The 51720-nt window shown below is 43.5% G+C and overlaps 3 pseudogenes; all 3 read left to right on the top strand.

Moving 5' to 3' along the window:
* The first annotated feature begins 4951 nt into the window (after positions 1–4951).
* Positions 4952–5854, top strand: LOC132365112 (methionine aminopeptidase 1D, mitochondrial-like; annotated as a pseudogene).
* A 24697-nt stretch (positions 5855–30551) lies between these two features.
* On the top strand, positions 30552–31228 carry LOC132365111 (phosphatidylethanolamine-binding protein 1-like; annotated as a pseudogene).
* Positions 31229–32411: 1183 nt separating this feature from the next.
* On the top strand, positions 32412–33385 carry LOC132365186 (apoptosis-enhancing nuclease-like; annotated as a pseudogene).
* The last annotated feature ends 18335 nt before the right edge of the window (positions 33386–51720 follow it).

Genomic DNA, 51720 nt, shown 5'->3' with positions numbered 1-51720 from the left:
AGAAAGATATGAGAAATCCTTGAAATAAAGACAGAAGGTTGTTCTGAATTACTATAAGAAAGAAAGAGTGGCTTCAACCTGCCCAAGAGGCAGTCCAGTATAAAGTAGAAAAGGTACTGTTGGACTTAGCAAATGAACTTATGGTTACCAGGGGGAAGGATAGGGGGATGGGATAGTTAGGGAGTTTGGGACTGACATGTACACACTGCTATATTTAAAATGGATAACCAACAAGGACCTAATGTATAGCACAGGGAACTCTGCTCAATGTTATGTGGCAGCCTAGATGGGAGGGGAGTTTGGGGGAGAAAGGATACACGTATATGTATGGCTGAGTCGCTTTGCTGTGCACCTGAAACTATCACAACATTGTTAATCTGCTATACTCCAATATAAAATAAAAAGTTGAAAAAAAAATAAAGCACTTAATGCAATGCTTGGCACATAGTCAAAACAAAACAAAACCAAAAAAAAAAAAAAAAAGGTACTGTTGGGACAAAGAATACCCCACACCTACAGCAACTCAGACTTGGTCTAAGTGATCTCAAAAAAAAAAAAGAAAATCAATGGCAGACGCCACTGTGTTATGGTGTAGAAAAACAAGGTAATGACTTCTGGAAGTTGTTATGTTTAAGGAAGATCTCCTTAAAGTTGTTATGTTTAAGGAAGATCTCTAAAGCTGAGGGGCAAGCAAAGCCCTGCTTTCTTTTTTTAGAGTGAGGAGTGACTGGACCTCACCGCCTGGACCTCTCCACACTAGGACTCGTGCATACACCCCACTTTCACCCCCTGAGCTGGTTGTAGTGACAGAGACGGGGGTCTGGCCTTCCCATATATGTACGGCTTGACAGAGTCAAACATACCTCCAGGAAAAACAAGCCCACAAACCAAGAGGATAAGATATTTGAGGAGTACAACGATCTGTATTTTAGATTCCATCAGAAGCAAAATATTTAAACTAATAATTTTAAATCACCTTGATGAAATATATTTTTAAAAAGGGAAGAATGTATCAATATGATAAAAGAAAAAATACATTAAAAAGAGTAAAGCAGATACTTTAAAGATAAGATTATAATAGTTGAAACAAAGAACAGAAAGGTAAGATACATTTTAAAAAGGACAATTTTCTGAGAAAAGAAAGAAAAGGCAAAGAAATGAGAAATATAAAAGTCAATAGGTAGAAAGAATAGAAACAGAAGTGCTAAAATCCAAATAATGTAAATCACAGAAAGAAAAGAAAATTTTAAAAGAGGAGTAAATATTTGAAGAAATAATGTAGATAAACATCCCAGATTTTTAAAAAGATAACAGGACTAAGACTGAAAAAACCTATAGAGTACCAAAGAGAAGAAAGAAAAATCTACACATTATACTAAAATTTAAGAATAAGAAAGATAAAGAGAAAATTCTAAAAGCTAACAAAAAGAAAAAGCATATCCACATCAAAGGAATAAGAAAAGCAACACTGACTGCAAAAAGACTATAGGAGTACAATTTGCAAAATATTGAAGGAAAAGAATTTAGAAATTAGAATTTTATATCCAGCCTAATATCAGTCAAATGTAAAGGCTTGATAAACATACTGTCAGGCAAATAAGGCCTCAGAAGGTTTGCCATGCGAAGATCCATGTTGAAAATAGGCTGGGGATATTCTTAAATAAGAGAACAAACAAATACAAGAGATGCTATGACACATGAATAAAAGAGACCCAATATATTGGTTGTTATCTTAAAAGTTGGTTGCTATTTTAAAGAGAGGGCAAGAAAGAACTCTACTATCAAAGTAAAAAAAGAAACATATTCATAACAACCCCTATTTAAAAGCTTAGATATTATCAGTATGTTGAACGTTGGGATCTCACAAGGGATGTGAAAACGTGCTAAACAGTATTTCTCAAAGTGTAGTCCACCAAGCTGGTCTGTGAACAATTTATCAGTTCTTGACAAGAGAAGGATTCTGTACCAGCGTGTACATCAACCACATCACCACCCACACTGCTGATATGATTTTTACATACTTTCTCAATGAAGGGAGCAGTGCTTTAATTTAAGTTCTGGCATGAGGTCCCTACCTCATTGTGGATCAGTAACAAACAACTCCCAGATCAGCATTTTGAGTTGATATAGCTGCTATCAATTTAAAGGAGGGAAGGAAATGAAATGGGGGAAAGAAATAGAAATGGGAGAAAAAAACAGAAATAATAAGTGAAGATATTTAAAACTGGTCCAAGTATATTAGCAATTAGCATAAATAAATATGAACTAAAACTTTAAAAGATAAAAGTCACAGTTTGGATTTTATAAAATCTAAAATATGCTGTTTATAAAAGATATACCTAAAGCATAAGAAAACACAAAGGTTAAAAGTAAAGGATAGAAAATGAAATATGAAGTAAATACAACTAAAAGAAAGTTGCTGTAGCTATACTAATAATAGATAAAACAAATATTAAAGTAAAATGTATTATTAGGGAGAGATAATTCAATTTACTACTTAATTCAATTCTCCAAAAAGATGAAGTAATTTTAAATACACAGTTAGTAATAAAATTGCCTTGGGCTTCCCTGGTGGCGCAGTGGTTGAGAATCTGCCTGCCAATGCAGGGGACACGGGTTCGAGCCCTGGTCTGGGAAGATCCCACATGCCGCGGAGCGACTGGGCCCGTGAGCCACAACTACTGAGCCTGCGCGTCTGGAGCCTGTGCTCCGCAACAAGAGAGGCCGCGATGGTGAGAGGCCCGCGCACCGCGATGAAGAGTGGTCCCCACTTGCCGCAACTAGAGAAAGCCCTCGCACAGAAACGAAGACTCAACACAGTCATAAATAAATAAATAAAAGAACGTGAATTTCTAAAAAAAAAATTGCCTTAAAGCATATGAAGTTAATTTTATTGGAACTGCAGGGACAGAGTAATAAATCCACCATCATAGTGAGAGATTTCAGCACACCTCTCTCAATTCTTGAGAAGTCAGATAGACAAAAAAGAATCAGCAGGGACTTCCCTGGTGGTGCAGTGGTTAAGAATCCGCCTGCCAATGCAGGGGACACAGGTTCGATCCCTGGTCCAGGAAGATCCCACATGCCACGGAGTAACTAAGCCCATGTGCTACAACTGCTGAGCCTGTGCTCTGGAGCCCGCGAGCCACAACCACTGAGCCCACATGCCACAACTACTGAAGCCTGCATGCCTAGAGCCCGTGCTCCGCAACAAGAGAAGCCACCACAGTGAAAAGCCTGCGCGCTGCAACAAAGAGTAGCCCCTGCTAGCCACAACTAGAGAAAGCCCACATGCAGCAATGAAGACCCAACACAGCCAAAAAATAAAAATTAATTTAAAAACATAAAAATTAATTTTAAAAAAATCAGCAAAGATATACAAGATCTGAAGGACAGAACTAAGAAACTTAAGTTAATGAACATACATTGAATTCTGCATCCAACAATTACAATCAAAATATTGTTCTCAAGTATATATGACTACTAATGAAATTTACCATGAATTAGGTCATAAAAAAGCCTCAATAATTTATAAAAATAAGTATGCAACTAAGTTAGACATTAATAAAACAAATATAAATTCTTGATCCCCACTTATTTGAAATTCTATTTTAAACCCTGATAAATAACTCATCAGTTACAATGAGGTCATAATGAGAATTTTAAAATATCTAGAACTGATTTAAAGGTTTTCAAACTATATATCAAAATTCATGTGACACAACAAAAGCAGTGATTTGAGGGAAATTTATAGCCTTAAACATGAATATTAAGGGAAAAAAATGAAAGCCCCAAAATTAACAAATTAATTGCCAAAATTAAGAGGTTAGAAAAATAACACGATAAAAACTAAAGAAAACACAAGATAAGGGATAAAAGAAAACATAAAATAGAGAAGACTAACAGAAAAAAATGGCTATTTGGAAAAACTAACAAAATAAAACTTTAGCAAAATTAATCAAGTAGAGAGACGACACAAATGACTTTATAAATAAAAACTGAGACAATTACTACAGAAAAAGTAGGGGCTAAAATGGTTTTAAAAGACTTCTACTTCCAAACAAGATGGTGAATCTGGGACCAGATTGACTCAACTGCCAAAAACAAACAAAAAAAAAACAATCCAAAAATATAGAACAGTAACTTTTACATATTGGTCATTAGGCAACAACAGACAGTGAGTGATGCCTGAGAAGGGAAAATTTGAGGGGAGCCCCATAATTACCCCAGCTTACTGCCTGGGGCAAGTTTTCAGGCTGCTGCTCAGTAAGGATCTGTAGTATCTCTAACACATTACTAGTAGTAACATAAATTAGTGCAGCCACTTTAAAAAATAATTTAGCATTATCTTCTATAGTTTAAGATTTACATAATCTGTAGCCTAGCAATCCACTCCTAGGTATATTTCAAGAGAAACTCTAGCACATGGAAGACACGATGCATGTAAATGACTGTTCACACCAGCTTATTCACATGAGTAAAAACCTGGGAACATCACAAATATCCATCCACAGGTGACTGGATGAATAAACCACAGTATATATACACAGCAGTCAGATCGAATAAGCTACACGGGAACGTGCTGCCTTATGGATGACTCCTAACAATGTGATATTAACATAAAAAAAATCCCTAAAGAGTAGGTTCAGCATGAGACTCTCTCCATAAAGTTAAAAATAAGTAAAATAAAATCTAAATAAGTAGAGATAAAAACAATCTATATAAAAAGAAAAGCAGCTTCCACTTCCAGGAAGATAGATGTATTTTTACCAAATCTTCCCTCTAAGTATAACTACAAACACAGGATATAATATATAAATATAAGACTAACATCATGCTGTATATTACATCCCCGTGTCATTTATTTTGTAACTAGAAGTTTGTACCTTTTGACCCCTTCACCCATTTCATCCACTCCCCCCTCCTGAATATGTCTGGTGTATTGGTGACCACTGCCAATATGGCAGCACCCAATGGCGTCCACCTGCTTATCCCGCAGAGGCTGGCATAGAATCTTCTCTTCACTGCTCAATCATATCTACTTACACAAGCAGTCAATAACGAAGAAATTTCTTTTTCTGGAGACAAAGAGATATTTCACACAGTGTAGTTTTGCAGGATGCAGTTTCTTCAGCTCATCCAGTCCCTAAGCACATAAGGAAGCTAGACTATGTGATGACAGGCATTGTACCTGACTGTGGAGACAGCAAAGAAGTTAAGCATAAAGATCAGATTCAAGGGCTTTGTCAGGCTCCTCAGCTGGCCGGGAAGAGTTTAAAGGTTGACATGACAACTGAAGAGAGAGATGCTCTTGTTCACCAGGGCAGTCATCAGTCATGATGCTTATCCCTTACCTCTAGGCTAAGGAGGTTTTCCAAAACCTGTTTGCACCTCTGTAAACAATGTGCTATGTCATGGTATTGCTGACTGTCGACCTCTCCAGGACTGGAGATATTATCAACTTTGAAGTCACACTCTATCACGATGGCTACTGCAGAGCCACCTCTGAAACGTTTTCGGTGGTCAATGTGGATGAATGTGGTGAAAAGTTAGTGGAGGTTGCCAGGAGGTGTAGAGATGAAGCAACTGAAGCGGGCAGAGCGGGATTCCCTTCTCTGTCACTGGAAACACAATCGACCACGTAACTCGTCAGACTGGTTTGCAAGTGTGTCCCCATTTTGTGGGATGCTGGGCAAGGTCGCCTTTCCTTGGCCTCTGCTGGCTGCCGGGTACCCGGTGGGTATCCAGCTGCCAGATGGGGCCCACGGAGGGGGCGGCAGCCTGGCGCAGGGCGGTGGTGCCTGCAGGGAGGGGCAGGGCCCATGGCCGGGCCACCTCTCACCCCAGTCCTTGAAGTATGCTAACGCAGAGAAGACCACGAGGAGGGGTAGGGTCGCGAAGAGGCAAGGCCCCGCGGCAGCCCCATCTCCAGTTTGGCCACACACGCCCGCCTGTGGCCAGGGATCAACAGGTCATCAGTTTCAGCCTAACACGGCCTCTCTGAGCGCAGCCCAGGGGCCAAGCACGGTGCGTCGGCAGCCAGGAAGGGATTCACGTCCTCAACGCCAATGACTCCAAACTCAAGGACGGACAAGGTTACCTGTGCCGGGCACGGCCTCCTCGGGCCCTCAGTGCATATCCAAGTGGTTGGAGATGAGGGACAGCGCTCCAGGAGGGTCCGAGCAGGGCCAACCCACTGCCGGTCTCTGGCTGACGCCAGGCTCCAGAGCGGCTGCGGCCGGGTCGGCCAGGGCTGGGGGCCCCTGGGGCAGGGACACATCTCGGCACGTCCAGCTGCCGGAACTGACAGGGACAAAGACGCAAGGCCGTCGGAGCTTTCCGAGGCCCACCCAGACCGCCGCTCGCGCTGCCTCGCTCTGTGCACTGTGCGCATGCGTGTCAGGGGTCGCTGTTCCGGGTTGCCAGCCGCGGCAGCAGGGCGGCGAGGAGCTGTTTTGCGGCTGTGGTTCCCGGAAGGCCGTCCGTGCTTCCTCCGCCTCAACCGCATCTGCTCAGAGGAGTCTGAGCACTCCAGCTGCTTCCACGGGGAGTAGTACTCCCCACTCGCTCCCACCAACCGCCTGTGCACCTTCTTGGCCTGGATTGGATGGAAGCGCTTCTGGTGCACTCGGAAGCCCGCACCCGGCCTTCTCCGCGTTGAAATTGCAGCTCACCAGTTCATACGGCGCCTGCTTGCTGTCTTTTCACCGTTTCTCCCTCCGCGAGCTGAGACACGGCCATCTCATGCCATCACCGCTTCTCCGCCAGGTACAGTCCCTTCGCTCTTGGGGAGGATGTTGGGATCCCAGAGCAGCTGGTCTTGCTTCTCAGAGAGCTTCTCACCATGGAAGTTCAAGTACAGGTTGCTGAGGTCTCCTTGTACAGTGTGATGTACCGCATAGTGAATATAGTTAATAATACTGTATTGCATATTTGCAAGTTGGTTAGAGAGTAGATCTTAAAAATCCTCATCACAAGAAAAAAATTCTTTTGTCACTGTGTGTGGTGATGCATGTTAACTTGACTGATCGTGGTGATCCTTTCACAATATATCCAAATATGGAATCATTATGTTGTACACCTGAAATTAATATATTATATGTCAATTATAGCTCAGTTTTAAACACATACATACTTACATGCAAACATCAGAAGACCCAAAAGGTGGAGAGAAGGCAGACCATTTAAGGATGTTGGGACTCAAGGTTGGATATGTTGGTGAATTCCATGGGTTTTCTTTTTGCTTTACATGGACCAGACTTAAAGCTGGAGAAGCTATCAACATAGAAGCACCAATGGACACAGAGTAAAAAAGGCCCAACTAAAGCCTACTCTCCCTAGCCAAGGAACCAGGAAAGGGGCAGCTTAGCAAGACAGAAAACTTGTAGGCAATAACTGCCGTATTCCAGCAAAACACTGTGTAAAAACTGTGGCCCAACCCATGCCAGCAAAGACTGAGGAGGGAGTCTAGACTTCCATCCCCCATACTCCCACACCGCACACCCTTCACACCCTCACGCCCCACACCCAGCCCCATCCCCACCCTACCCACCCCCATCAGGCTGTAATAAGGAACTCCAAAATACCGACAAGGTTGGTGTCAAAGACAGCAGAGTATGGAACCAGAACTTTCATCTCCACCATTAGGTAATGAGGTCACCCAGTGGGTTCAGTAAAGACAAGATGGGAAGCTGGATTTCCCCTCCAGGCAGGCACTATCAGAAGGTACCCTCCTCTCTCCACAGTGGGGATGTGTGAAGCCTTGGGAAGGTTCTCTACCACCCAGCAGAAAGGAGGCCACTCCTGACACTCCACTGTGTCAGTGGAGGACACATGAGGAGCAGTAATGAGGTATTCATGCCCCTCTCTGCCCGGGAAGTTTCAGTGGAGGCCTAGTGAGCAGCCAGAACTCCCAATCCTATCCAGCATAGACTAGGGACCCCACCCTTGGGTATCAACAAAGGCCAATTAAGGAACCTGGACTTCTACATCTACCTGGCAGTAATGAGACAGTGCCCTCCCTTACCCTGCCGGAGAGGCGTCAGAGGAAGCCAAATAAAACAGGAGGTTTAAATAGAATCTCATAACGTAATACCCAAAATGTCCAGGTTTCGTTTGAAAATTACTCAGCAATAAAATCATCAAAACAATAAAAAAAAAAGAAAGAGAAAAGAAAATTACTCAGCATACCAAAAACTGAGATCTAGAACTAAATGAAAAAGACAATAGTTGAAAAGACAGAGATGAAAGAAATGTATTATCTGATAAAGATAGTAAAGCAGCCATTAAAAAAAAAAAATGCTTCAGTGAGTGATTAGGAGCACACTTGAAACAAATGAAAAATAGAAAGTCCCAGCAAAAAATAGAAAGTATCCACAAAGATACAGATTAAAAAGAAGAACCAATGGTAATTTTAGAATTCAGACAAAAATATTTGACTAAATAAAAACCTCAGTGGATAGGATCAACAGCAGAGTAGACAGACAAGTAAACAACAGAATAGAATAAGTAGAAATTCCCCAATCTAAAACAGTGGAAAAAAATTAACAGAATTTAATACCAATTCTAAAAATCTCTTCCAACAAAAGGCATAGAAGAAGAGCAGATACTCCCAATTCATTTATGAAGCCAGTGTTACCCTGATACTGAAATCAAAGACAGTATGAAGAAAGAAACCTATAAGTCAATATCTCTCATGAATATAGATGCAAAAATCCTTAATAAAAAATTAGCAAATAGAATTCAACAGGATATAAAAATATTTACATACCATGCCCAAGTGGAGCTTAACAAACTCCCAAAAGAAAAATCCCAGGATTATATCAGTGGATGCAGAAAAAGCATTTGACAAAATTCAACACTCATTTATTACAAGAACTCTCAGAAAAATAGGAATAGAGGAGTACTTCCTCAACTTGATAAAGAACATCTACAAAACGAAATAAAACCAAAAACAACAACAACAAAAAAACCTGACAGCTAATATTATACTTAATGGTGAAAGATTAATGCTTTTCTCTTAAGATTAGGAACAAGGAAAGGGTATCTGTTTTCACCACTCTTATTCCAGATAGTACTTGAAGGTCTAGCCAGTGCAATAATGCAAGAAAATGAAATAAAAGCATACAGATAAGAAAGAAAGATATAAAAGTGTCCCTATTGCAGAGGACATGATTACCTACATAGAGGATCCCAAAGAATTTCAAAAAAATGCCTAGAAATAAGCAAATTCAGTAAGTTTGCAATATACAAGATAAACATAGAAATATCAATTATATTTCTATATACTTAAACAATGTGGACACTCAAATTTAAAATACATCATTAAAAATTGCACAAAAAATAAAGTAAGTGTAAATCTAACAAAATATGTACTGGACTTGTATGCTGAAAATTACAAAACACTAATTAAATAAATCAAATAAGATCTAAATAAAAGAAGAGCCACACCAAGTTCTTGGATTGGAAGAGTCAACATTCTCCCCAAACTGATACACAGGTTTAATGCAGTTTCTATCAAAATCCCAGCCAGATTTTTGGCAGATATAGACAAGTTTATTCTAAAGTTTATATGGAAAGGTGAGAGAACTAGAAAAGCTGAAGCATGCAACTCACCAATTGTAATCCTGGGCATTTATTCCAGAGAAATGAAGATTTATGTTCACACACACAAAGGAAATGTTTATGTGATTATTAATAGCAACTTAATTTGTATAGCTCAAAGGAAAACCAATCCAGGGCTTCCCTGGTGGCACAGTTGTTAAGAATCCGCCTGCCAATGCAGGGGACATGGGTTTGACCCCTGGTCCAGGAAGATCCCACATGCCGCAGAGCAACTAAGCCCATGCGCCACAACTACTGAGTCTGCGCTCTAGACCCCGTGAGCCACAACTACTGAAGCCCACGTGCCACAACTACTGAAGCCTGCTTGCTTAGAGCCCATGCTCTGCAACAAGAGAAGCCACTGCAATGAGAAGCCCGCGCACCACAACAAAGTGTAGCCCCCGCTCACCGCAATTCGAGAAAGCCCACGTACAGCAACGAAGACCCAACGCAGCCAGAGAGAGAGAGAGCGCGAGAGAGAGAGAGAGAAAGAAAGAAAAAAAAACAATCCAGTTATTCAATGAGTAAATGGCTAAACAAACTGCAGTACATCCATGGAATACTACTGAGAGAGAAAAAGGAATAGACTGTTGGTACGTGCAGCAATCTGGATGAATCTCCAAAGAATTATGCTGATTTTCCCAAAAGGAAATGGTTTCATTTATATAACATGCTTGAAATGACAAAATTGTGGGAGTGGAGAACAATTTAGTGGTTACCAGGGACTAAGGAGAGGTTGAGGGCCAGAGGGGAGTTGATATGACTGTTAAAGGGCCATATAATTGATCCTTGTGATGGTGGAAATGTTCTGTATCTTGACTATATCAATGTTGATATCCTGGCTATGATACTACAGTACAATTTTTCAAGAAGTTGCCATTGGGAGAATCTGGGTAAAGGGCACACAGCATCACTCTGTGTTATTTCTTACAACTACATATGAATCTAGAATTATCTCAAGATAAAAGGTTAATTTTTTTGAAAAAAGGAAAACAATGGAATGATCCATGCAGTTTCAGGATGATGGTTATCTCGTGAATAGAGTCAGGGGATGCAGGAAAGAAGACCATATAGTTAGTTGTAGGTTATTGTCAAGGTCCTTGCTCTTCTTTCGGGTGATGAGTTTGTAGGTGCTTATCACATGATTAATAATAACTAAATAGTTAAAAGCAAAAGTTAAAAAAAAAAACATGGGTGGTTTTAAATTATGTCTCAGGGACTTATGTTCTTAATAAAATGTGGTGGCTGGACCATGCTATGAATTCGCCAAACTATTTTATTTTCCTCCCAGGCACGGAGGAAGGCTGCATTCCCTGGATCCCCTTGCATCCAGATGGGACTATGTGACTGAATTCTGTCTGATGGTATTGGCCAAAAGTGAAGTACACCACTTTCAGAATTGGCCATTAAACATCCTTCACAATTTGCCACCATCTTTTTCCTCCATCCCTGTGGCTAAGAAGGTGGCAGAGTCTAGGTAACTTAGTATACACTGCTTGGAGGAGAGCCACCTAGGAAAGCCTCCTGACCAAGAATATCTGCGTTGACGTTGCAGGAGCTTTAAAGAAACCTTCACTGAATTGAGCCACTGAGATTTGGGTGTTTATTTAGTACTACAGCATAGTCTAGCCTACTCAGACTAATACAGACAGATACTTTAAAAGACCCCAGAAAATGTTGGAAACTCACAGCAGAGAAAACTAAAACTGACGATTAATTGGCAAAATCTGGGAGAATGGCAACTACTTGCAGAGCCCTCAGAATTGGATTGAGAAATAAAATTGGTGACCCATGAATGTGTTGGCCCTGGGCCGCAGAAAACCCGATGGCTGAAAAGAAGGTAGAAAGATGCTTTGCCCCTCCCCACTGTCTGCCCTGGCTCCAAAATGCAAAGACGCTGCCAACCAAAAACTGGAGCTGCCACTCTACTCCTACAGCAATGCTTTCAGCAAGTGCTGTTCTCTCCTCTCTCACTTCTATCCCATCCTCACCAGGTTTGTTTTAAGTAAACGAACATTATAGTTATATTTGAAACTCCTTTTGTAATCTTCCCAAATCTTTCATCCTTCCTTATTCCTCTGCTCTGAATATGGTGTCTGTTGTTTCTTTCCATATGTTTATACTTTCACTACATGTGTATTTGTCCCAAAGTAAAAATAGTAGTGTGGGGTGTTTTAAAAAATTTACGTAAACACTAGCCTATCTTATGAATCTGCAACTTACTTTTTCATTTAGCATTATGTTTTCTATACTTCTTCACATTGATAATTACAATAGTTTATTCATTTTAACTGCTCTATGTATTCAATATACCACAATTTTTATTCATTCCTCTATTAATATGTTTCATATACATTTTAGCTGTTACAAGTAATTGTGGTATGTCTAATTATGTATATTTGTAAGCATTCTCTAAGGCATTTATCTAAGCATGTAGGGATCTCTGATTATACTAGATACAGTCCAATTGCTCTCATGTGGTGTACCAGTTTAGATTGCCACCAGCAGTGTATGAGTTTTTACTTCCCCTCATTTTCAATAATACTTAATATTTTCAGACTTTTGATGAGTATGAAATGTTTATTTTGAATAATGTCATTTTTAATTATAGCTGGGCTACTTTATTTCTGGCATATTCTCCAAGTATTTCTCCTTTAAAAGAAAATCATTTGAAAAAATGTATTGAGTGACTCCCTGCTTTTCCTGCCAGTTGTCTAATTGACTATAACCAGGCTCTATTGGCTGTACACATAGGTTCCAAATTTTCAGACAATAAAGCACTAGACCTGTCGTGCGTGGTGGTGGAGGGAGGTGAGTGACACTAACTTTTCAAGTTTCCCAAGGATGAGAAGGCTGTTTTTTTTTTTCCCCACTGCTCTGCCATGTGTCGGTATTAAGCAGACAAACCCTGTGTATTTACAGATACCACTCAAGCTATGGGCTTTCTGCCTTCTTGGCTCTTTGCCCCACTGAATGACATCCCATCAACAGAATTTTTTCAGTCACCACCTTGAACTTTGTGTGAATGCTCACTGATTTACTTTGGACTGGGTTATTTTTTTTTCCTATCACTCTCTCCAATCTTTAAGGTTTTTGTTTTTGTTTTCTCTCAAAAATATTTCTTCATAACTATTTTTATTCTTCTGAGGTTTTTAATCTTCAATTTTATCTTTACTGTTTCCAATTCCTTTTCTTAATCCTTAATCCCCTCGACTTTAATATTCTAAACCTTTATATCATGGGTTTTAGTCTTTTATGTGCATATCTTCTTTTTCTGTTACATTTTTAAACTTTGATTCTTTGTATCTTTATTTTAAATCACCTATTTATCCATAATTTCAGCTCCCAATCTTTTGTCTTTACTGGGATTTAATTGTCATATTTAGATTCTGTTTTTCCTTTTAATTTCTTCCTACATCTCAAATTTTTATCATTATCTCATAATACTTTACGGTAACAGGTAGGGATCCTTCTGTTGCATGTGACAGAAGCCCTCACTCAAAATGGCTGGAGCAAAATAAACGTTTGGATAAAGAAGGTGGAATATGTTAAGTCACATTACTGAAACTATCAATTTGTAGTTTTCGGTTCAGGCATAACTAAGTTAAAAAAATGCAAAAGCTTTCATCAGGACCCACTTCTCTCCATGCTTCCACTGTGCTGCTACATTCTAGACAGGCCTCACCACCGCCACCCACAGGGTGGCAAGATGCCTAAAACAGTTTCTGCCTACCGCATCCCTCCTCATTCAAATCCCTCAGAAGAGAGAGAGCACCGCTCCTTACCAGTCAGCTCTCTTCAGGACCAGGACTTCACTATGACTGGCTCCCCTTGAGCCCCATGCCTCTTCCTGGAGTCTGAAGCAATCACTGTGACCCAGGAGAGTTTATTTACTGACTTAGACCCATGTCAAGTGCCCACTCCTGGAGCTGAAGAGGGCGCAGCCTCAGTCAAAGCACCTTAATTGACAGTAGAAGAGAAAGGTTTCCCAGAAGGAAACTGGGAATACATTGCCCATAAATGAGAAAAGGAATGGTGGGTAGACAAAAACTAGCCAGTATCTACTTCATCTACCCTCCATAGTTTTATGTTGTTTTTAAAATGCTCAACACAACGCTTGACCTCAGAGTGGTCAAGTGAGCCTACATCACATCGGGGCAGGCTGGAGACCCTGTTTCTTCCCTCTTTCCTGGCTGCCTCTTCTCCGGCTCCCTACAGTGGGTGCTCTAGCCTTTTTATCGATGATTCTTCAAAAACAAATACTTTTCAGAACTGCAAGTCTCGGGCTTCCCTGGTGGCGCGGTGGTTGAGAATTTGCCTGCCAATGCAGGGGACATGGGTTCGAGCCCTGGTCTGGGAAGATCCCACATGCCGCGGAGCAACTGGGCCCGTGAGCCACAACTACTGAGCCTGCGTGTCTGGAGCCTGTGCTCCGCAACAAGAGAGGCCGCGATAGTGAGAGGCCCGCGCACCGCGATGAAGAGTGGCCCCCGCTTGCCGCAACTAGAGACAGCCCTCGCGCAGAAACGAAGACCCGACACAGCCATAAATAAATAAAATTAAAAACAAGAACTTCAAGTCTCACCAAAAAGCTGAAATGATAAATTTAGTGAAACAGTAGCTTCCTGACATATCACAAAATCCAGACTTTAAGTAAACAAACAAAAAAACTTCCGTTTTAAAATCCAGTGGAAATAGCGTGTATATGAGCCAAGAGGAGTTAGTATACGAGCCCTCCCTTGGGGAGACACTTCCTATGCAACGTAACTGGCCTGACCCCCATCAGATCGGTGGCTTGAATGAGTAACAATCATCAAGATAAGCCAATAGCTGCATTTTTTTGAGATCCAATAGAGTCGTTGAAGTGTGTTCCTCAATGGCAAAGGCTCCTAAAACAAGGCAGAAACCCACATTTTTTACTATTTATGTCACTATTTTATAGTTTTTCCCCTTTCATCTCTGACTATCAGGGGAAAGAATTGTGGCAGGCAGTGTGGACTAGCCACATTTGTTGCATCCATTCTGATGTCCAGTTTTGCACCTCATTTCATCAGAACTCCTATCCAGGCTTAATTCAGTTCCAGGAAGATGACGGGATTATGATGCCACTCTTAAGCCACTGTCTGTACACACAGAATGTGGATGATTTCACAATTTTTGTGATGATTTCTCAATTTTTATTTGCTCAACACATTGAGAATAGAGTTAATCATATAAGGGGAAATAATGATCTGTGCATAAACTTATGGTGTGTTAACATAAATGACCCCTCTCTGTTTCCTTCCTATTTTGCTGGAATCCTTTCCTGGTATTTTGGCAGTGATTTCTATTGCTTGAACATATGTGTGAGATATTATTTCAAATGTTACTGGCCAAATCATTGCTCATTGCCGCTTGACTTAATGTCTTCCACAATTATATCAATCCCAAGCCCCAAGGTTCAGCACTGAGCCAAAAACATGCCACGTCTACATGACACAAAAGAGCTTAACCTTGAAGTGCATTATACCAAATGGAACCCCATTCCTTGCCAAATTCTTTGCAGGCATCTGTCACAACATTTATCTCCCTTCAAGGAACAGCATCAGCGGTTAACATTGTTTTCTAACACTGGAGCGCTGGTCCAGGTCTCTCTTACTCCATCTTCTATAGATCTTTCTCCAAATTCTTAGGAAAGATTTTCTCCTCACATCCAGCAAACCTCACCTTCTTTCCATTACAGTTTCCCTGGTTTAACTTACAATAATTATTTTTTCCCGCTAGTGAAAAACTCCTTTAACATATTTGGATTTGACATGTGTCTTTGTGGACAATTTCTTAACTCAGTCTTTGCTCTGTTAGTATCATATGATTCTAATTAGTTTTAAATTGTTTGTTTTTTAAGTAACACTTGCACACGGTATTTTTTTTAAAGTTCAAAAGGGTATAGAGTGAACAGTACATTTTCTTCCCACACCAGCTCCCATCTCGAATTCCCCTTTCCTAGAGATAACTACTGAAAACAGTTTGTTGTGTTTTCCAAGACATGCTCCTTTATTTGTATAGAGAGATAGGTATCGAGTTTGTTGAGAAATATCAACTCAGTGGAGTTTAAATTGACATAGCTTTATTTTTTTCAAGCACTATATTCAACTGAGCTCTGAAGAATCTCCTTTCTCCTCCTATACAACTGCTTAGGCAGGTCCTATAACTTTCTTGCCACTTTCAGTTAAACTTCATTTTAATTTGTTTTAAATCCCCACCTCATATTCAATTTAAATCTCATCTCCTCTCTTCTCCCCAGACCTGGCATTGCCTCAAGGGACTTGGAGTTGGGAAGAAGCTCTTTCATTGGATGGAGGAAGTGGGAGTTTGGTTCCTTTTCCAGATCAGGCATTTTGGATTGAGTCGGGGGGTAGGAGGAATAAGAGAAGCAAAGACTGTCTTACATTATTGGCAACTTATGAGTGTTTAGGAGACCTCTCTCTTTCTCTGGCTCAGTTTAGTTCTACCTGCTACTGGTAGCCTCTGCTGATGGGGGGGGGGTCTCCCCACAGGTGGGATGGTTTTCTTGGAATGGTACTCAGCTTCCCCATGTCTTCCTCCATTGCTGAGAGCCATCTCAGAAAGTGGCAGCTCTGTCTCCCTCCAGCCCCACTAAAAGATAAGGTCCCTGAATTGTGACCCCCCAAAATTTATGGATTGAAGCCCAAAACTCCAGTACCTCAGCATGTGACTGTATTTGTAAATAGGGTCTTTAAAACGGTTTTAAGTTACCAAAAAAAAAAAAAAAAGTTAAAATGAAGCTGTTAGGTTGGACCCTAATCCAATCTGACTGGTGTTCCTTTAGGAAGATGTAATTTAGACATACAAGAGACACCAGGGCTGCACACACAGAGGAAAGACCATGTGAGGACACAGTGAGAAGACAACCATCTTCAAGCCAAGGAGAGAAACCGCAGAAGAAACCAAACCTGCCAACACCTTGATCTTGGATTTCTAGCCTTCATAACTGTGAGAAAATAATTTCTGTTGTTTAAGCCTCCCAGTCTGTGGTATTTTGTTATATATTTTGTTTGTTAGGCAGCCCTAACAAACTAATACAGTCCCCAAACCCTGTATACCCACTTGGACCAGATGCTGCCTGGACAACCCCACAGCCTACTCTCAACTTTCTCCCTCATGCTCTTTTACATGAAGATCCAGTACTCTGTGAATTCACCTTCCATTTTTCTTAAGGGCATGGAGAGCTGCAGATGGGGCGGCCCCCTTCCCCTTCCCAAACAAACGACCCCCATCCCTTCTCACCTTGCTGCAGTGGATGACCCCTGCAGGCCCCCTGCTTACAGAAATTCCCAGATAAGCAGTAGTCACTGGGTTCAGATTATCTCCCAACCCCTAGAGCAACTTTCAAGCTCTCCCAGGAAGTGAGCTTCACTCCAATGGCAACACCACAGTGAGCTTCCAGATGGGGCTACATCCATCCAGGGAAGGAAATGCCACTTCTTACAGGAGCCCCCATCCTAAGAGTGAGTTTTCTGGAGCCCCTTCACCATATCTTGGGAGACAGAACCTTGACCACTGGACTTATTCTATAATCGGTTTATATAAGCATATGGGGGCAGAGGAGATGATTGAGGGGACAGCCCCAGTTTGGCACCTCTTGGGAAGCCCAAAGGGAAGTGTCTGACCTTAATTTTTGGCAGCTTTCTTCAGCATGTGAACACTTCTTTGTTCTCAACATTGAAGCTTATTCACTAATTTGGGAGAAATAAGAAAAGTACAACTCCACACAGGTATATATTCCAATTTTTTACTCAGAGGTGCAAAGAAAATGTGGTTTTGACTGTAACCAATGTGGTCTTCACATCAGCCCCCACTTTCTAGGAGGTAGTGGGAACACGAAGCAACTTTTATTCCTATCTGGTTTGAGACTTTGTCCAATAGACCCTTCAGGTAACAATCTCTTGGGATAGATGCTCAGTCTTTTCATACAATGAATAATGTTCAGTGGCTCTCAGTGTTTATGTCACTTTGTGCATGTGTGTGTCATAGAATAAATTCCTAGAAGTGGAACTGTTGAATCAAATACCATTCAGTCAATTCAAAAAATATCCAATAAGTAATTTTTAAATGTATTTATAAATAAATATTTGACAGCTTGCCAGGCACTGTCAATAAACAAAACAGAAAAATTAATTTCTGCCCTTGTAGAGCTTATATCATATGGAAAGAAACATACAAAACCAAAACAAATGAGTCAGTCATATAGTATGTTAGATGATAATAGCTTTAAAAATAAGTAGAGAAAAGTAAAAGGGAACGGGATCAAGAGTTTGCTTTTTTTTTTTTTGTATTTGTTTATTTATTTATCTATGGCTGTGTTGGGTCTTCGTTTCTGTGCGAGGGCTTTCTCTAGTTGCGGCAAGCAGGGGCCACTCTTCATCGCGGTGCGCGGGCCTCTCATTGTCGCGGCCTCTCTTGTTGCGGAGCACAGGCTCCAGACGCGCAGGCTCAGCAGTTGTGGCTCACGGGCCCAGCTGTTCCGCGGCACGTGGGATCTTCCCAGACCAGGGTTCGAACCCGTGTTCCCTGCATTGGCAGGCAGATTCTCAACCACTGCGCCACCAGGAAAGCCCCAAGAGTTTGCTATTTTAAATCGAGTGGTGAGTGAAGGCCCCACTGAGAAGGTAATATTTCATCAAAGACCTGAAAGAGGTAAAGTGATTTGGCCCTGCAGATATCTAGGGAAGACTGTTCTAAGCAGAAGGAACATCCCATATAAAGGTTCTAGAATGGAAGGATCTCTGATACATTTAAAGAAAAAGTAAGTAGACCCGTGTGGCTGGAGCCAGAGGGAGCAGGAAGGACAGAATAAGACATAAGATCAAAGAGGTGCTGGGGCCAAGTTATGTAGGGCCTTGTAGCCCATTACGGGAATTTTGGCTTTTGCTCTTAATTAAATGAGAAGCCAATGGAAGGATCTGAGCAAGACATGTGACGTGATCTGGCTTCTGTTCTAAAATACTTAACTCTGAATGTACTGAGAATAGAGAATGTGTTGAGAATACCGTTTGGGAGGCAAGAGTGGAAGCAGGGAGATGGGAGAGGAGCCTACTGCAGCAACCCAGGTGAGAGATGTGGTGACTCAGAGCTGCGTGGCAGGAGCAGAGGTGCTAAGATGTGGTCAGGGTCTAACTAAAGTCTGCAAGTATGTGGTAGAGGTTGCCAAACTGCCCTCTGGAGCAGTTGCACCAATTTTATCTTCCCACCAACAAAGGAGACTTCCTGTTTCCCCACACCCTGGTCAAGCCAACACAGCCCATGGCAAACTCCTGAGGCTTTGGCACACTTGGAGGTAAAAACAAATTCAACAGCAATTGCCCTCACCCATCCTTCATCTGTCACAGGCGGGTGGGGTCCACCAGAAGGTGTGCTGAGACCTCAGCTATAACGCAATAGAGAATGGCAGAAAATTGGAATTGGAGGGGACCGGGGCTAAGGTAATTGATCCAAATTACGCTGGTCCTCAAGGAGGTGTAGCGAGACACCAAATGACAGTGCCCAGAGGAAATCTGATTGAGTGGCACGATGAAGATGGGGCACATCTACCATGGGGCCGTGGATGGCCTGAGCTGTTTAAAATAGGGCCTCAGACAGTGGCCCAGGCTTCAGGGAAAAGAGACCAACTCAGAAGAGGCAGAAGAGCAGAGTGGTTAAAAGCAGGAACTTTGGTGCCACATTGCCTGAGTTCAAATCCTGGTTATGCCACCGACTGGCTGTGTAACCACAGGAAAATCACTTACCCTCTCTGGGCCTTAGATTCCTCATCCCTAAAAAAGGATTAACATATAAGACTCAATTAGCTAGCATCCATCAAGAGCTTAGAACAACATCTGGCATAAAGTATGAACTAAGGAGAAGGAGAAGAAGCAGTTCAGGCTCAGGAGAAAGCAAGTGGAAACAAGGGGAACTGAAGAATGCAAATACCTGGTGTTTTGTTTTCTGATGTGTTTGTTTTGGAATGATCCACAAGTTGGGAGAAAGGTCCTAAGTTTAAGCACAGTAGGATACAACCAATCCAGATTAATCATTTCAATTCAGCTAGAGGCCTAAGACCAAAGGGGCAAAAATAAACCTTTTACATACTAACTCAGCATCAGGGCCACTGCTTTCCCAGATGTCACCTTTTTGCAAATTGAAGGGTGAAGGGGGAGCCCCTTCCCCAAAATATTTCCAAGCTATTTGCTAGGGAATTATTGTAATAAATATACAAATGTACGATGGCTCTGATGTGAATGGACTCCCCAGCATTGTGTGGGGTGCATTCTACACAACAGCATACGTCAGGCTTCCGGCTCCGGCTGAAAGTTTGTTTTCTTGTTTTTATGCAATATGTTGCGTATTCTTGATCATGAAAAGTTTTAAATAACAAGAAGAAGAAGAATGGTATCAGCCATGTTAATCCTTCCTCCTGTTGCGGTAAACCGGAATATTTTCTATCCTTACCAGATTTTAAAATAAAGTCCTGCAAATCCGTTTCACATGAGATGAGACTACTTCAAAATGCAATTTTTAAAAAAGAGACTTGGTTCCAAAAGTTCAAGTTGTTTAAAAGCAAAGAAGGTTGAATATGATCTAATGTTGGGAAAGCTGTGTTAGTAACTCCATTTTGAAATAAACTTCCGGAGAGGTTTAACAAAAACCTGAAAGGCTTTAAAAACATTTCCGCAACAATCAAGGTCCACGGAAGTATATGACAGGGTTTGAAGCAGTTTGGCTGAAACAAACACAAACTCAACTTCTGATCTGGGTAGGGTTTTTCTACCCAAATTATTTTCCTTTCATCACAAAATAGAAAACCTCTTTGTTTCATGTATCCAGCTGAGCACCCATGGGCATTCATTCTGGTTTGGTCTCGGCTAAATGCAAAGAAACACAGTGGGTCTGTTTCAAGTCAATGCTATGGAGGCGTCATGAATTCATCACTATACTGTCACAAATGTCCTCCTACAGTGCTTTTCATTGCCTAGTGGTATCAAAAGAAAGGAGCCAGTATTGTTTATGAAATGGCTGTGAAACAGATATTTGATTCTTTTTTTCCCTCCGAATCTCTTATAAGCAACGGAAGCAAAGGAAGAAGGAAGGGGAAAAAAAACAAGGGCCATCACTTCAGTAGTGTCACACAGAGCAGAAGGAAAAGGGGAGAAAGGAATAGAAGGGAAGAGTTGAAAGAGGAAAGAAAAAAGGTAGAAAGGAGGAGGGAAAAATTCTCAGCTCTCCAGCCTCATACCTGGAATATAAACGGACCCTAATTTGGAGGAAGATTTTTTTTTTTTTTTTTTTACCTTAAATGACAAATGTTTACATCTCGTTAAGCTGTGATCATTATTTTTTGCTATAAGCCTGGTATTCACCTGAGACTTTCTTTCCCCGAGTTGTGCTGATTAGATTTTTATCAGAACCTCTTTGCAACTGTCTTGGAGAAACCAGACTATCTCTCCATTTTACTCTACCTCTAGGACCTGGAATAGGATGTGCAAGCCAAGCACCCAAGATGCAGAATTTAAGGAGGCACTCACTCTCAGGTGCCCACCCTGCACTCATATGAGCCTGACAGTGGGTGTCTCCTTAAATTTAGCACCCAGGTGCCTCCCGCCTCTGCCTTAGTCCCACCCTGCCACCAGCTCCCAGTGCCCATCAGCCCTGGCAGTAATCTCAGTGCTCTTTTCCTTATTTCCGCCTAAAAGCCAGTTGCTCTGGCTCCCTTCACTTCTGAATCTCCACCCTCCTTCCCACACCACCCCAAGCTTCGGTCTCACCTCCCTCATCCATGCTGCTTATGTCCTTAGGAATCTATGGCTGAGCTTTAAACAAGCCACCAAGAATTTTAGAGGTTAATAAGTAGTTCTGGGCCTCATTTCAAAGACTGAAAAAAAAAAAGAGAAATTTTCTTTGTTATGCTATGAAACTACGAAACCACAATTAGTGACATCATGCCTTACCAACCATCCACAATTCTGTCCAAAACAGATTTTTATCTAAGGATGAGGTAAAGTCTAACAAGATGGGCCTTTCTAGTTAGTTATTGAGTAGGTTACTTTATTATTAGCTTAGATTCCTGAGTGAGGTTTTCTACGGGAAATTGTGATATAACAGAAGCACCTGCTGGGAGCTTGCTTCAATCATCCAGAGCCATCATTTCTCCCTAATCAACCCTTCTTCCTTCCCCAGACAATTGTACTGTTAAGGAGAGGGGTGTATCATATCCCTCAGGTGTGTTGAAAAGTACGATTTTGCTGGAGATAGCCAAATGACTCCAGAGAGAACAAGGTGACATATCAAAGCAACAGGGCGCCAGTGAAGTCCTGCAGGCCCCATGGCAGGTAAGCAGAGACGTTTGCGCCCGCGAAAGCATCACAGTGGGCGACCTGCGCTCTCCCCACTTCCTCGAGAAGCAGCCTCTGGGTCCTGAAACATCATTCTTCTTTTGATGACAGAGCAACAGCGAAATGCTGTGGCAATCAAAACTGCCTGAAAACAGCATACTAACCGTTCAGAGTTTTAATTGAGTTAATCAAGAAAATGTCAGCCCAGATGCTCTCCGCGGTTCTTCTCATAGAGATGCGCTCTTGGTGCTGCGTTTTTGAGACTTTGCGCCTTCTCACTTAGGACTCCCTCTCGCAGACGGGACTTCGGGATTCACGGGAGTGATTTCCACGCGGGATGAGGGTAGGAACGAAGATGCGGCCGACATTTACAGACACCGTCTCATTTAATGTTCCGAAGAACCCTGCCAGACACATCCCTGTGTCACCATTTTGCAAATGAAATTAATGCTCAGAGAAGTTTAATGGCTTTCTTAAGGTCACTCAGTTAGGAAAGGGTGGCGTTAGAGTCGGAGCCCACGTCTCATCTTGCGGCACTTCTCAATCTTTGCTGTCTTCACCCTTCGCACCCCACTGTTTCCTCCCATAATGCAGTGCGACCAGTACTCTTCTCAAGAGTCCAGCTTGCTTGGTTGGCAGCTTGGTCCGTTTATAAAAACTGGGTCTTGGCCTTTCTTTTCTGAGCTTCAATCATTGGCCTAATGCTGAATGAATCTTCTAAGGCTGCCTTGTGCAGTCCCTTTAAATTATAATGAGAAAACGAAAGTGCAGTGATTGAACACCTGTGCCCCCAGTTAGCCACTGAGTCAGTGCCGGGAAGCAGGACCAGCACGAGCCCCAGGGCGGTATGTCGACACCGCGTGGTGCTACCAAGATCGTGCAAGGAGAGTCCTATGTCCTAGATGGGAGGTGCTGATTCTCTCAAGCCCCCAGCTTTTCTGGGGACACAAGTAAGTGGTGAGGTCTGGAGTGGGGATGAGGGCAGCACCCACGCGTGTCAGTCATGTTTGACTCCAGGTTTCACCGTTTCTTTCTTTTTTTTTTTTTATTTATGGCTGAGTTGGGTCTTCCTTGCGGTGCGCGGGCTTCTCAATGCGGTGGCTTCTCTTATTGCGGAGCACGGGCTCTAGGTGCGGGCTTCAGTAGTTGTGACACACGGGCTTCAGTAGTTGTGGCTCGCGGGCTCTAGAGCACAGTCTCAGTAGTTGTGGTGCATGGGCTTAGTTGCTCCGTGGCATGTGGGATCTTCCCGGCCCAGGGCTCGAACCCGTGTGCCCTGCATTGGCAGGCAGATTCTTAACCACTGCGCCACCAAGGAAGCCCTCACCATTCCTTTTCAGCAGATTAATTCTAGTCATCAAAACCCATAGAGAAAACAGATATCAGAGAGAACAGGAAATATATTCTCCAGCACTTTTCCAGGTTGATTCCTGCATCTTCTTTCAAGACTTCTTGGTTCTCTCATCCTCAAGCACTTACAGGGTTCTCTTTGGCAGTACCAGATCTAAATTACACCTCAAATCACCATCACCACCACCACCCTCAACTCCTTGTAACCTATTTTGCAACATGGCCCCTTGGGGTGAGTCAACCCTGTCTATATATCCCAGTCCCGCCCCCAAAACGCCCTCCACACCTGACTTACCTGCTCCCAGTTCTGGCCCAGTACTCGTGCCATGGCTCCTGGGTTACTGTCTCCTCCTCCTTCCTGTGCCTCCTCACCCAGTTCCTCTAAGCCAGCATTGCAATTGCAAATGTCTTGATTCCTCTGTAATTTGGACCAGAACGTCCAAGGATATATAGTGCATAGTATACAAGTTTATGAAGAAAAAAACGTGTTTGGTGCAAGTCCTTTTCCTAAGTGTGTAGATTTGTGTCTTTGGCATCCTCAGAAACTCCTAATAATGGGGCAGAAGTTAATTTTGTTTCCCCATGGTTTGGAGAAGAGGGAAATGTTCTGTTTTTAATTTGCACTAATACAAATAAACCAAATGGCTTTCTGAATGACAGAGTCACCGTGACACCCAGCCACCTACGCCTGGACCATTTCTCACCCCAAAAGCTGTCAACACAGGAAGTTAGCTTTAATGGCCCATGAATCCTTCTGTCATCTGCTGCCCTCTAGTGGAGAGAAGGGATAGAGCGGACAGAGTTGTCCAGAAGCCAGAGCTCCTTGAGCCTAACTCCAGAAGACACTGAACAGGCACAAAAAATTGTACCTTCCTCTGTGGTGTAGAGTTGGAGTAATTATAGTAAAAACAGGAAAAATTACAGAAGAATCAAGCTAATGTTTTCCACTGTGTAAGGCAAAGTGTGAGTTGAAGTAAAATAAGTATGAGTCAATAATTCAACATGTGATGGGTTTTTTAAATTATTATTTATTTATTTACTTATGGCTGCACTGGGCCTTCATTGCTGTGCGCAGCCTTTCTCTAGTTGCGGCGCGCGGGCTTCTCACTGCGGTGGCTTCTCTTGTTGTGGAGCACGGGCTGTAGGCGCGTGGGCTTCAGTAGTTGTGGCTCGTGGGCCCTGGAGTGCAGGCTCAGTAGTTGTAGCACACGGGCTTAGTTGTTTCGCGGCATCTGGGATCTTCCCAGACCAGGGCTCAAATCCGTGTCCCCTGCATTGGCAGGTGGATTCTTAGCCACTGGACCACCAGGGAAGTCCTGATTTTTTTAAATAACTTTTAGTGGTGTTTTTTCTACAATAGAAACGTATATAAACTTTATATAAACTTTATTGTACAAGTTTTTCTTTATTATACAGATATATGTTCATCTTAGGAAGTACAAATAAGCAATAAAATAAAAATGAAATCACCCAGAAACCACCCTCCATTAAAAAAATACCATTGCAATGTGGCATCATTGTGAATGTATCATTCTAGATGTTATTGAATGCATATGTAGACATATGATTTTGTTTTAACAAATACAGGATCACATTTTGCATCCAGTTTCACAACCTGCTTCTTTACTGAGGTATTCTGAGGTTACAAAAGTGTTCATGTTTTCTGAAGTCATCCCTAACCTGTGTGTTTCAGCCACCAGAGAGTGGGCTCGTGAGGGTGCTATAACAGGCAAAGTTACCTTCAGTTTTCCTCTGGACCCATCTCTCATCTGACTTTTTCAGCTGGCTTACGCAAGTGACCAATTATAGCATATTATTTTATTTTTATATGGAAGTTAAAATAATAAATCTGAGCATATGGAAAATAAACATGAATGCTATCTAATATAACTGTATTCATCATGGTGAGTTGTTTAATTATTTAAGATCCACTACAATACTGGATTTAAACTTTGTGGATATGGCATTCTATCCCTGCTTTAATAAATATATATTTTCATTATATCTATATGAAAGATTTTTCCCCAATATTATGGGAGATATTTAACTCTCTTGAGAGACATTTTCAAATGTAACCAATCTGCACTTCTCTTAGAAACAAAACGCTATCATCACTTCTCCAAGCATGTGTAGTTTGCCCCCATGTTATAAACACAAGGAAAAGAACAGCATCTACTTAAGAGAAAGCCCTGAAGATAGGAATGAAAGACAGCATGACCAGATTTAACGTTAAAGCAAAACTAAAAACTCCAGGATGGTACTTAAGTGAGCGTGATGGGAACGTATTGTTTCCTTATAATGATTTTAAATGGAAATTACAATTCAATCACAAATAAAAGTAAATTGTAGGCAGTGAGGCGAACAAATCTGTTTCACTCGGATTCACGGTGATTATCAAATTAGCAGCTACTCATTCACCACTAACCATTTTCAGTCCTCTTGGTCTCCCTAACAGCGCTGAACTGCAGCTTCATGGTGATTGCAATGGTGGCAGCTTATCAGGGCTGTATTTTAGCTGTGCTTTTATCTTCCCTGTTTTTCCTTTTCATTGCTCGGCAAGGTAAAAGTGGGGAGTGGGGGAAGAGCCTTAGAGGAGTGAGAACGTTAACATGCCCTTGTTTTAAAAGTTGTGCAACACCAGTTGAAGGCCTAACATCTGGCCCCCAGCTGTCTCCTGACCCATCTCCTAGCACTCTCCCCTCATCAACTCCACTCCAGCCACACTGGTCCCCTCGCTGTTTCTCCACACCAAGCACACTCCTGCCTCAGAGCCTTTGCGCCTGCTATTCCCTCTGCTAGAACACCCTTCCCACCTACATCTGCAAAGTTTACTGCTTGGCTTCAATAGCGTCTGAGTTCAGGTGCCCCCTCCTCGGAGAGGTTGGCCTTCCCCAGCTGCTCCTTTCTAAAATAGCCCCTCCTGTCACTCTCCACTGCTTTGTTTTTTTCTTCCCCAAACATGCATCACTACCTGACATGGTATTATATACTCACTTTATGTTTCTTTATTGAATGAACCCAATATCACCCAGGTTATTCTGACCGAGAAGGTCCAGGGTGAGTCTGGGAGTATATATACTGAAAAGCTCACTGGGAGATTCTGATACACAGCCTGGCTAAGAACCACTGGTTTCATGGATATTATAGTTTTTGGAGTCAGATGGTCTGGGTTAAAATTCCAGCTTGGCAAGCCTGGGACATTACAGCTGTAGGCCCAGTCAGAAGCATAGTAGCAGTAATCCCCAACACCCAGGGTTGTGCTGAAGGTAACACTGGGTAATGGATTTGAGACAACCTCTTGAACTGCAAAGTGGGATATAAAAATGTTATAAGTACCCTATTTCTTCTCTGAGGGTGAACTACTTACATTTTAGAGAAAGAACATTTTTTGAATAATAATAAAACCTATTTTTATTTAGAAGTACAATCTCTCTGAATCAGATTGTTCCTTCCTTATGAACTCTAAATTGTAAGTCCGTTTTTATCCCTGAAGACAGTGCAAAAGAGAAACGAATCGAATTTGGTCAATCCTCGTAGCTAATGCAAATAATTTCAAATTCTGAAATTCAAAATTGCTAGCAGCGATGTTGCCTGCATTGCCCCAGGGTGGCGGCTGTGAAGAGGTGGTCTCCCCAACACCGCCCCTCTCCAACCCCTCCCCCGGGCTGAGCGGTCCCTGAACGTCGCCCATCCTTGGGCTCACTCCGTAGGGTGAAGCGGCTCCGCTCGCGCCCCATGCTGCCGCCCACCCGGCGGGAGCGCGCGGGGATGAAGGACAGATGGAGCTGGTGAGAGCGCTGCCTGGAATGTCCGAGAGACAGCACTTCAGGAAGCAGCAAGCGGAATGGGGCATTTTGGAAACATTCGCTCTCATCACAAGAGAGTCCACTGTGATCTCCAAAGGGTCCAGTGTCATGAAAAAGCAATCGATGACTTGAGGAGCCTCCCACTCAGGCGGCCAACCTGCACCTCCCAAGAGGTCTCAGAACAAACCTCTGTGACAGGAATGAGTTCTCCGGAGAACTGATATACGGTCCCCTTTTGTGGCAGAGGTCACCAGTAAAAGCCTTAAGAACACACAGGTGGGGACATTTTGTTATTCATGTTTACCGTAACCAAAGGAAATAAATATTGTATACACATACTTCTATTTATAAACACCGCTAGCCGGGTTTAATTGGATAAAGAGTGACACCTAGTGGACAAGCGTTGGTAACCTCTATGTTCTGTCCCCCTAAATCAAATGAATTTAGTTTCTAAAATTATTCCACAATGTAACCAAACTGTCATAAGGCCAACACCTTTGAAAATTTCACCCCAGTCCTGTAACTTATATATAAGAACAACAGCGAAAGGAGACTGACAGGCTGAAAATAGTTTTGAAGCATCTGTGAGTGAAGAAACTGATAAGGAAAGGAAACAGTAAACGAAGACAAATCTATGTCCCAGGTTTCTTTAACATGGTATGAAAATTCTCCATCAGATGGAGAGAGGAAAATTTGAATTTTGCTAGGAATCCATGAGTAGGACTTTTTGGACTGGACACAGGTGAAAAACAGTGGCTGCTACCTCTGGAAACCCTGCTGAGTGGCCCGGCCTCGGGCAGTTGGCCCCTTAACCTCATGGGGTCCAGAAATCCACTCTTGCCCAAACCTGAGAGGTTCTGCAATTCACATGCCCCAGCTCATACCGAGCAGGGCCAGCTGGATGCCACCTTGGGCTTCTGTCCTCAGACACTTTCACCATTTTTTTCTCAAATGTTTATCCTAAAATTAGGGAACATTACCTAACACCCAGTCGGACTATAGAACAGAGCCATTGCACTAAGGACTGCCCCAGGAAATTCAAGATACACTAACTTCATATATACGTATTTGCCCTTTTTGATTTTCATAAAGAATTTCTTCTTCTTCCCAAATGTCCTCTGGGATAATATTTTGCTTCCCCCATCCCCCGGAGCAACCATTTGCTGCTCTTCGGGAGGAGGATTTTACCAGCCCCTCAGGAAAGCCGCCATGCCTCTCTGGTGCTACCAGCTTGCTCTCAGTTTCTCATCCCTGCCTGGAGCAGTTGCAGCTTCTTGATTTCTCACCCCACCTCACCCACACGCCTCTCAATTGCCTTCTCACAGGACTCCTGCGGCCCCAAGCACGGTTTCCATCCCAGAGTGCTGCCACCCAGGGCCTCCCTCCCAGCTGCCTCACAATGAATCCTCTGAAGCTCACCGAGTAAACATCGATTCGGGGTGAAACAGCTCCCACCCGAGCGCTTCCTCTGCCCCAGAAATACGCACTTTATGACTCCCATGCCTGGGTGGCACCGAGCTTTTGCTTTGCTCTAGCAGCCCTGTTGAGCCTAATGGCATAACTCACTCCTGTTTGTTTAATTGGTTAAATCAGATTAAAATGTGTCTGGGGGGTGGGGTATAGTGTGCTCACTTGGGTGTATTTTAATTTACACACACACAACCTCCCAATGCTGAGACCCAGAGGCACAGTTTAAAAATTGAAAGTTTTCAAGGCAGGCTTCCCTGGTGGTGCAGTGGTTAAGAATCTGCCTGCCAATTCAGAGGACACGGGTTCAAGCCCTGGTCTGGGAAGATCCCACATGCCTCAGAGCAACTAAGCCCATGAGCCACAACTACTGAGCCCGTGTGCCACAACTACTGAAGCCCACGCACCTAGAGCCTGGGCTCCGCAACAAGAGAAGCTACCGCAATGCGAAGCGAGAGCACCGCAACGAACAGTAGCCCCCGCTCGCAGCAACTAGAGAAAGGCCACACACAGCAACAAAGACACAATGCAGCCAAAAATAAATAAATAAATAAATTTATAAAATAAAAAAAAGAAAAAGTTTTCAAAGCCATGCTGATGACAGTCAAGAACAGTTAATCGTCTTCACAGCCAGCAAATACTTAAAATAGGTTTAATTACCAAGAACTACTAATCTTTCAGGCCCAAGGAGGTATCGCTCCCTTCTCCAAGTTTCCCAAACCTGGTTGCACCAGAATCACCAGGAAACCTTCATGAAAAGATAAAGCCCAGGGCCCCATCTCAAACCTCCTGGACTAAAATGTCTAGGCAGGGACGGGAATGACTATTTCCACAAGCTCTCAGCCAGCTCCACATATTTTCAGTCCAATGTTTGGAAGCCTTGCTTTGAATCACAGCTCAAACCTCACCTCATTTCAGAGAGGTCTAACGAAGCAACTTCTGCCAGTGTTTCCTAAAGTCACGTATATCATCTTGATTTTTGCCATATCCATGTACCTGTACTGCAATCTACCTAAGATATGTATATCAATTGGCTTGCATTTTTGCATAAATAGATTTCATTTTTAAAAAACTTATATCACCGCTATGAAATCATAGCTTTGATGGATATTAGTATATTTTTCCTAATACACAATACAAACAATGTATACCATCAAAAGCTGTCTTAAAATGTTTTTCCCTGTAGGAATAAGCTAAGTTTGTGCACCAATGGGTACACCTACAATGCTTGAGAAAACACTGATGGAGAGAAATAATCTCTGTTCGACCTTTCCTTCTGAAGGTGGCCCTAAGGGAAATTGTGAAGAGAAGAATTTATATTGAGGAGCTCAATTCTTGGGATTTAACTAGGAATCTGTCAGTAGGACTTTTCAGATTGGACACAAGTGAAAAACAGTGGCCACTACCTCTGGAAACCCTGTATAGTGGTCTGGTCTCAGGCAATTGGCTCAATCCTACAAAAATTGCAGACACCATCCTTCACCCATCCCCTGCATCTTTTAATCAATAATCACTTAAATCACTGGGGGTGGGTCCGGGGTATCCAGCAGTTCTAATATGAAACCAGGGATAAAAACCATCATGCCATTTCTCTTTCAAGAACATTTCTCCCCAGTTAGAAACCCCCATTACCTTCTACCTCCTCCATGGGACCCCTTTGTATTCACTGATACAGATAGAAGGTGAGAAAAACCATTCCGCTTATTAAAACATTCTCACAAGTACAGGTCAGAGTCAAAAAGCTCATGCCTTGACTCCAGAATTCCAGGGAATGCCAACCTCCAGGGTTGTCATAAACTCATTCTACACTAACACACCCCTATATCCCCTACAGAAGGCCCTGGTTTCTGCTTTCATTTTTTTCCTCCTTCTTATTCTCTGTTTTTCCCTTTTATTGGTTAAAAATAAATGACGTACTTTTTCCTTATTTTGAAAGCAAATGTTCAATGTAAGAAAAATGAGAGGCAGACCGCTCGGAGTCGGTGCTGCTGTCCTGCGACTTTCCCTGCTGTCTGCCCTGCTCGGCCCCGTGGGGCCACTGGACCTCAGCAAGCGGCCGGGACCCTTGAGCCTGCAGGAGGTGGACGACCGGCCGCCGCACCCGCTGCAAGTCCAGAACGGCGGGGTGGAGGTTGACGAGCTGGGCGAAGTGCTAACACCCACCCAGGTTAAGAACCGGCCCACGAGCATCGCATGGGATGGCCTTGATCCAGATAAATTCTACACGTTGGTCTTGACCTACCCAGATGCTCCCAGCCGGAAGGGCACCATTTCCTGGTGGTCAACGTGAAGGGCAACAACATCAGCAGTGGCTCGGTCCTCTCTGATTATGTGGGCTCTGGGTCCCCCAAGGGCACAGGCCTTCACCACCACGTCTGGCTGGCTTGCGAGCAGGACAGGCCGCTGAAGTGTGACGAACGCATTCTCAGCAACCGATCTGGAGCCCATCATGGCAATTTCACGGTGGCGTCCTTCTGTAAAAGGTACAAGCTCTGGGCCCCGGTGGCCGGCACATGTTACCAGGCTGAATGGGATGACTTTGTGCCCAAACTCCCCGAGCAGCTGTCTGGGAAGCAGAGGAAAGTTAGAAGATGGAAACCATCCCAGAGTTTCCCAAGCAGTGTTGCAGTTTAGCGATGCATGTAGATTTCTCCCCCTCCTCGTTCCCAAGACCTGAGCAGTCAGATTTAGGTTTGGGGTGACTTTTCCTTCTGCCTGTCCTCTATAATTCTAGGGGGTTTATGTTTTGATCAAATTTGAACTCCATTTGGGGGGATAATTTGGGTCTATGATAGGGTCATCAAAATGTTAATATAAGAATAGTAACTCAGACTTTAAAGAAGAAAAAAATTCTGGTAAAAAGACCAGGTCTACAGTATTAGAGCAGAGCATCAGAGACTCTTTAAGGGAGGTTGAAAAAAAAAAAAAAGATTGATTACCTCTGCCTTTGTGAGCCCAAGCCCAGAATTGTGTGTGACGGCATCTTCTGGCTTGTGTTTTCATGGCTGTGTCTCTCACCAAGACAACCAGAGGCTGGCATGTCCACTAACCCCCAACGTGGTACACCAAGCTGGTTACTGGGTGTCAGTGTCCCGCTCTGACTCCCTCAAAGAGCAATAATGGAAAAAGCAATAGGGAGAGAGTCACTTTGCTGTTCAAGCCTGGCCATCTAGATGAGCTGCAGGGCTGGGTAAGAGGTTATCAGAAATCCGAAAGTCTGTGCCTGTTAAACTGATTACACTTCTTTGGTGTGAGAAAAGCCCGTCTGGAGTTGCTGAATGTTGTGTTAATTCTGCTATTTGCTTATAATCGAATACAAATAAAAACAATGTGTAGATGGGAAAAAAAAAGAAAAATTAGAAAGTAAAAATAAGTAATATATGTAAACATTTTTCATTATCCATAATACAACCATGGATGGGAGGACATCCACTTTTAATATTTCAGGATATATATATATTCCTAACCCTTTCTAGAATGTGTGCCAGCATACTGTTCACAGATTGATGTGTACTGAACTCCTGGACTCACTGCTGTAAAAGAATGAGTGGTGAGGGAATTCCCTAGTGGTCCAGTGGTTAGGACTCTGTGCTCTCACTGCTGAGGGCCAGGGTTCAATCCCTGGTCAGGGAACTAAGATTCCCCATGCTGTGTGGCCAAAAAAAAGGGAATAAGAAAAATTAAGAGCAAGCCAACAGGCTGGCGGCCGGAGCAGGACTTGCCCGGGCGTGTTGGAGCTGCAGGTTCCCTGGACGCCACGTGCTGGCATGAGAAGACTCGCTGGGCTTTCACGCTGCTGCCCCGTAGGCTGATTACCTCCCAGACCTCCCTTGCCCTGAGCGGTGAGCTGATTGGGATGGTGGCCCGGGAAGCTCCTGAGCCTGCCTAGTGCCTGTGCCCTTCCCTGGCCAGCCTGAACGCCAAGGATGTGCTTCGGAGGAAACACGAGAGGAAGAGCCGACAGCACCCGCGGTTCCTGGCCCGGAAGGCCTTGCTGCAGGAGCATGGGTTGCGGAGCACACCCCCAGAGCCAGGATCCCCCCACCCAGGCACCGAAGCCGCCAGCAGCGTGAGGCAGCGTCCAAGGGCTGAATCTGGAGGTGCCCCATGCCGCAGAAAGCCCACCCCCGGAGAATCTGCTCCGCCCTTGCCCAGCAAGTGCGTGGCTATCGACTGTGAGATGGTGGGCATGGGACCCCGAGGGCGGGTGAGTGAGCTGGCCGCTGCTCCGTGGTGAGATACCACGGCGAGGTCCTCTACGACAAGTACATCCAGCCTGAGATGCCCATCGTGGACGACCGCACTCACTGGAGCGGCGTCACCAGGCAGCACATGCACAAGGCCATCCCCTTCCAGGTGGCCCAGAAAGAGATCCTCAGGCTCCTGAAGGGCAAGGCGTTGGTGGGGCACGCCCTGCACGATGACTTCCAGGCCCTCAAGTACATCCACCCTCGGGGCCAGACCCGGGACACCACTTACGTCCCCAGCCTCCTCAGCCAGCCCAGCCTCCACGCCCGGACCCGCGTCTCTCTCAAGGACCTGGCCCTGCAGCTGCTGCACAAGACAATCCAGGTGGGCCAGCACGGGCACTCGTCGGTGGAAGACGCCATGACGGCCATGGAGCTCTACCAGCTGGTGGAGGTGCAATGGGAACAGCAGGAGGCCAGCAGCCTCCAGCCCCACCCTGAGGACAGAGAGCCCGACAGCGGCACAGACACGGAGCAGTATATGGGGGACCCGGCCCAGGGCGCCAGCAGAGGAACAGGGGAGGCACCGGGCAGAACGGAGTGAGGAAGGAGAAGCTCCACTGGGGAGTGGGGACCAGGAGTGGCTGGGGCCGGATGCCACCAGTGTCCCCCAGGGCCTAAAGTGTTGGGACCATCTGCCCCCAGCACAGTCCCTGATTCTGTGGTTTTGCCAATGGCACTTTATAGGCACCATGAAAATGGCAGGTGGGCTAGCTGCCAGAGCCCAGCAGGAGTAGGGGATGCGCTGGCAGACTTCCCACCCCCAGGCTGTGCTCTCTAAAGGGATGATCTCTCCCTCCTTGAGGGTGGGGGGTGGCGGTGGGTGTCCCTATTCAAGAGTTCCCTTGTCTCGCCCCAGTGCCCTGGGGTAAAGCTCTCTTCTTGTTGTCACCATCTACCTCTTCCTCCACAGTCATTTTCAGGAGAATAACTATGCCCTGAAGCTACAGAGTTAAGGCCACTCAAGGGTCATTTTGTCCCTTTCTCTCAGAACTGGAACTCTGGCTGTAGTCATCGTAGGAGCTGCCAGGCTACAATGGAATAGCAGAGACCACAGCTCATGGGGAGCTGGGTCTTCACTTGCTCGCCACCAGAAGTCACCAGGCACTATTCTGGGAGGAGGGAAGGTAGATAGGCTTTGGGTGGAGACTGGCATATGTATTTTGACCCAAGCCAGGCATTCCTCCTGCCCACCCAGCGCTAGGCTCTCTTAAGCAAAAGTCTGAGAAACAAGACAGCGGTTTGAATTCTGGGAGCCCTGTGCAGAATTGCCCACAGGGATCTTTATTTATTGAGAGCAAGGCCATGGGTCTGTAGGGGAGCAGAGGGCGGGTCCACTGGGGCCGGGCCGGGCATTGACAGCTGCGCAGCTGTTGCACTCGGGTGGGCGCCCCCAATCGCTGTGGTGGTTGGGTTTTCTCCAAATATCTAAAAATGTTCTTTGTCGGGATTCATCCCCTTCCCCTCATTCCTTGTTTCCTAAGGGGCAGTTTGGGGGTATTGGGGTAACCCGGAGCTCAGGTCACACAGAACCTTTGAGTCCCATCTTTGCTCACCACTCAATAGCTTTGAGACTTAGGCAAGTGTGTGACTTCACTCTTGAGTCTGTTCCCTCATCTGTAAAATGGGGATAATGACACCACTTACCTCACAGTGTTGTTAGGAGGATGAAGTGCTGAGTGCTTGGCCCGGTGCCTGGCGCCTAGTAAGCCGAGGTCAGTGCGAGCGGCTGTGTTTTAAGGATCAGTGTTGGGCTTTCCGGGTAACACCTGAACACGCCCTCGGGTTGAGTGGCTTTGACCCAGACAGGACTGTCCTCGTGGCTGTTCCAGCAGGTGGGGCACAGGCCGCTGAGGACAACTCAGAGGTTGCGGGCTCTCACCGTTCCCCGTGATGCGTGGAATTCACGTCAGTCTGAGCAAAGCAGCAGGGCCAGGAAGGGAGAGACACTGAAACCACGCAACTGCAAAAGCAGGGCCGCAGATTGTTCTGGGAGCTGGCTGAGTCACTGACCACGCCTGGCCTGGCTCCAGGACTTTGTTCTGGGCTGACGCCACACTCACAGTTGAGAAGTAGCTTTGGTTCTTTGGTCTGTGGGTTGAGGTAGGATGGAGCTGCTAGCAGTGGGGAGATGTACGGGGTTTAAAATCAGCTTTGTTGTGAAACCTGGAAAAAAACTCAATTGAAAAGTGGGTAAAGTGGCCTTTTCTTTGAATTCTTCAGCTAGGGTGGCAGGGTGGCTTGGGGGAGGGATTGTGGGGACGCTGGGGCACTGAGTCTTGCTGGGTGCTTTGACCTTTGAGGTGGGTGGCTTTCAAGATGATGCTTTGGGATGTAGCAAGAAAATACTACAGAATTTATATAGCTTTTTTTTTTTCCTTTATTTTTTGTTTTTTTTTAACATCTTTGTTGGAGTGTGGTTGCTTTACAGTGGTGTGTTGGTTTCTGCTGTATGGCAGGGTGAATCGGCTATACATGTGCCTGTGTCCGCATGTCCCCTCCCTCTTGCGTCTCCCTCCCATCCTCCCTGTCCCACCCCTCTGGGACAGAGCGCCGAGCTGATCTCCCTGTGCTGTGCAGCTGCTTCCCACTATAGTTTATTTTTGAAAATGTTATACCTGCCCTAGTATAGAACACAAGTTTATTAAACTTGTTTCTCTTTGAAGGTATGCACTCACTTTTTTTATTTTTAAAAACTTTTTTTAGTTTTAAATATAAAATACACAATATAAAATTTACCATCTTAGCCATTTTTAAGGGTAGAGTTAAGTAGTGTTAAATATATTCACATTGTTGTGCAAAAAAAAAAAAAAGGAAAAATTAAAAAAAAAAAAGAATGAGTAGTAATTTTTCCTTCTTCATTCCCAAAGCCCACTCTGTGTTTGGAGCCTGAGCTTCCCAGGCTCAACAGATTATTGCATTTTAGTTGCAGAGCTAGAAATAGAAGCTAGGAGGTGCTAGATGGCTGCTATCTCACCCATCCAGAATGAGGCTGGTGCTGAGACTGGAGGCCTGAACCAGGAGAGAAGGTTCACTAGGGAGGAGGCCAGTGGCAGTGGGTTCCACTGATGGGGAGGACCCACGCCCCAGTCCCAGAGAGCCCTTGAGTAGTGACCTGGCTTCTGGGGAAGAGGGGCTGAACCCAAAATCTTTGGCCTTATCCTGCAACCTAAGATCCTTGTACCCAGCTTGGCATAGAGGAAATGCAGCTGCCCTCTTAGAAAAGATAATGAGCACCTCGGTGGCTCCCACATTGACCTGAACAGTTGGAGCCCCGCTGTTTGCTACACACCATGTAAAACTCAACTAAGATGGGATTTCCAGCCAGTTCTGGTGGGTGGGAGGGGGCCAATTTTATCTCATTTAGAATTGTAAAAGCCCGTTGACTGAAAGCACCAGAAAATGGAACCTCTCAGTAAGAGGGAGTTTGGAGAAGTTTCTTATAGGATTTGGGCTTTTTATGGTTACAGTAGTCCCCCCTTATCTGTGGGGATACAATCCAAGACCCCCAGTGGATGCTTGAAACCACAGATAGTGGTTTATACTATATATACTATGTTTTTTCTTATACTTACATACCTATGATAAAGTTTAATTTATAACTTAGGCACAATAAGAGAATATCTGAATTGCCAGCATCAATAACTACTCTTGAACTTTGGGGCCATTATTAAGTAAAATAAGGGTTACTTGAACATAAGCACTGCTACTGAGTGACTACTGGGTGGGACACGTTGAACAAAGGGATGGTCCACACCCCCTCTAGGACAGAGCTGGGTGGCAAGATATTTCATCATGTTACTCAGAATGGTATGCAATTTAAAACTTTACAAATTGTTTATTTCTGGAATTACCCATTTAACATTTGTGGACCGAGATTTACCTCAGTTAACTGAAACCACAGAAAGCAAAACCACGAATAAGGGGGACTACTGTACTTTCAAGGAAAAATCAAGGAAGCAGAGATCAAATCTGGATTGGATTCTGTCAAGAAGAAGGGGCAATTTGGTGATGAATATCTTATAAAAATTAATTCTTGCAAGGGGAAAAACTAAAGTGGGTGAGAGTCGTCATTAGTTTAAAAAGAAAGAAAGTAGCAGTCTCTCGTGTTGGAAGGTATTTAGTCATTTCTGTTGTTGTAGAGTGGCCTTGTCCTTATCTTCCAAACATGATTATAGTGGCCTTGTCTGAGTGTTGTTTATATTCTGTGAATATCATTAATGTTCACTTGGGAACTTCATGGTTCAGCTGCCATTGGTGCCATTTTTTTTTTTAATTAATTAATTTATTTATTTTTGGCTGTGTTGTGTTTTTGTTTCTGTACAAGGGCTTTCCCTAGTTGCGGCGAGCGGGGGCCACTCTTCATCGCAGTGCGCGGGCCTCTCACTATCACGGCCTCTCTTGTTGCGGAGCACAGGCTCCAGACGCGCAGGCTCAGTAGTTGTGGCTCATGGGCCCAGTTACTCCGCGGCATGTGGGATCCTCCCAGACCAGGGCTCGAACCCGTGTCCCCTGCATTGGCAGGCAGATTCTCAACCACTGCGCCACCAGGGAAGCCCCATTGGTGCCATTTTTTACTTTCATAAAGGAATGTATCATCTCAGACCAAATTAATATTTGTCATATATGTACACATACATATATGTTTTTACAAACATAGGATTATACTGTACATACTGTTTGATAATTTACATTACCTAATGACATATCAACAACAGTTTTCCATGACAGTATTCATCTATATCACTTTAAGTGGATGAATGGGGTTCCATTATGCAGATGAGCCATACATATTTAACTAATTCCCTATTGCTCCGCATTTAGAATGTTTTCCTTTATGCATGCGTGTGCGTGTTTGTGTGTGTGTATGTGTGTGTGTGTACAAATGTATTAGTTTTCTAGGTCTGCCATAACAAAAAAACAACAGAAATTTATTTTCTCACAGTTCTTAAGGCCAGAAGTCCAAAACCAAGGTGTCCACAGGGTTGGTTTCATTTTGAGGCCTTCCTTTATCCTTGGCTTATAGATGGCCATCTTCCTCTTTGTGTGTATATCTCTGTCCTAATCTCCTGTCCTTATAAGGCCTAGTCATATTGGATTAGGGCCTATCCATATGACCTCATTTTATTTTAATTTTCTCTTTAAAGGCTCTATCTCCAAATACATTTTGAGTTACTGGGAATTAAGACTTCAACAGATGCATTTGGTAGGTGTGCAGGGGTGGGGTGGGGATGAAACACAGTTCTATCCATAACAGTGTGTGTGTGTGTGTGTGTGTTTATAATCAGTGCTGAAATGAACATCTCTGTATCTAAGATTTTGTATACATTCATAGTTATTTCCTTAGGATAAGTTTCCAGGGATGGGACTGCTAAAGTGAGATCACATTTCTAAGGCCCTTGATAGTATTATCAAGTTGCCCTTTAAACATTGTTACAATGTACACTCTCACAAAGCAGTATAGGAGAGTGATTTTAGCCCCGTTTCTTTCAGTGAACTTTGTAAGTTTGCAATTATCTGAATCAGGCTCCCTAATTTCAGACTATACTACAAAACTACAGTAATCAAGACAATATGGTACTGGCACAAAAAGAAATATAGATCAATGGAACAGGATAAAAAGCCCAGAAATAAACCCAGGCACCTATGGTCAATTAATCTATGACAAAGGAGGCAAGGATATACAATGGAGAAAGGACAGTCTCTTCAATAAGTGGTGCTGGAAAACCTGGACAGCTACCTGTAAAAAAATGAAACTAGAATATTCTTTAACACCATACACAAAAATAAACTCAAAATGGATTAAAGACCTAAATGTAAGACTGGATACTGTAGAACTCTTAAAGGAAAATATAGGCAGAACACTCTGACAAAAATTGCAGCAATATCTTTTTCAATCTGTTTCCCAGAGCAATCGGAATAAAAATGAAGATAAACAAATGGAACGTAATTAAACTCAAAAGCTTTTCCACAACAAAGGAGACCACAAACAAAACGAAAAGACAACCCACGGAATGGGAGAAAATATTCGCAAACGATGCAACCAACAAGGGATTAGTCTCCAAAATTTACAGACAGCTCATGTGGCTCAAAAAACAAACAGATGGGGGCTTCACTGGTTGTGCAGTGGTTAGGAATCCACCTGCTGGTGCAAGGGACACAGGTTCAAGCCCTGATCTGGGAAGATCCCACATGCCATGGAGCAACTAAGCCCATACGCCACAAATACTGAACCTGCGCTCTAGAGCCCACGAGCCACAACTACTGAGCCTGCACGCCAGAACTACTGAAGCCCGCATGCCTAGAGCCCGTGCTCTGCAACAAGAGAAGCCGCTGCAATGAGAAGCCCGTGCACCACAACGAAGAGTAGCCCCCACTTGCCACAACTAGAGAAAGCCCGTGCACAGCAACGAAGACCCAAAGCAGCCAAAACTAAATAAAAAATAAATTAAAAAAAAAAAAACAGATGGCCAAGAGGCACCTGAAAAGATGCTCAACATCGCTAATTATTAGAGAAATGCAAATCAAAACTACAATGAGATATCACCTCACACCAGTCAGAATGGCCATGATCAAAAAATCTACAAACGATAAATGCTGGAGACGGTGTGGAGAAAAGGAAACCCTCCTACACTGTTAATGGGAATGATACAGCCGCTATGGAGAACAGTATGGAGTTTCCTTAAAAAACTAGAAAGAGAGCTACCATATGATCCTGCAATCCCACTCCTGGGCATATATCCAGAGAAAAATATAGTTCGAAAGTATACATGCACCCCAATGTTCATTGCAGCACTGTTTACAATAGCCAAGGCATGGAAGCCACCTAAATGTCTATCAACAGATGAATGGATAAAGAAGATGTGCTACATATATACAATGGAATATTACTCAGCCACAAAAAAAAAAATGAAATGATTCCATTTGCAGCAACATGGATGGACCTAGAGATTATCATACTAAGTGAAGTAAGTCGGACAGAGAAAAACAAATATCATGTGATATCACTCATATGTAGAATCTAAGTTAAAAAATGATACAAATGAACTTATTTACAACATAGAAACAGACTCACAGACTTAGAGAATGAATTAATGGTTACCAGGTGGGAAGGGTGTGGGGAGGGATAGATTGGGAGTTTGGGATTGACATATACACACTTCTATATTTAAAATAGATAACCAACAATAACCTACTGTTAAAAAAATTAATTAAAATAAAGTTGCTACATCCTGTACCAGCTACTGTGCCCAGCTGAGAAGGCAAAGGTAAAAGTCGGCCTCTCTCTCAAGAAACTTAAAGAAATCTAAGCTATGTGGGCAACTGACTACCCAAGTTCGGGGACGTGAATATACAAAAGCAGGAAAATATAACGAATATGATAATGTGCTTTTTTAGATTTTTAGTAATATCGTTCTGTGAAATAATTGTATTAGTACATTAAATTACATTGATTACCTTTTAAAACAAAGTTGTTACAATGTACACTCTCACAAAGCAGTATAGGAGAGTGATTTTAGCCCCTTTTCATCCAGTGTGCTTTGTAATTATCTGTTTTTATTAGTTTCACATTTCTCAGATTTATCTACCTCCACGTGAATTCAGATGGTCCAAACATGTTAGTGAGACAAACACTATCCATTTAATTGCTTCAGGAGGTAGAGTTTTTTAATCACTAGTTAAGTAAACAAATCAAAGGCAATGTCCTACTGATAATAAATCAGGACCATCATTTCTATACACAAAAGATGACATATTAAAGTTAATTTTTTTACTGACATAAATAGTTCCTTGATTTTTATCTCAAGCATTTAAAAATCTATTTTGTACTCTATGACATCTTAATAAACATTTGTTGATTTCCTTTTAAACATCATCTCATTCGATGAGAAATCTTTTGGTTGCAAGTGACAGAAAACTCAACTCTAACGGCTTAAGCAAAAAAATAATAATAATAAAAAAAGCAATGTATTGGCTCATGTAACTGAAAACCCTGGAAGACAGTACAGTCACAAGTGAGGTTTCATTCTGCAACTAAATGCTGCCACCAGGACCCAACTCTGACTGGCTGCCTTTGGACTGGCTCTATGCCTAAGCTTTCTATGGTGGCTTCTGGCAGCTTCAGGCTTTGTCATAATTGTCACAAGATAAATGCAGGAAAATCAGAAGGAAGTCATCATGGATATTTGGCAGTAAAGCAACAAATACCACCATTCCAACTCATAGAATTCCAGAGCTTGTAGGAAATTAGAAATCATCTAGTCTAATTATTCTCAAAAGGTTTTATTTTTGCAGGGGGAGGTCATGTTTTGTTCTGCTGGACCAAACAAGATCTTCTGTTTTCTTCAAACAGCATCTTAGGATGACGTCAAATATTTAAAATAGAATAAAACTGAGCTGCTCAGGTTGAAACAGGAAGGGACCCCCCCTACTTTCAACCACTTTGCCTCCCATCTCCCCTTCCTCATCCTCCCTGAGGCACTTCTAAGAAGCACACTACTGATAACTGTAAAGATAGGAAAAAGGAGCACATCCACAGCTGAGTCTAGGACACGCAGTTCATGAGTGACAGGGCCAGGGGAACGCAGGTGCCCGCCCCTGTCTCCTCCATCTTACAGCTCCCCTCACCTCTATTTACTTCTCACTGCCATTTTGAGTATTGTGTTTAAATTCTATCCTTGATTTAGTACCTCTGCTTCTACCAAACGATGGTAAACAGAATTAAAAGGCTAACTGTCCACCATCAGTGTGTACACGCAGCCTTGTGTCTCCAGCTGTGGTGGATCACCGAGACCAGCTCAGGACAGAGCAGGTTCAAAGCTACATGGAGCCTCTGAGTTCCTCTAAGTCCAATTGAGATTTTTATTTCAAATCAGCACGACGGTGCCTAAATCAGTGTTTATCAGGTGTAATCAGTCTAAGGACTTGTAGGTACTTCTCCAAAATCCTCTTAGGAATTTTTGTGTTTAGAAGATATTTTTGGACAAGGCACAGCATGAGCGATAAAGTGAACCAAGGCTGGAGTCCTAGAGATAGCTGTCCTGTGAGAGAGAAAGGTGATCAGTTCCACTTGAAGGGACAGAAATGGTTTTTTTAGTGCACAGTTGAGAGTTAAAAATCAATATTGAAAAAGAAATTTTTAAAAAATGACCAAATCTATGCAAATACCAAATGAATCCTAAATAGTCAAAAATAAAATAAATAATTTAAATAAAATAATAAACAACATCATCTATGTCTGGTAAGAAGAAGTGTACCCCCAAAATACCACCAACATCTTTTAGCTGAATTTATAGCCAGGAGAGCTCACCAGTATAGTCTCTCTTTCTCTCTCCACACCAACCGGCAATCTCTTTCTCCCAGTTTTATTTAAAGCTTTTCTTATGTAGAAGGCTCAGAGCATAGGGGAAAAAAACACTCTGGAAAATGCATTAATAAATTTTCCAAATATTGATAGAACAAGATAAAAGGTTAAGGGCCACTGGGACACTGGGTTACAGTCAGAGCCACATAGGTACAAGACCATGGGTTAGAACCAATGGGTAAATGTCACCCAGGGAGGGTGGAGACAAGCCTCTCCCTTGTGAAGGACGACATTTGGAAGGACTCATTAAATATAACTCTCCCTTTATATGGAGGAAAATCATTTCTATCAAAACTATGATTTCTAGCAAAACCCACACATAACCTTTTTCATTGTACAGTGGTATTCTACAATTAAAAGCAATAATTAGCTAGAGACGTAGAGTCTCTCCAAATGTTCAAGTTATAAAAGAAAAAATTTTCCCTCGGACATAGAAGAATTATGATAACACTGAAATACGTATTAATGTATCCCTTTCAGATCTAAAAGCACTCTGTGGGATTAGTAACATAGAAATGTATTAAATCCATCATGACTTGTTCATAGAACTTGAGTTCTAGTGCACAGGAGAGACGTGACTGTCAGGAGGAATATTTGGGTCAGGGAGGCATTCATTTTTTTCACCTTTGAGTTTGAATAACCAAAAAAATTCATCCCCCGACCGCCCACTTCATTGTTCACACCTCAGTATTTGTCTCCCAGTGTTGTAATTTTCCGTTTCCTCATTCCCTCTTTCCCACCACCCTCCATGCTCAGAAAAGACAAAGACTGTATCTTTTTCATTTAAGATTCTGAGAGGCCTACGAGAATGCTTGGCCGTCAAGCATTTAAAAAACTGAGTAGACAGTAAATATCACAGAAACGGAGGCAGAAAATTGATCAAATGAACTGTATCAACGCTCCTTCCAAGCTTTGAATTGCTGCCATTTTTACCTTTTTTCTGGATTAGTAAAAGTTTAAGTGTAAATCCCAAAGAAAGGCAGTGTCATAAGATTCAGAGACCATGGCCAAGTAAGGATTAGGACTGCTCCAGAAGGTTCTAGAAACATTGGGTGAAATTAATTTATCCCAACAACAATACTTTTTGCTTTTCTCCTTTGCCAATTTATTTAATGAAGACGATAACGAAGCCTTCGCGCTTTTAGGGAAATAGCAGCCAGAGACAAATAGGGCGTACCAGCAGAGGGCGCTCTTACCACAGATGTTTACAGTTGACGCCGCCTTTTTTGAACGCTTGCCCACAGCAAGAGCAACAAAGAAAGCCCAACATTCTTTCCTAAGAAGCTCATCAGAATTCTCCCAGCCAAGCAAGAAGGAAAAGGAAAAATACCAAGGGTAAAACATAAGTAGAGAAGAATGCCAAAGGTGATGACCCTGCTCCCGGATCATTGCACTCTGGAGACAGAGCTTTATATGGCTCTCAAGCTTTATCTGCCTCCTTGTCACTGAAGCTTAAACCACAAAAGAAAAAATGGCGTTTCTCCATTGTATGCTCTTGCCTCCTTTGTCCTAGATTAGGTGCCCATAGGTGTGTGGGCTTATCTTGGGGCTTTCTATCCTGTTCCATTGATCTATATTTCTGTTTTTGTGCCAGTACCATACTGTCTTGATGACTGTAGCTTTGTAGTATAGTCTGAAGTGAGGGAGCCTGATTCCTCCAGCTCCGTTTTTCTTTCTCAGGATTGCTTTGGCTATTCTGGGTCTTTTGTGTTTCTATGAGGACACGGAGGGGAGGGGGAAGCTAAGGCCAAGTGAGAGTAGCATCGACATACATACATATTTGCTGAATGTAAAATAGATAGCTAGTGGGAAGCAGCCGCATAGCACAGGGAGGTCAGCTCGGTGCCTTGTGACCACCTAGAGGGGTGGGATAGGGAGGATGGGAGGGAGGCTCAAGAGGAAGGGAATATGGGGATACATGTATGCATATGGCTGATTCACTTTGTTGTGCAACAGAAACTAACACAGTATTGTAAAGCAATTATACTCCAATAATGATCTATTAAAAAAAATTTTTTTTTAATGCCCAAGAGGGGCTTCCCTGGTGGTGCAGTGGTTAAAAATCCGCCTGCCAATGCAGGAGACATGGGTTCAAGCCCTGGTCTGGGAAGATCCCACATGCCACAGAGCAACTAAGCCCGTGTGCCACAATTACTGAGCCTGCGCTCTAGAGCCTTCGAGCCACAACTACTGAGCCCGTGCCCCTAGAACCCGTGCTCTGCAACAAGAGAAGCCACTGCAATGAGAAGCCCTCACACCACAATGAAGAGTAGCCCCCACTCACCGCAACTAGAGAAAGCCCGTGCGCAGCAACAAAGCCCCAAAGCAGCCATAAATAAACAAACAAACAAACAAATAAATATATTTTTTAAATGCCAAAGAGAAACTGTACCAAGCCAACCCACATTCTGTACTGTATTAACCCCTCCCCCTGCACTGCCTTTCAAGTCTTTTTATTTCCACTTGTTAGAACAAGTCATTTCATTTTAGGTTTAGACCAAACCAGGATGTCTGGGACATTTGCCAGACATGTAGTGATAAGAAATAGAGTTGTTGTACTTTTTAGGAGAACACTTGTTTTCTCTGTGATGCCCCTTGGCGCCTGCCTTGGCTTCTGAGCTGTGGAAGCAGATGAACTCTGTCTCTGCCTTCGCCCTTCTTTGAGACAGTTACAGACTGATGTTCTGAACTTTGGGAGAGAGGGAACTTTGGTTCTCCTCCTTCTCTAATGGCTGCCCTCACACATGATTGATCCAGAGATTGGGAGGTAAGTGCCCCATCTCATCCTGTCTCCAAACCCTGTCTTTCCCAAGGCCAGCTCCGTTTGGAGATTTCATTTGTGTCCTGGTCCAAAATGCACCCGTCTCCTGCGTATGACTATAAAGTTCCAACTCCATTGCTCCTGAGCTGGCTCGGGCCCTCACCATTCCTATAGGCATCTAGCGGTCTCCCTATTCCAGTCCTGGTGTCTGATCCATCCTTCACACTGCATTGGGGTTCCCTTCCTGGAAAAGATCTGACCCCTGACTACCTCAGCGCCACTGCCCACCATTCTTCCTGTTGCATACTCCTGCCAGATTGGCCTCTCTGTTGTTCCTTGAACATAACTGTTCCTGCCTCAGGACCTTTGCACTTGTGTTCCCTCTGTCTATAATTATTTTTTCCCAGACGCTCCATGATTCATTCTCTCACTTCATTCAGGGTTCTGCCCAAATACCATGCCTTTCCTGACCTGCATCTACACCAGCACCTGCCATAGTACACTCTACGCCTTACACTGCTTTACTGTTCTTCATAGCACTCATCGCTCCCTGACATTGTGTTCTATATCTGAGTGTTTATTTCTGTCAGCTCCATGAGGGCAGAGACTTAGTTCTACCTTGTCCACAACTGTATTTGCAGCACTTCGCACATTGGATGTTCCTAATAATTAATTCATTCATTAATTAAAACATACCGTTCATCCTCCATCCCCGGGTGCTCCTCATTTACTCCAGAATTAAACCAAATCCTATGGTATGGCATTCTGGGCTCATGATCTCACTCCTCCTTTTCTGGCCTTATCTCCTATCACACTCTCCCCACCTGCAATGCACCCTGCACTCTAGCCAAACCTTGTAACACACCATCCACGTTCACGCCTGCATGCCTTTGCTCCTGCCTTCTGTTCCATCGCCATTTGTTGAAATCTTCCAAATCTCTTAAAACCCTTCTGATGTGCTCTCCCCATAGTGAAGACTTCTTCTCTTTTTCTCTCTTCTCCCTTCCATCCCAACCATTGACAGTTCTGTCCTTTGATATCAGTTTGTATATCTCTTGTATTACATCCTGTGTTACAAATTATGTCTCCATTTAACTTTCCTTACCAGTAGACAAGGTATAGGAAGCGGATATTCACTTTTAACTCCCAAGGACATAAAGCAGGAGTCTCAAGCTCAAAGGCCCACAGAAGCTAGACACAAAGTGAGGTACATGGGTGTATTAGTCTGCTGGGAATCCCATAACAAAATACCACAGGCCTGGGGGCTTAAACAACAGATTCAGTTTCTCGCAGTTCTGGAGACTAGAAGTCCAAGATCAAGGTGCCAACAAGGTTGGTTGCTGGTGAAGCCTCTCTTCCTGGCTTATAGATGCTGCCTTCTTCCTGTGTCCTCGCATGGCCTTTCCTCTGTGCCCACATGGAGAGGGGAAGAGAGCTAGCTGTCTGGTGTCACTTCCTCTCCTTATAAGGACACCAGTACTATCAGATTAGGGCCCTACCCTTAGGACCTCACTTAACCTTAATTGCCTTCTTAAAGGTCCTGTCTCCAAATATAGTCACATTGTGGGTTAGGGCTTCAACATATGAGTTTGGGGGGGACATAATTCACTCCATCACAATGGGCAAGGTGGGACTTAGGAGAACTGGAAGGCAGTTCCCACCCACACGGGGGAAGCTGCCACTCAGCTTCAGCACATGGTTTCAGGCCTGACATGCTGGCCTAATATTCCCAACCTTCAGAATGTAAAAGAAGGGGAATTCCCTGGTGGCCTAGCGGTTAGGATTCTGGGCTTGGCCCGGGTTCAATCCCCAGTCGGGGAACTGAGATCCCACAAGCCACGTGGCCAAAACTTAAAAAAAAAAAAGGGTGAAAGAAGCTAGAAATCTGGATAATTCTTAGGTGAACTCTCTTAATTTTAAAATGTCAGTAGCTAATTAAAACATTTTTAACTGTGAGAAAAACAAACCCTGCCCACAGGCAGCATTCAGCCAGGGGACCGAAAATTGGCAGTTTTCTGACTTCTCATAAAAACAGTGGGCCCCCGATAAAGCCTTGTTAACTGCTTTGTGAGGAAATGGTTCACTGATGTATGTGCCATTGTTTGGGAAACTCTGAAATGTAAATGACATGGTGGGGAAGATGTCTGACTTCTAACTGTTATACAAAGACTGCCTACTCCTCTTCTCTTTCCCACTAATGCTTGTCCGTCCACTAGCAAGTTGCCGCTGTCCCTGCCGGTCTGTCCACTCCCATCTCCCCTGCTCAGCCACACAACCTGGAGACCCACCTTGAGAGCTGAGTCTAGTTCTGATGCCTGCAATTGATGGGGGAGAGAGAGAAACGGCAGTCAGTTCGGAAGAAAGCCACAGGAGTGAGTAGAGGTCTGAAAAATAAAGATCAGGAGAGGTTAAAGGAACCAAGGTAATTCTGTTTAGAGGCAAGAGGGTTACAGGGTTAGCTAGCAACAGTTTTCAAGTATGTAAAAAGCTCGCACCTAGGACAGTCTGAGCTGTTCTCCCTACTGAGAACAGAACAAACAGAAAAGAGAGTCCAAATGCAGCACGGGGATTTGGATGCGTCTTTCCTTACCATAGGTATTTGTAAGTACTTTTGTATTTGAACAGACCTTTACAGTGGAAATGTTCTTTTTTTTTCATTCATTATGTCCCTTCTGGCTGTAGCACTCTGTGATTCTAAGAAAATCCTGTTAGAAAAGGTTGTTAATAATGAAAGAATGAGCCATAAGATAAAAGAAAAACTTTCATCTCTATAAGAAGCTGGTGATGTGACGGTGCTTAATGAAGAATGTAATATTTCTGTATTTACACACGAGATTCACTTCAGTCAGGAAGCAACTGAAACCCAAATGACTTTGATAACATGTTCAAGGTCACAGAGGGCAATAAACAGCCCCATTTCCCCCATCACATACTTCCCAACTTACATATCAAGAAAGTTGGGTTTTCTACAGTAAATGAGAAAGGGTGAAGAGGCTATAATAAGTAAACAGATATACATAAGCGACCAAATAACCTGTTCTTTAAGAAGTACAGTCATGGTCCTTCGGGACAGAGGTGAGCTGCCTTCACAGGACAGCTGGACATTTCCCAGGGCCTCTGGAATGACTTGCATTTTGTTAATTTTCTAAGTGAAAGGAAGAGCAAGGGTGAGCTTTTGTCTCTGGAAACTCTGGCAGGGCTAGAGCCACAGTTAACCGGCCTCCAAGGACGTCCTCAGCAGAATGGCGACACTGATAAAGTCTTAGCTGTTTCCTATGTGCTTCTTTCCCCTCTGTGCTCCAGAGCCCTCCTGACCCTGGACATCTCTACCAATATTGATTCCTCTCTGCCAGGCACCCCCAGAGAGAAGGCTAATCAGACCCAGAGACCAGCCTAAGTTACCCTGTTTCCTCACAGCCTCACTCTGTCTAGAAATTCCAACCAAAGTGATATGGTCTTATTCCTCTCTTTAAGAATGCCCACTGTCACATAACTCACAGGAATGAATTTGGAGGGTTTCCACCCAGCAGGTGGGTTTCAGGTAAACACATGCCCTTACATCCCCTCTTCACACAGGTAAAACGTGCCTGGTTAGATTGTGGCATTTGCTCAGACTTGAGTTCCCCTCTCTCCTCCTATTTCCACCACTTCCCAAGATTTACTTCTTTACCCTGATATTACTTAATTATATATTTCTTCTTGTTGGACATTTAAAGCTCCTCAGTATCCTATTTTGATATGATTAGTTATTCATGAATAAGAACAAGAATGATTGTCAACATTAAATGGAAAAGAAGTGTTTTGTGTTGCTCTGTTTCACGTGATAGGACTATATCTAAAGGGTCTGATAAGGGCAGGGTATCCCATTTAATTATAAGTCATAAATTGTTACTGGACATATGGAATCAGGAACTGATTCCAGGAACTGACAAGGCTGACACACATGAAGAAGGTTCCTTGAGACCATGAATTTAGGAATAGCTAAAGGGGCAGCTTATCTTACTGCTATTACTTCTTCTTGTGCTGTAATGCTCTCAACTGGCTTGATGAGCATAAAAATTGGGGGGTGAAGACATTGAAACCATGTTTTGTGAGTAAAGATCAAATTACTTATTTGACGTTATGTCACATAAATTTGGAGCCAGACAAACCTAGGGTCAAATCCCAGATCTACCATTTGCTGGGAGAACGTGGCCTAGAAGTATCATCTTTAAAATACCAGCCTCCAAGGTTTCTTGTAAAAATTTATATATAAGAAAAAATCAATATATATATAAGATACATCATACACATAGCAATTTTTAAAAATATTTATTTATTTATTTAACATTTATTTATTTATTTGGCTGCGCCCAGTCTATAGTTGCAGCGTGTGGGCTCTTAGTGGCGGCATGTGGGATCTATTTCCCTGACCAGGGATCAGACTGGGGCCCCCTGCACTGGGAGTACGGAGTCTTAACCACTGGACCACCAGGGAAGTCCCCACATAGCAGTTTTTAGTACACATTAAACTTGTGATGAGTGGTAACTATTATTATCATTAAAGTGATAATAATAACGACAACATTTTCCCTCCTTGTAGCCTCCTCAAACACACATGTCTAGATTCCAATCTAACAAACTTACTTTGAAAGCAGACAGCAAGCACCTGGAATATTGTAGCAAAAGCAGCCCAGAAACTGGCTCGGAGATTGTACTTCCAGTGTCTTCCACTGAGGTACGAAAGCATGTCCAGTATATCCTGGGCAACCTCCCTCTTTCCATCACCCTCCACCACCTGGTCTCCTGTCTTCTTCCACCTGCCAGCAAACCCATCCACATGTATCATCTTCTGCCCTGCTGCCCCAGAGTTACCCCTCCTCTCACCCTCTCCTCTTTAACCAAAGCTCTTTTTCCTTCAGGACTACGGTATCCTTTTTTGGCGCTGGAACAAACGTATCATCAGTTTCCTCATCAGCCAACTGAGCGAGTGAATGAAAAACTCCCAACTGCACCTAAGCGCTCAGGAGGCCTCAGTAAATGTGAGTTCTCATCCCTCGTCTATAAAATGAGAGATGTGGATAAGATTACCTCTGAAATCCTGGGATCGCACAGACATTCATGGCCAAGTGTGAACCCAAGGTTTATTCGCATGCTGGCAGGAGAGGTTTTTTTAACACCCCCCATCCCGACTTAATTAATCTCTAGTTGGTAGACTAAGTGATATTTAGATATACCCAGGGAAACTGGATCACAACCGGCCCATGCACAAAGGCCAGCACTGTATTAACTTCCTCACTACTGAACGGTGGCTGGCCCCTGTCGCACACACGAATGTGGCTAGAAAATTAAGATTAGGCTAACCAACTGTTAAGGATATTTATGGACAGTCAAAGGAAACAGAGGTCAGCTTCACCCTGGAGGGGCTCTTTGATCAGAAGCTGTGACCTCAGGTTATCAGAGGCATGACAGGCTTTTTAAGCAGACTCTAAGAACAGCCCGGGCAGCCGAGGCTTCCGGTAACATCAGCCAGATTCAGGCTGGGGTGAACTGACCTGAAGATGGCACTTGCCATTTAGGCAAGTTTGGAATGTGATGGCTCGTTTGTCAGGCAGAGGACCATCCATGGGACTGATGGCCCCATAGAGCCCAGTAATGGAATTGTGCACCTAAGATACAAAGCTGGCAATTATACTCTTTACAGATCACTTCAGGCAGCAATAAAGATAAAGTGGTTTAGAACGTATTCATTCCTCTCAGTGCAGTCAACGTGAGCTTTGATGCACGCATCCTCAGCATGAGAACTTTCAAAGGCTTCCAAATCTGATGCTACTTCTCAAATCCTCGATTCGACCAACATCCAGTCCTGAGAAGCCCTGATAAGTCATCCAGCTGAGGTTTCCTGTGCCCCTGTGCCTAATTATACAGGGGTGGCTTTAATGTTTCTTCAGTTTAGATGTGCTTGCAAGCCTGAACAGGTTCCATTACCGTGGGCCTTACTTACAGAAGTGAATGAGTTATAGATGAGAGTCCATCATAAGCTTGGTGGATCCTTAGACACTTGGGGGTTTTTGTTGTTGTTGTTGTTGTTTTTTATTTATTTATTTTTGGCTGTGTTGGGTCTTCATTTCTGTGCGAGAGCTTTCCCCAGTTGCGGCAAGCGGGGGCCACTCCCCGTCGCGGTGCACAGGCCTCCCACTACCGCGGCCTCCCCGGTTGCGGAGCACAGGCTCCAGACGCGCAGGCTCAGTAGTTGTGGCTCACGGGCCCAGTTGCTCCACGGCATGTGGGATCTTCCCAGACCAGGGCTCGAACCCGTGTCCCCCACATTAGCAGGCAGACCCTCAACCACTGCGCCACCAGGGATGCCCAGACCCTTGGTTTTATTTTGACCCAAGAAATACATTAAAACATAGTTCATAGCAGTAAGCATAAATTTTAGCATATGGAACCTAATTTCTTTCCTTACCCCATAATTGTACTTGCTAAACCACGATCAAGGGCTTGTTATACTTCACCATTGTGTAGTTCAGTGATTTACTATGCCCATCCTTGGGGTATGGGACATGAAGCAGTTTTTGGCTTGTATACTTATAATTAGCAATTAACATCTTTTTTGTTTAAGGATGTTCAATTAATTCTATAGCTTCAATAGCTTTGCTCTCACCTGAAGGCCTGTCCCCACCGCACGGGACAGCCTTCCTCCTGAAGAAGATGTCTGTGTGTCGGAAGCTGGGATGGCCTGACTCACTGCCAAAGAGGTGACAGGGAGGCT

This window comes from Balaenoptera ricei, chromosome 4, assembly GCF_028023285.1.
Source record: "Balaenoptera ricei isolate mBalRic1 chromosome 4, mBalRic1.hap2, whole genome shotgun sequence".
Classification (NCBI taxonomy): Eukaryota; Metazoa; Chordata; class Mammalia; order Artiodactyla; family Balaenopteridae; genus Balaenoptera; species Balaenoptera ricei.
Note: the sequence above shows the minus strand (reverse complement) of the source record. Positions and strands in the feature narration are given on the sequence as shown.